The sequence below is a fragment of the Schistocerca americana genome, chromosome 4, assembly GCF_021461395.2.
Source record: "Schistocerca americana isolate TAMUIC-IGC-003095 chromosome 4, iqSchAmer2.1, whole genome shotgun sequence".
NCBI lineage: Eukaryota > Metazoa > Arthropoda > Insecta > Orthoptera > Acrididae > Schistocerca > Schistocerca americana.
This window is the reverse complement of record NC_060122.1, coordinates 442,705,977-442,778,065: the sequence shown is the minus strand read 5'-3', so window position 1 is coordinate 442,778,065 and position 72,089 is coordinate 442,705,977. Positions and strand designations below refer to the sequence as shown.

The following is a 72,089-nucleotide window of genomic DNA, read 5'->3' as shown; positions in this document are numbered from 1 at the left end:
GAGTGGTGAGTGCACAGAGAGAGTTGAAGAGAAAAACACTGATCAACCAGAGGATTATGATCACCGACATACTATCGACATAGACCCGTCCAGGCGATAGCAGCGTCACCTGGCGAGGAATGACTGCTAGTCAGACACTCGCACGGTGCGTGTAGTATCAATGAGCGTGCTGTTCGTGGGTAGAACGGGGAAGGCGCGCGATCTATCTGAGTTTGACCGAGGGCAGATTGTGATGGCCCGGAGCCTCGGTACGAGTATTTCAGAAACTGCACGACTTCTCGGGTGTTCGAGGAATGCTGTGGTGAGTGTCTTGAACACTTGGCGAAATCGTGATGAAACCACGTCCAGACATCGTAGGGTGAACTGAGGCAGAACTAACATCAGACTTTAATGCTGCACAGAGCTCTAGTATGCCTGAAAAAGCAGTGCAGCGAACACTCCTAACGATGGGCCTTCGCAGCCGACGACCCATGAGTGTGCCAATGTCAACACCACAACATCGGCAATTAAGACAGAAATGGGAAAGTTACCATCGGCTCTGAACGTTGGTGCAGTGATAGAGAGACGCATGGTCTGATGAATCCCGATTCCTTCATCATGCCGATGGAAGGCGACGAATCCGTCGTCTTCCAGGGGAACAGCTCTTGACACCTGTACTGTGGGACGAAGACAAGCTGGTGGCGGCTCTGGGAAACATTCACGTGGGCATCCGTTGGTCCAGCGCAGCTCGTGCAAAGCACCATGACGGCCAGTGAGTATCATACACTGGATGCAGACAACGTATTCCACTTCATGACGATCATGATTCCCGACGGCAGTGGTATTTTTCAGGAAGATAATGCTCTATGTTACAAGGCTAGGATTTTGATGGAGTGGTTCGAGGACCACAATGGCGAGTTCCAGTTGATGTGCTGGCCTCCAACGCTCCAGATCTGAACCCGATCGAACACATCGGATGTGACTGAACGTGGCGTCAGACCTCATCGCCGTCCCCTCCCCCCTCCTCCACGGAATTTAAGGGAATTAGGTGAGTTGTTTGTGTAGCTGTGGTGCCACCTCCCTCCAGCGACCTATCATTGCCTCATTGCTTCCACATCACGACGCGTCGCCGCTATTATTCGTGCCAGCTATTACGTAGGTGGTCATAATGTTCTGCATAGTCAGTGCATACGTCGCATACAGCCTGGCCAATTATCAAGTAACAGCATGTTATTTTCAGAAGCAGCATCATTTCCTAAATTATTGTACCCTTTTCGTTCTCTGGATGTATCCCAAACGAATTTTTCGTTCCGGAAAGGCTACAAATAATGTCTTCCGCAATAACCTCCACATGCTCCAGAAACGCGAAAGCCATACGCTATAGATATCTTTCATACTATATATCAATATGAGCATGGATAAGCACTTGCATCTCTCAGAGTACACACAGTCAGTGTTCCACCTGGTGAAGTAACTTCATCTTTTGTTGAGAACAGCAAAGACACGTCTTGAATACGCTACATAAACTCTGAATTTAGCCAGCCAACAAAATTGCTTGGGGCGGTGAATTGGTTTGCAAGACCCTGCACGGCTTGTGAAAAAAGTGGGGGACACTCTTCGCTTCTGCCTGCAACTGTGTACATTCTTTTGTTTTCCTGACAGGACATGCTGAACTGTTTAGTATAGACGCTTTCCTTGTGCTATTTAAATGGTCACATTAAAGCTACTACGTCCAGGATGATGGTAAGATCTTGGTTGCGTAAATGTACGGAATGTGGTTTTCAGATTTATTCATGCTAGATACATTGCAAACGTATTTCATGTGCGCAAGGTTAGCTCCTTTGTTCTGTTTCATAACTTGGTTGGAACACGTGTGAATCGATATCAGTTTTTTTTTTTTCATTCATCCGAGTCGGCAAGTAGTTTATACCATTGCTTTTCCACTCCTTAAATAACCTTTAGGCTGCTAATATGAATGTAGAATTGTTTTTCTGGCTTCTGTAAATGTGTGCTACTGTGAAGCCACATGGCCGATGAAGGATACTTGTATGTAAGACTTGGGACATTCTATTCATATAAAAGCTTATTTAGTATTCGCATGATCTGTGGCTCTTACAAAGTCATTTTCTATTCCTCTGATCTCTGAATACATCTTTACATATGGTCATTTAGGGATCTAGTTCACGAAGTACATTCAACTTCATTGTGTCTCACGACGAAATAGACTGATCTGTCTTCAGAAAAGAGATTAATTTATTTTTAAATTCAATTTTCAGCTAACATGGTAAGCGGATGCCGAGGGAAATGCGAGTCACATGTCTACACTGACGAAATCGTCGATATGTAGCTATCATAGGAGCTCATTTCAATTTATTTGGTGTTGTAGGAGATCTTGTGTAAGTTCATTTGTATTGCACGAATTACTCCTGGAGGGATGATTCGACAACACGGATAGGGAGTAGCCATATGATATTTATTGGAAATGGTATGGTTTCAAATTATATTGGTTTAGCTTATGTTAAATCCCCCTTATATTATTCCATTGTGCTATGAGAAAGTTCCTGGTCACTACAGTATATAAGATAAATGTTAGATTGTGTTGTTCGCTTGTAAGTCAGATTTCATTTAAAAACATACTGTTTCATGGCATGAAAGCTGGGGTTATAGAACCTTATGAACTCACAGGCTAAACTTTAAGGACAGTGGCAATGTTTCAGACATTTAAACGTCGTTCGACATTTCACAGGAAAAATTCCACGGGAGCATCTTTTGGAATTTTCGAGATCAAGAAGAAACTTTTGTAGGAATGTGTTAATATTATTAAAACTTATAAGAGACTTTGCAAGGGCTACTATAAGGGTAACTCAGTCGCTTCCAAGCACAGCATCTATACGAACACCATAAAAATGTTCCACTATGAGACAGCTTCTGCAACAGTCAAAGATACAAAGAGACTAAATAAAAAAATCTGACGCGGCGCTTTAGACTTCAGGCGTCGAAGGCACCACGCACAACTTATTCGTCATGCAGATTGCAGCGAGCTCAGCCCCTACAACGCAGACGATATGGAACTTCGCAACCCTGGAAATTCGAGTCCAAACCAGCAGAGGGTGTCAAAAACACTCCGGCCGGGCCGCCAGGCAAACTGGACGGAAACATTAGAGGTCGCTGACAAATCGCGCCTTTTCATGCATCCACCAAGTCACGCGCCAAAACTCGGCACGCACGTATTTAGGCGCTGCATGAGCTCCGTACAACAGGTGTGTCGCAGCAAGCAGTCCGAAGACCTCACTACACCACGTCATGGACTGGGCCATCGATTTCTGGGCAGCACGCTGTCTCCTCAGCTGGGACTCGACGTGAACAGTGACGTGCCTGTTGGGACTCGGTATAATTGCCCTGCTGTCCTTCAAGACGATGAGATACTGTCAGACCGGAAATTTCCATCCTTTTAGAACTTAGATACTTCATTACTGTTGAATCTCAATACTTGTTCAGTCAAGTATAACGCAAGATTTGTTACGTGTTTATTCTTCTTGAATGGAGCTTGGATTTGAACTCTGGTTTTAAACCTGAAGTGAGAAACTTATTTTTCCGTTCCAACCAAAAGTTATTAAGACCTTAAGATTGTGTTCACTGAAGCGTGTGTAAATCTCTCAAGAATTTATTGATTTACATTGTGATTCCAGAAATCTAAGTGGCTCTGTTATTTACAAATCATCATTTATTTTGTTTCAGCTACTGAAATGCTACCATCCATTTTGTTTTACTTGTTGGAGAACTATCCTGTCCTTTGCTTCATTGTGGAGCATATTTTTGTGGAAATCGTGTTCAATAAACTTTTATTTGTTCTCTATACTTGAGCTGTTTAATTGTGCCCGCCAGGACCGACGAATAAAAATCCGTTGACTACCGTTCGCAGTTCGTTGTAAGACACCTGCCATGCAGTTCTCATCTTGAGGAAATTAACGTGGAACAGTAGGTGGTACTTATCCTGTATTTCCATTTTCATTCCCAGAATTGAAAATTTGTGTGATGATCATTACGACATTAATGACAAATCTGTTCCGGGTATTGTCTATAAATTTACAATACGTGTTCCACTTATTGCTATAAGCCCTATAAGCACACCGGAAAAAAATGGCAATCCTCCCTCCCCCCAGTAGGCATCCCGCTAATGCCGTATAACACCACCTCTAGCCTCGGTAATGGCCTCAATTAGGTGAAAAAGAGAGAATTTATTCAGGAAAGCCATTACCACCTGAAGTCGCTCATTGATGATTCGATTAGGTGGACGCTGACTACTAAGTTTCACTCGCTGTTTCTAACAGTCCCAGATAATTTCTACAGGATTAACTTCGAAGGATTTAGCGATCTGTTAAGTGCCATATCGTGTCTGAGCGCTCGTCAAATCAGGAACAGGTATGAGAAGATGGCAGTTATCAAATTAAACGTGGATGTGTCCACAGTATAGTCGCTATGAAGACGTAGAAGAAAGGACAGCACCTGGTCGCCGATAATGTTGAAAAAATATCCTAGTTCAAAGTACTAAAATCTCCCCCAAAGCCGGCCAAAGTGGCCGAGCGGTTAAAGGCGCTACAGTCTGGAACCGCACGACCGCTACGGTCGCAGGTTCGAATCCTGCCTTGGGCATGGATGTGTGTGATGTCCTTAGGTTAGTTAGGTTTCAGTAGTTCTAAGTTCTAGGGGACTTATGACCACAGCAGTTGAGTCCCATAGTACTCAGAGCCATTTGAACCATTTTTCTCCCCCAAAACATAAAGAAATGTTCAAATGTGTGTAAGTTCCTAAGGGACCAAACGGCTGAGGTCATCTGTCCCTAGACTTACACACTGTTTAAATTAACTTAAAGTAACTTATGCTAAGAACAACACACACAACCATGCCCGAGGAAGGACTCTAACCTCCAGCAATCCGTGACATTGCGCCTCAAACCCCGCGGCCAAAAGCATCACGGGGCGACCGACATCCTGAACTGTACCTACCATATAGTGCGGTTAAAACGGCTCACTGGGCCAGGCCGACGGTGCAAATGAAACACGTGCTCTTGTTTCGCAGTCATTTCAAATTTTACTACATTTTTGATCTTGCGATTGTATGATATACATAAAAATCTCGCTAATACTTGAAGGAGGATGGGAGCAAGGTATTTTGTTTTATTTTTGATTAAGTGCAGCAGACTCTCTCATGTAGCGATAATGGTTTATCTTCCCCGCCTTTACTGTTTATTTTTAGAGCATGGCTGAGTGATTTAAATGTTTTTTAGAGGCCGAGGAAGTCCCTTTACTTATTCTCCCAAGTAGCAATACCAGCCTTCAGAACTTCGCTTTTCACGTACTTCTGGTGTCGCAAAGAGGTCTTCCTGAATCAACTTGAGCGAATCGCACACCATCTTGCCTCGTTAGAGTCCTTTACGAAAGCAGAAAGTAGCTCTAGCGGTTTTTCTGCCAATCCTCATTGGCTAGCGGAGCCGGTGGCACCTCCCTCTCATAAAAAATTCTGTCGTCGCTCTGCACAAGGGACAGAGGTTGACTTCGTGTTGGTAGAGTCGTCTTCCAGCTCTCGGTCGGTAAGATGTTTCTTCCTGTTGAATAAGAAATCAAATTAAGTCGCAAGGTGTTTGAGTTAGGAAATCTGTAAACCCGAAAACATCAGAGCTTTCTTGTTCACCTGCAAATTCTATTCGTATTTTCCTACTTATTCCATGCGAAATCCACTTACAAAGGAGATGCCACGACGGCTGGGATCACAGATATACTTCAGACTTTGTACACCTTTAGTAGGCCATTAAAACAACGTACTGTGCAAGTAGTAAGGTGCACTACTCTGGAAATTTGGCAATTCCGAGAAAATCTCAAGAGAAGTTTGACGCGTCTATTATTCATCTCATGTGTCTGCGTAGGTGATATAGCTGGAAGTTCTTGGTGGACAAGCGGTTAGTGTTCGAGCTACGTAAGACGAACGTGTAGGAGGCAACGGTTCGACTCCTTCTGAAACATCATGTTTAAATATATTTTTCATCGCTATTCATATTATGTAATTTATATGACATTTGAGAAGTAATGTGATTAAAAGAATACGTGTATTTGCATGAAGTTTTAGTGACTTTCGTATTATTTGACTACTTACCCTTTTTAATTAAATTTAATTATTAGAACACACGTATTTATAACCATCGACAAATAAATGAATAAATGCATAACTTTTTCCTGAAAATATATGCCTGTCGTGATTTGCGAAGTCCCTTATACATGCAATCTGGTAAGGTATCCAGGAGTACTTTGCACATCGACGCTTCGTGATTCGGGCCCAGAGGCAGTCCCCATCTGGCAGTTAACCTGATCAGCGCTGAGACGTTCCTAAAATAGTAAGAACGATTAGGGTAGGTGCAAATTTTTTGAATATCACAGAATTTACACTTCTATTACAAAAAAGGAGGTTTGAGCGGGAGTCAAACCGTCGTCTCATACACGTTCGTCCTACGAAGCTCGGACGCTAACCACTTGACCACTACGAACTCTAACGTTTGCCACATACAAATAGACACATCAGTTGCATAGCAGACGCGTAAAACTTCACTTGCGATTTTCTCGGAATTGCGAGAGTAATGCTCCTTACAACTTGCGCATTATGTTGTTTTAATGGCCTACTAAAGGTGTACAAAGTTTGAAGTAAATCAGTGGTCAATCTTGTTGCTTTGTGCACGAACTTGAGACCTCGTGGCGAATGGATAATGCGTCGGTATGGCGCAGTTGACTGATAAATGTTCGTATTAACGTTAATATTAGTAACTATGCTTTCAGATAATTCGAGAATTGCGCTCAAGTTACGTAAAGATGCAGACGGGAGGCCACTTTGTTCTTTTAACCGTCTTGTAACGAGTTCTGCTATCGATGTAGTTTGTACGCTTATTGTTGCCAGATCTTTGCAAGCATTGTCGTAATTTTCTGCATCTGTCAAGCTCCCACATACACTCTCCTTTTCGTGTCTCATCATTTTAATTTATTCCTTATAGAGATAGGTGCCACTGCTGAGATGTGTGTCGAGCCAATTAAATCAGATTAAGCTATGAGACCATAGAGTGAATCCCAGTAAGTTGTCATTCTTGTCTTTTATATTCAAAAGTAAAATGCTTTGTGTAATAAACTTGATGTTTACCTATGTAATTTCCTTTTTAATGATTATGCCACCCGCACTCTCAAGATATATTTAACGTATGACAATCTGCAGAGCAGAGTTTAAGAATTCCGTATTGCCTATAAAGAAAATAACAAAAAGTGAATCATGGCGTCGTACGGTCGTTCGGATCCTTCGTCACCATTGCGTACTGTTTGATGAATTAGATTGATGATAGGGTTTAATGTTTTCTCCGATCCGGCACGCCCATTGCGCATGCGACAGCCGTATATAGAGATTAATTACTTATCATTCTTTAATTCACGGAAAATTAATGTGTCTCGTTAGCCGGCACTAAGCCGAAATCCACTTAATGCGGTGAACGATAGTGCGTTGTTAAAAGAGTTATAGCGAGATAAAGCTATTACTGACATCTTAGGTAGGTATTCTATCTTTCACGTAATATGCCATATCCCTTTTTGATTCAGCAACACCACCTATTGAATGTAACCTGTCCTAGAAATCCCACAATACTACTTCTCACTACCCAGCACCTCTTTTACACATGGTTTGAAATCGTGAAAAATCGCAACTCGTCGGACCACATTACAAGCCTCCAGTTAGCTACTACCCAGTTTCTGTGCTGTTTTGCCCTTTGATGACGAGTAGCCTTAGGTGTCACTGGGAAAAGTGGCCTTTTTCGAGGTAGTCGATTCCAAGTGTCCATTAGACGGAGTGCTCTTCGTCATATTCGCCCTAAAATTGTTCGAGTTGGCCCTGCACTCACTGACAGCAGCAAGTGCCTCTCGGGTTTGAAATCGGCTTTCTTTGAAAAGACGTGACATTCACCTCCGGTCCCTGTCGGTTAAGATCAATATTCCTACGCTTCTTATGTGACTGCGTGGGATTCAGCATTCGTCGTTCACAGGTTGAGCGGTGTGCACTCTAGACCTTCGTAAGGGGCGACTTCATTTACGGTGTGATTATGGACACAATGAAACAAAATAGCTCCTTTCTTCCATTCTATCGTGTTTCCATGTCGACCTATCTTACTGCACTGATGCCATACAACTGACTGGCTCGAACACATAACTTGTCTGTCACGACTCGTGGTGGCGGTGGAGGGTGTCATGACCGCCTGATACCAATTCTGTGTCATTTATAGCGTTCCAAGGCTTATTTTTAGATTGACCTAACCATATCAACAGTGCGCTTCAGTTGCGTTAGACGGACCAATATTTGGACTAGGGCAGCGCATAAAAAATGTGATAGGGAGTCAGGAAAAAAATTGTTAAGAAACCGCTGGGATAAGCCGATCCTACGTCTAGTTACTTTTTCAAGTCATGTACCAGATGGTTATAATAAAACTGAAGGTCTACTGGGTACTCTTGTGCGCCGGCCGCGGTGGCCGTGCGGTTCTAGACGCTGCAGTCCGGAACCACGGGACTGCTACGGTCGCAGGTTCGAATCCTGCCTCGGGCATGGATGTGCGTGATGTCCTTAGGTTAGTTAGGTTTAAGTAGTTCTAAGTTCTAGGGGACTGATGGCCCATAGTGCTCAGAGCCATTTGAACCAATTTGGTACTCTTGTGCGGGTTGTATACCTCGCAGGACGCCGGTACATCATAGGTATGTTCATTACTCGCTGCGCTCGCGGAGTACGCTGAAATATAGTAGTTCCTCTTTCTGCCAAAGGAAACAATGTGGCACTGTAAGCAGTCAGAATGTGAAACCTATCCTATTTTAACGTCAGTATTCTATTTTTGCGCTTGGCAACGCCTGTTGACTTCTTTTGTGAAGTGACTGTTGTTTTAAAGGGTTAAGAAAGATAACGTTTTCGGTACAAAATGCAATGGCTATTGAGAAGAAAGAGCGCGCAGTGTTGGTAAAGTTCCTTATTAGTACGATGATGATGATGATGATGATGTTTGGTTTCCCGGGTGCTCAACTGCGCGGTCATCAGCGTCCGTACAAAGTCCCAATTTTCACGCAGTCCAATTTTTACACTGTCCAATCTATCTACTGTCACGAATGATGATGATGATGAAATGATGAGCTCAACTTAAACACCCAGTCCCCGCGTTTATCAGTAGGCAACAATAGCAGCGTGCATTGCGGAAATACCGCAAAAAAATGACTCCGAGCACTATGGAACTTAAACTTAACTGCTGAGGTCATCAGTCCCCAAGAACTTAGAACTACTTAAACCTAACTAACCTAAGGACATCACACACATCCATGCCCGAGGCAGGAATCGAACCTGCGACCGTAGCGGTCGCGCGGTTCCAGAATGTAGCGCCTAGAACCTCTCGGCCTCTTCGGCCGGCGGAATACGGCAGACAAAAATCAGCGAAGAGGCTCCACGTCAGTAAATGGACTAAAGAATATGATCAATAAATCTGAAGAAACAGGTGAATTAGATGGTGTATCAGGGAGAAGCAGGCGGCCCATTCCCACGATAATTGTTGCAGCTGTAGTTGGCCGTGAGGCACATGCCTCAAATGCTGCAGCCACTACTCGAATTGTGACACGGGAATTGTCTCTCCCCTGGTGAACAGTTCAAAAGATTTTACGGTGCATTTTACACTGGTATCCCCTACAAGACTCCGAATGTCAACCGAGTAATGTCGCAAGATAGGCTACAACGCCGTGACTTTGCCTCTCGTTTTTGGCACACAGGGAAATGGATAGCATGTAGCCAGAGAATATTCTTTGGGCGGAAGAGGCACAATTTGCAGAAAATGTGGTGCAGACTGATAATTTGAAGGTTAATCGCTATGTAGCAACTCTTGGTGGCACAGCGATTTGATTCACGGATCCAGTTATATGGCTTCTTCCGTGTATAGCGATTTTACGACTATGACGTGTGGGGCCTGAAGATGGCATCAATGTAATGCCGAAACTGGTAGCACATAAGAAGCTCATCAAATAAATGTCTACAATTCATGCAGCTGTTGGTAAATTATTGCATCAAGAAATACATGCCAGCTGTTGTCCCACAGTCCATAATTGATCAACAAAGATCCAGCTAGAGAGTTCCGTGGCTTATAGGAAAGTGGCCTACTAGCACTCTTGTAACACGGTCCTGCCACAGGACAATAGATCTGAATCAGAATCACTGCGGCAAGACATGAAAGCAAGAAAAATTACGTAATTTAAAAAAATGCACGTCAAAAACAGGGTGTCGCAGGAGGGGTGGTCAGTATTCAGGGATGTGAAAGGACCGATCATTTGAAGCAAAAAATTTCTAGTAAACATGGATACTGAAATGCATACCTTAAGAGCTACGAGCACTTGTTCAGTGGCACAGACGGGTTTCACAGTAGGAAAGAGGAACAAGTGCTCTGGCACATAAGGTGTGCGCTTTAGAGCCCATGTTCACTCGACATATTTTTCTTATTTTGGTCCGTACTAGCACCGCTATGTGGGGTGTCTCCATACACGTCTTCGATGGTCATGAGGGCTTATTTCGAAGAGGGACTCATCACTGAAGACAGTTCTATTTCAGTTAATGAGATTCCAGGCCGTAGACGTGCCCATAGATGGCCCGAACTGCGGTACGATACTGTGGCGTCCTTACAGCACAGCGGCAGCGGCACGCCGATACTCTATGATTCGTTTTATTTCCCTTCGTGGCAAAACATCCAGTGCTTATATTTCAGCAAGATAACGTCTGGCCGCACACAGCGAGTGTTTCTGCTGCTTGTCTTCGTGCTTGCCAAACCTTACCTTGGCCAGCACGGTCGCCGGATGTCTCCCCAGTTCAGAACGTTTGGAGCATTATGGGCAGAGCCTTCCAACCACCTAGTGATTTTTTCCTTCTAACACGCCAGTTGGACAGAATTTGGCACGACATCCCACAGGAGGACATCCAACAACTCTATCAATCAACTCCAAGCCGAATAATTGCTTGCGTGATGGGCGCGGAGGACCAACGCGTTATTGACTTGCTCTGTTTGTGAATTTCTTACTCTTGAATAAATCATACATTTTTCCTGAAATTATAATCATTTGTTTGTCTGTACATTTTCGCGTAACTCCTTCGTGGTATGTTGTTTCTCTTGTCTGAGGGTGTATTTGAATGTTTTATAGGGCAAGAATAAAGTGTTTTATATGGCAAGAATAAAGCAGCTCCAGGTATGCGCGCCATCTAGTAGGCGACGAACAGTATTACATGTGGAGCCCTCTGATGTCTAGGGCTGTGTATCGCGTCTGATGGAAATACAGCATGCATAGACAAATCATTTCACAAAACATTTCAGCATTTTTTATTTGTTTTTATTTTCAACTTTTGTTGTGAAAGCATGAAGTGTAATATGTTTAAATATCGATGGGTGCTCCGTTATTTTCTTAATTCCCTTGATTACTGCCAATCAATGAAATATTTATTTACATTTACATAACGAACTAAGGTTTAAATTTATTCCTGAAATTCAACGTAGCTGTAATCGGTATAGACCTAAAGCGACGTATGAAAAAATCTGTGGCGGGCTTTGTCTCGAACCCGGATTTCCCGCTAATCACGAGCGGTCGTCTCACCACGTAGGCTGTCCGAGCACGTTCCCCCGACTGACCCAAACTACCGTATATCACACACCCATCTATTTCTTATCGTAGATTATTACACTTATTACAGTTAAGTTGAATGTCAGGGATAAATCTCAATATTTGGAACTGTAGTTTGTCATCAAATAAGACGAAGACATGCCTGAGACGAAAATGACAATGATAATCTATGACTTCTGGTTGCCTTGATTCTAAAAAGACTTGCACGGGAATCACGACATGTGCGAGTGTGGGTAAATGAATTAACAATTTATAAGAAGAAATATATAGGTGTGTGACATGTGGAAGAGTAGGTCCGTCTGCGGAGCGTACTCGGGCAGCCCAAGTGTGAAGTCGATCACTCGTAATAAGTGGGAAATTCGGCGTCGAGCCCATGTCCGGAAAAATTGTCATGTCACTAATATGCAGTATAGCTATGCACGTTGCACTTAAGTTGAATTTCAGGAATAAGTTTTGATGAAATATTTGTTTGTTGAAGGAGACCTCGCGCCTCTCGATTTGATACCCTACTTGTCCGTTTCCCGTTCTTCGTTTGGTAATGAAAACTCTGAAAAAACTGACCCTCAAACCACGAAGTTTTTCTGGATCATCATATAACTTTCAAGCGCTTAAATTTTTTGTTCCGGAAAACTGGACCAGTTTGATAGCCCATTTGTCCATTTTTCACTCTTTGAAAATTCGGATAAAAGTGCATTGGGTTTTTAGGGAGTCTTATTTTCGCTACACTCAGGAATATGACTGACAAACTCAAATAGTATGCGGAGGTACCCCGAGCTGCACATTCACATCTGGAGATAACGTTTCTCTAGATGTAGTCTGATGAACACTCGGCAGCTGATACACAACAAAGTAAGTCAGACCGCGTTCAGAGTAAAGACACTTGGACTGTGGCCAGCCGGAATGGCCGAGCGGTTCTAGGCACTACAGTCTGGAACCGCGCGACCGCTACGGTCGCAGGTTCGAATCCTGCCATGGGCATGGATGTGTGTGATGTCCTTAGGTTAGTTAGGTTTAAGTAGTTCTGAGTTCTAGGGGACTGATGACCTCAGAAGTCCCATAGTGCTCAGAGCCATCTGAACCATTTGAACTTCGACTGTCAACATTTTATCAGTAAATTGAATAAGTATTCGTCAAAGTTCCCGAATTTACTGCCCTCGAGGAAAGTTCTCGAGCTCAGATTATTCTTGGGACCGAGAGCTGGCTGAAACCCCAAGTGGAAGGCTCTGAGATGTTAAGCGAGTCATGGAACGTATGTCGTAAAGACAGATTAGAGGCCATAGGAGGGGGAGTGTTTATTACAGTTAACAAAAATATTGTCTCTATTGAGGTCGAAGTTGAGTGGGTCAGTGAAGCTATCTGGTCACGTGTAACAAGTGTAGGTGAAACCGAGTTAATTGTTGGATGTTTTTACCGGCCACCCGATTCTCTAGTAACATCTCTAGAGTCATTCAAAGAAAGTTTACGGTCAGTAGTGTGCAAATCTCCAGATCGTGTATTACTAGTTGGAGGTGACTCTAACCGCCCGCATCTCGTGGTCGTGCGGTAGCGTTCTCGCTTCCCACGCCCGGGTTCCCGGGTTCGATTCCCGGCGGGGTCAGGGATTTTCTCTGCCTCGTGATGGCCGGGTGTTGTGTGCTGTCCTTAGGTTAGTTAGGTTTAACTAGTTCTAAGTTCTAGGGGACTTATGACCACAGCAGTTGAGTCCCATAGTGCTCAGAGCCATTTTTTTTGGTGACTCTAACCGACCGAGTATAGGCAGAAATGTCTATAGATTATTTGCAGGGGGTACAGACAGATAGTCATGTCAAGTTTCCTTTGAACACGTTTTCTGAAAACATTCTTGAATAACTTGTCCGACAATTCACACACAATGGAAATATCTTAAACCTTGTAGCTACAAACAGGCCGGACCTTATCGACAACGTCAATATAGAAACTGGGATTAGGATGATGATTTCTTATAGTAACAATGGCTACGAAAGTTAATAGCTCAGTTAAGAAGGCTAGGAGAATGTTACTGCTAGAAAGAGCAGATAAGCAGTTGTTATCATCTCACTTAGAGTGTGAAATGACATCACTTAGTTCCAGTAGTATGAATGTAGAGGGATTGTGGGCAAAGTTCAGGCAGATTGTAACTCGCGGTATGGGGAATTATATACCTACTCAAGGTTTAATAACGAGACTCGGAAAGTGCTGGGGAAGCAGAGGCTGTTGTACTCTCGGTTCAAAAGAGAACGCGCGAATGACGAGAAGTAAATGTTAGTACAGTGTCGTGCGGTTGTGCAAAGGTCTATGCGCGAAGCATAAGATTACTACCACCGAAATACCTTAGCAAAAGATCTGGCAGAGAATCCGATAACATTATGGAACTACGTAAAATCGCTAAGTGGGTCTAAGGCTTCCATCCAGTCACTTGTAGATCAGTCTGGCATGGCAGTTGAAGATAGCAAAACGAAACTCAAAGTTTTAAATTCCACCATTAAGAAATAATCAGGAGCATCGTGCAAACATACCGTCGTTTGACCAAGGAACACACTCCCGTATGGAAGACATAGTAACAAACATCCCTGGCGCAGAGAAACAACTGAAAAAGTTTAAAACAAATGAGTCACCAGGTCAGGATGGAACCCCAGTTTGGTTTTTCAAAGACCTGCGTACGACATTGACCCTTTACTTAGCTTGCATTTATCGTGAATCTCTAGCCCAGCGCCAAGTCTCAAGCGACTGGAAAAAGCGCAGGTGATTGCTATGTATAAGAAGGGCAAAAGAACGGAAAATTACAGACCATTATCCCTAACTTCGGCTTGCTGCAGAATCAGCGAACATCTTCTTAGTTTGAATGTAATAAATTTCCTTGAGACCGAGAAGCTTATGTCCATGAATCAGATGGTTTTAGAAAGCTCACCCTTTTCTCACATGATATACTGCAAACTATGAACGAACGGCAACAGGCAAATTCCATATTTCCAGATTTCCGGAAAGCGTTTGACACAATGCCGCATTGCAGGCTGTTAAAGAAGGTAGGAATATATGGAATAAGTTCACAGACATGTGAATGACTCGAAGATATCTTAAATAATAGAACCCAATATGTTGTTCACGAAGGCGAGTGTTCATCCGATACAAGGGTATCGTCAGGAAGGCAGCAGGGAAGTGTGATAGGACCGTTGTTGTTCGCTGTATACATAACTGATCTAGCGGACAGGGTGGGCAGTAATCTGCGGCTGTTTGCTGATGATGCTGTAGCGTATGGTAAAGTGTCGAAGTTGAGTGACTGTAGGAGAATACAAGATGACGTAGGGAAAATTTCTAGTTGGCGTGATGAATGGCAGCTAGCTTTAAATGTAGAGAAATGTAAGTTATGCGGATGAGTAGGAAAAACAATCTAGTTATGTTCGAATACGGCATTAATACTGTCCTGCTTGACACAGTCATGTCGTTTAAATATCTGCTCGTAACGTTGCATATGAAATGGAATTAGGATTGTGGTAGGAAAGGCGAACGGTCGACTTCAGTTTACTGCGACAATTCTAGGAAAGTGTGGTTCACCTGTAAAGGAGACTGCATATGGGACGCCAATGCGGTCTGTTCTTGAGGACTGCTCAAATGTTTGCAATCCGTACCAGGTCGGATTGAAGAAAGACGTAAGCTATTCAGAAGCGGGCTGCTAGATTTATTACGGATAGGTTCGAATAACACTTAAGTATTTAGGGATGCTTCGGGAAATCAAATGGATATCGCTGTGGAGAAAGCAACGTAATTTTCGAGGAACACTATTGAGAAAATTTAGAGACCGGTATATGATGACGATGTCCCATATTCCGAGGAGCGTAGGGGACGATCCGGGAGACCCGCACCGCCGACTAGGCAAGGTCCTAGCGGAGGCGGTTTGCCATTGCCTTCCTCCGACCGTAATGAGGATGAATGATGATGACGAAGACGACACAACACCCAGTCATCTCGAGGTAGGGAAAATTCCTGACCCCTTCAGGAATCGAACCCGGACCCCGTGCGCGAGAAGTGAGAACGCCATCGCAAGACCACGAGCTGCGGACCTTTATATTGATGATGATGAGGTCCCATACTCCTTGACAGCGCTAGGGGACGATGCGGGAGACCCTCACCGCCGTACTAGCAAGGTACTAGCGGAGGTGGTTTGCCATTGCCTTCCTCCGACCGTAATGGGGATGAGTGATGATAATGAGGACGACACAACACTCAGTCATCTCGGGGCAGGTGAATATCCCTAACCCCGCCGGGAATCGAACCGGGAACCCCATGGTCGGGAAGCGAGAACGCTACCGCGAGACCACGAGCTGCGGACCCGATATATGAAGCTGACTACAGAACAGTTCTGTTGCCTCCAATATGCATTACGCGTAAGGACCTCGAAGATATGAGAAATTTGGGCTCATACCGAGGCATACTAACAGCCTTTCTTCCCCTGTTCTCTTTGCGAATGGAACAGGAGGAGTAATGACTAGTATGGGCTACCGTCCACCACGCGCCGTAAGGGGGACTGCGGAGTATCGATGTAGATCTAGATGTAGTTGTAGATACAGTAGCCCTGCCGCAGGAGACCTGAGCTCATCTTCGCTTTCGAGGAGCCGTGGCAGGGGTCGCCCCGGCGAGGAAGATGAAAGTGGCGCGAAAGTGCGGCTGCGCCACCTGCAGCTGGCGGAGCCCTTGACACGGCGACTCCTCGGCGGACGCGCTGACGCGCCGACGCGCCGACGCGCTCGCTTCTTCCGAGTAGCCGCGGCTGGCGACGCCGGGGGTTGCAGGCGGAGGGGGCGGAGCCTCGCGCCGCGCGGGAGAGGGGCCGGTGGAAGGGGTGCGCCAGATGTAGGTTAGGTGAGGATGTAGGCCGGCTATATACGCGCACGCCGCCACCAGCGCGCACTTCAGTCGACTCCCGACAGCGGTCGCGTCCACAGCAACTGCTCTCTCTGCACACTCCACAGGTAAGTCCCGGCGCTCTCCGCGCTGTGGCCCGTATGCGGGAAGCGTCAGCTGATCGCTACGCGCCAGTCGCAACTGCGGCCCATTGCTGACCTACCCGCGGGATCCCGCTGCAAATCGCACTCAATAGTATTACGAGGCTAGTCGGAAAGTAAGGTCCGATAGGTAGTGCCATGGAAACAACAGTGAAAATCCGATAAAGTTTTGCACGGACGTGTTGGGCAATGTCCCAATTGTGCCTGTCGATCGCGTCATGTCGCTCTACGAAGCTCTGAGCACACGGTGACCACGTAAAGACTCCTACAACAATAGCATCTCCAGCCTAGTATGGGTGCCCGCCGCGAAATTTCGCCTGATTTCATGCAACCCTACATAACGTATCTGTCATGCGTTTTCTTCTTCATGACAGTGCTCGGTCGCACACTGCAGCGTTTTCGATAGGAAGTGTTTGATCATCTACCATACACCCGGTACTTGGCTCCCTCTAATGTTCATCTCTGCTCAAATGAACTGCTAGCAACGAAGACAACATTTCGGCACGGAAAACGAATTTCAGACAGGCTTGGAGAAGTGGCGGAAGACTCAAGCAGCTGCCTTCTATGATGACGGTCTTGGAAAGTTGGCACAACACTACGACAAATGTTTAAGTCGGACAAAACAAAGAAATAGCTGGAAGATGTAGCAAACTGTTGCAAATAAAACATTTTGATTTCCACTGTGGTTACCATTCCGCGACCGACCGGACATTACTTTCCGAATAGCACTCGTTCACTGTACACTATCCTATAAAATCGACTTTTTGCTCACTGACAAATACTCGCGTGCGATCTACTTCTTTTGATTTTATACCCGGAAAGAGTAAATAAATACACAATTTTTACTTACACCAACATCACGGCGATTTACCACGTATAGTCCTAGCACAGGAGGTAAGCTCTCGACATTCTGGTGTCTTTGCCGAAGGAGCTGTCGCAGCGCTTACGGAACGCAACTCGTACTCATGAGGAGCGGGGCTCAAATTTCTGTGGTTCCTCTAAATAGATTTTGAAATATGCTGGGATGATTTTATTGAATAGTTACGGACGATTTTAACAATTTCTGTCGTTCCCCATGTTTCTCAGGGGTATGCAGCCATAATTATACGTTTTCTGTTCTAGAATATTTCTAAAGTATTTGATACCCACTCTAAATAGGATTAATAGTGGATTTTGAAATATACAAAGAAGGACAGCACAAGCGGTCACTGGTTTGTTTGACCCACGGGAGAACGTCACGGATATCCTAAGGAAACTGAACTGGCACATACTTGAAGATACATGGAAACTATCCGGCGAAAGCTTACTTCCAAAGTATCAAGTACCAGCACTTTTTAAATCCATTGTTAGATTCTTGCATAAAGACGTAAATTTTCTAGCCATCACAAATTGAAAGGATTGAAAAATATAGCAAGATAACATTCGACCTTTATCACGTACGCATTTTAGGATATACATCCGCAAAATTGTCAACAGATTGATAATGCTATGAGTATTCACTTACACTACTAAATACAGTTCCCATCTAACCACTCTTTTGTACTGAACCAGTTAATTCATTTACGCGAATCTCGAATAGCCCCTCATGTACCGCTCGCATAGGAACCCGACGCACGAAGGCATTTAAGCATTCCATCTCCCCGTGCACTATACTTGAATAGAACTGTAAGAAATCTTAGTATCCTCGGACATGCGCTTTCCAGTACGTTGTATAGATGTAGATCTGTAATTGACTCCTCCGATTTCATTGTACTAATTTATTATTTGATTTACCCACATCGATTTCGAGACACTGTGTCCCACCACCAAGTGTGCCTGGAAACTATAGTACATTAGTCGAATTAAGATATGTCCCCTGTGAGAATCTGTCTATAGATCTCGTCACCATTCAGTGTCCGCATGAGACGCAAACTGAAACCTATGCAATGCCACGGCATTGACGATTCGTTAGCAACAGCCTCTTAATGCGAGGTGGTGGAGTTTGGGCGGGGCGGCGTGGCATTGCGGAAGGCTACGGCTCTGTGTCTGATGCCGTCTGTGTGTGGTCAGAAGATCTGTACACAGATATCCACAGCAGACATACTTTATTTCGATTAACTTGATTTTACAACCACATTTGATAGGACAGAGTGTACCGAAATCAATAATGTTCAACAAAATGACAGAACCAATACAGTGGAATCGAAGGAGTCAACGAGGGATATTTTCTTCTTCAACCTTCTTGTATCCCAACTCGTGCTCCATTCGTGATGATCACGCCATCGACAGTACTTCTAACCTTCCTTCCTTCGTTTGACAAGAAGACATCTTGCTACCAAGGGGCGTGAGACGTATAGTTTCTTCCTTTTTTTAATTTAAAATGAGGTCCTCGGATGTTTCTCCATTTGTCCAGCCTCTGCTCATAAAGTCTAAATCCAACTTATTTCGAGGAAGTTTTCAGTTTTTTTGCATTGTCATAAGATTATTCATTCAACATGCACACAGAGAAGTGGCACATTCAACACAAATGACAATGTACGAGGTGGATTCGAACCCTCAGTTTCCATTTGACACGGTAGTGACACTGCCTCAAGTTCACGAAAGCTAGAAGTGCTTAGTTCCCATGGAAACCTAACTACGGCGCAACCTGGCACTTTCCTCATTCACAAAAAGGAAGGGGAAAAACTATATTTTAAGATCCAGCCGTCACTGGGCCTGTTAGTGAAAGAAGCCTAACTCAGTTGGAGAAAAATTAGGAAAAGGATCATCTGTGTCTTATCGAAGAAGCTGTATCAGCGCCCCGTTGTGGTAATTTCAAAAAACATTATTCAGAATTGCGGACGAGGATCTGAACAGTGTTCCTACGGATTACGATTTCTATGTATCAAGCACTGCTTTGCTGGCTCGACCACATTCTCACCCTACTGCCAGACGTGATCGTCAAGTTGTAAGCAAGAACTAACTGATCGACCGATTATCTGGGGACAGGAGACATTGTTGCAAATACTGCACGAATGAACGTTCGTCTGAAACATTCAGGCTCGGTTCACCAGTAGCAGCATCATTACTTGGGAATTTTACAATCGGTTGGAACAACAGACAAAATGGTGTGCAAGGATTATGATTAGTCCAGAAGAGTTTCTTCCTTGTTGAGTAGCTCAAGTACTTTTATTTAATGTCTGTTTCAAAGACTTTTCTTTCATTCATAACTTGTGGTACTGAACAGCTTCACTGTAAAATTTCGTTGTTTATGAAATCAGAATGACTTGGAAGCTGTCACCCTGTTGTAGAATTCTATCAGAGTGCCTTCTTCGGCATTCGTTCTCATGCGGCTGGTTTTTCGGTGCTATAAATTTTCATACATCTGTAAAATATCATTTAGCAAAAAGCTTCGGTAGGAGTTTCGTATAGAAGAAAATAGCTATAATATTAATGATTTTTCTGTTACACGTGTACTAACATGGAGTTCTCATATTCTCGAGAATTTTTTTGAAGTATACAGAGACAGAAGGGCGTACACAGTCATTGTTTCACTACTGTACGAGATTTGTTAGAAAATGACTGCTTGATCCATGAAAGAACTATCGTATTTTAGTTGGAGTGCGCTCTGTCGATTTCCGTCTTTCTCGCTTTCATCCGACAGTGAATTTAATCGCTGCAGACATAAACACGTTGACAGTTTTCCGAACTCCTGTGCTTGGCAGTATCATTAAATGTGGAACGTTTCAGCTTAGTTGCCGAAAACTTGCTGTACTTGAAAGATTGCGCGGAATAAAATTCTTTTTTTGTTCTTCATGGTAATAAAACAATCTTTCACGAGTTTGTATACACCGTTTGCCGAATAACAAGTGGGTTATTGGAAAAACAGTTCAAAGACCGACTGCAAATCAGTGCAAATAATTCATTGCGACACATCTAGCCGACAGAAAAATCGCGTTTCAGGTCTTCAAATATCACATGATGAAAGAAAGGAAAAGTTGTTCGATAGGTCTTGGTGTGATATGAAGTCCAAAGAGTAAGAAGTTACACGTCAAAAAGCTGACAAGCTAATTGCAAGATAATGATTTTATAGATTGGGCTTAATCAATAATAACGTGACTGAAACTGAAAGGTTATTAGTTTCCACTCATTAAGGAACGAGAACATTCCAGCCTTGTTGGAGAAGAGCTAATCCCCTGGTTTAGTGAACTGGACGTTTGTGCTAAGATTATTTAGCCGGGTAGATTATTCCGTTAAATGCTAATATAATTTTGTCTGAAAAGAGTGGTAGGACAGTTGTTGTTCACAACAGATGTAACTGACAAGGCGAACAAAACAACTAACGGCTGTCTTGCAATATTTAGTTAGAAATTCAGGTCATCGACGTTTAGCGCAATGACTAGAGGAGTATAAATATAGATGTAGATGTTTAGGGCTCAACACCTACATCTGTATTTATACTCCACTAGGCCGCTGGCGTGTAGCCGAGGATGCATCGTGTACTACTATTATATGTTCCTCTCGCACCTTTTCCGTTAGTAGGTGAAATAACTATCATTCAAATTCCGTATGACCTTAAATCTTTCATACTGTTTGCCTCTTCTTGGACTGTTTACTCACGCAATTTTAACAGCACTACTCTCTCTGACACACGGCAGAGGAACACAGGGCAGTCGGTCGACATCGTGTGGTCTTCAGGGCCTGATCTCGTTCTCTCTCTCTCTCTCTCTCTCTCTCTCTCTATCTTTCACTCTCTCTCTCTCTCTCCCTAAGACATACCTGATTGATGAGCAATACACGAAAATCGGTTGGACGATGGATTATAAGCGTTCATTTTCCTGTGTGAATTACATTTTCTTCTTACAATGAATCTCAACTTGGCATATTCCTTGCTACAATTTGTTGTATGCCATCGTTCTAACTATTAATCACTCTGGAAACTTATTCATAGATAGTTTATCATTGTGAATGCTTCCAAATATTAATTGCCAACTGTGTAGTAAAAAAGTAATGCCATATTTAATTCATATTTGCAAAATGAGGAGCACCTACAGAAGTCTAGGTGTGGGAAGGAGAATGTCAGACAGATTGACTGAAAGAATACTGTGAAATTGTAATTCGTGCACGAAGGAAGTCACTCCCAAACCTCGCATGTGGCCTATACTGGAGAGGCCTTTGGCAATATTGGCTAACTGGTGAGATTAAGAAGATTCGAAGGAAAGCTAAGCGGTTCGTAACGAGTGTGTTCAAACAGCGCTAGATTTTCGTGGAAATACTAATAAGAATTCCGCCGGCTGAAGCTTAACGCGTTGTGCACGACGGAAATGCTTATTCCGAAATTTCTCGGAGCAGACGTGTCAAAGAGACTCAAGAAGCAAATCTCTTTAACACATGCATCTCATCGTACAAAAATCGTAACTGTGAAATTGATACTTTCAGCCTAGCGCCGTACAGCAGCTTGGGGAGCGCGGGTGCGCATACAGAGTTTTCTCTCCGTGAAAAATGTAAAATCTGAGCCAGTCTCCCACTGTGAACTCCTCGTTAGAGATGGCATGATAGGATTTCAAATTTTCTTCTTTCCTTTCAGCCGTTGACTCGCTCATGATAAGTAATTCTCCGTCCACGATTAATTCCGCTGCCAGAAGTCATTCCTGCTAACACGGAATTGCGTTGCCACGTGGAAGACGTCTACGCCACTTTTCTACGAGTAAACCAATTTTTCCAGTGTACACTCACATTTTTAATGTTTGTGCCACATGTTTCTGTGTCGTAGATGGGGAACTAGCCCGGAATTTACCACAAGAAATACGGAAAACCGCCGAAAATCCACAGCCAGACCGACTAATTTGCCAGACCGGCGGCCATTCATCCGACGCTAGGTTTCGATTTGCGTCAGACTCATTTCCCTGGATCCATAGTCAGCTTTAGAGCCTGTCAGAATGCCAAATTGCAGTGCATGAATAACAGAAATGCTCGGCCTGAGTGTACCGCAGATCATTGGACAGGAGCTGGAAGCTGGATCTACTACCGTGTCGGAAAGCGAGACCTGCAATCGCTTCGCCGCGGAGGAGCCCGCTGCGCGTTTAGCACCTGGCCGTGGCGGATGGAGGCAATGCCCTATCCCGACTCGCGGAAACGCTGGAGGCGGAGGTCAAAGAACCGGCCTGCAGACGCCACAGAGTCCGCGTTCCCCGCGTGCTACGCAACTATGGGACACGCGCAGGCTGGCAAACACGAACACTGCCAGCTCTCTCTCTCTCTCTCTCTCTCTCTCTCTCTCTCTCTCTCTCTCCCTCTATCTCGATGTTAACCACTGGTAGATACCTTTCGGAGCATTTCCCTCTTCGGGACGAACAATAACTCTTTCTTTTCCTCCCTCTAAGTAATTTACGCCACAGGGAAGTATTCGCAATAGCGAGCATGAATCAAAATCGGGTTGTATATTGGAATGGCGGCAAGGAAAATTTGTGTCAGACCAGGACCCGACAATACAGTTGGCACTTTAAGCAAGCTGTTGCCTTAAACGCTTCGGCTATCCGTGCACGGATCAGACCCAAACTTCCATATGTCGTCGTCCATGTGTCGCAAGCTGCACCCGTACATTACGTATATTTCCGTTCACAAATGGCGTATTTATTGAGAGACGAAGGCGTGGTATTGGCGAATAAATATGAAACAGCTGTGGACTGGCACTGCTATTTCGTAATTTACATTAGTTTCTGCCGAAAAAATTCTAAAACGAATATTCTAAATCTTTCCACCATTGTCCAATGCTCCGTATTGACCCGTCTATCAATACCTGTATCACGTGTCTTTGAAGCCTGTTCAGTACGCTCTCAGTTGTTTTTTATTTGCCACCCATACATACTGTCACTGAGAAGTAGGAAAGAGGTATTCGACTGATAAGTCTGAAAGAATACTCTCATAGCTGCAACAAACGCTAAACAACTGGAACTTAAGTTGAGAATATTGCAACCACAATAGTATCAAGTGCCGAATGGCAGGCAGCAAAAACTTGGTGGCGAGGAGTGACGGAGACAAAACAGATGTTTTAACCACCTTCATCGAATGGAATCGATATAGGGTAAAACAAGGAAAAAATAGAATGCCATGAATTTTCAAATGCAAATTTCAAACCCTTATACACAAAAAACACTGGGAAATTTACGTATATTGCTTTATATATTCAAAAAAAAAAAAAATAAGACTTCATTCCGAAGATAGATCAAATTTCAAATTAACTACGATCTTTTTAACTATATAAGACTTGGCCATCTCACTTGTGTATCAGGGTTAGATCGACAGACACGCGAGGGATAGATGGCCAGCTAGCATTACACCTTAGAAACGAACAGGAAATCGTATTACAAGAGTATCCAATAATATTAACATGTTTTTATTGAACTGCTTGTCATCGGTAAGTTTTGCAGAGAAAATAATAGGAAATCACACATTCGCTAAGCCCAAACAGGAACCTGGACCAACTGCAGTTTTTGAATCACATATTTCGCTCTAGGGTTTTTCTTGAAATATTGAACTCATTATAACCTTTTCTGTCTGAATAACTATCATTTTTTACTCGATTAATAGCAGTTTGAAGTCTTCTTCCCTCCATCTGTTTTCCGTAGAAGCAATCTAAGGGAACGTACTTTGTTGACATCTGTAAAAAAATGAATTCCCGCCAGAATTAAGTAATAAACAAAGTTTTAAGTGGTGGCTAACTATCCCAAAGATGGTATGGCCACTTCGTCCGATCTGCAGGGAGAGAGGGCCATAGCGCGTCATCAAACGTGGTGGAGGGGAACGAAAGAGAAACAACATGATGATAACAACCCTGAAATGTAAATTCCCGTAATGAGTCATACTAAAAATGGAAAAGTGTGAAAATGCTATATGGTATTAAGGTGTATTAAAAACTGAAATCATAAAAAGTACTTATTTTTATCAAAATAAAGAGTCGAGGGAAGCATCAACTTGTTACTCACGACGAAGACTCACTGTGGAGCTAGTAGTGGGAGAACCACAGCCGTTGGCCATCTCTCCATATGACTATCAGCCCCTGTTTCACCCTATCAATAACTGGTTTCTTTTACCGACAGCCCGACTCAGATGGTACAGTTGCTGAACAGTTCAAAGAAAACTTGAGCCTCATTTCAAACAGGTACCCTGCTCATACAATTATAGTTGGTGGTGACTCCAATCAGCCCTCGGTATGTTGGCGAAAATACAATTTTAAAGTCGGAGATAGGCATAAAACTCCGTCCAAAATCGTTCGCAAGGCGTTCTCAGAAAATTATTTTGAACAATTAGTTCAGAATCTCACTCTAAGTGTAAATGGTTGCGGGAACATACTTGACCTCGTAGCAACAAATAATCGTGACCAAATAACGAAAATCATGACGTATACAGGCATTAGTGACCACAAGGTTGTTGTCGCATGGCTGAATACCGTAACATCCGAATTCACAAAAAATGATTGCAGAATAGGTCTATATAAAAAAGCAGATAAATATTCGTTTGAAGCCTTCCTGAAAGACAGTCTCCATCCCTACCAGTCTGAATATGTAAGCGTAGACCAGACGAAGCTTAAAATCAAATAAATAGTATCGACAGCTATTGAGAGACATCAGAACACTGTTGCAGAACCAACGAGAAAAGCATTCCAAATTTAAACGAACGCAAAACCCTCAAGATTTACGAAACTTCAATGTGAGATGCTTTTAATACTTTCCACAACAAAGCTCTGTCTGTAAATCTGGTAGAAAATCCAAATAGATTCTGTAGATTCTAATCTTATGTAATGTAGGCCCTACACCAGCGGAAAGATACCATCAGTACCTTCACTGTGTAATAACAATGGTGATTCCAGAATGAGATTTTCACTCTGCAGCGGAGTGTGCGGTGATATGAAACTTCCTGGCAGACTAAAACTGTATGCCGGACCGAGACTCGAACTCGGGACCTTTGCCTTTCGCGGGCAAGTGCTGTACCAACTGAGCTACCCAAGCACGACTCACGCCCCGTCCTCACAGCCTTACTTCTGCAAATAATTGGCAGAGTAATTATGTAGATGTAAACATATATGTACCCTATCAATAGTCGCATGTACTTTGGCGGAAAATATAAGAAAATCAAGAATTATAATGTGCTCATCTGTACAAAAATGGAACTAAGCTGTTAGGTGCAGTGTTACGCTAGAAGGTTAAACTATTGAACAAGTGTTCAAGGTGCCGTACGTAACACCTAAATGAAGTAGACACAAATCACAAAATTGAAAGGTTTAAATATATATGTGGTGAATAATGAGGGTAACACTGAGCAATAAGGCTAGGGAAATGACGAATAAAATTTTACAAAATCATAAAAACATCGACAGTCCTCTACGGAAGTTAAAGATGGATCGTGACCTCCGAAAACCGAAGTAGAGTTTAACCAGCCGAATGTGATTCTTTTCTTATATATTTTTGTTCTAGTGATTCTCCTGTAATTTCTCGGGTCCATTGTATCAACGGATGCTCAGGATTTCAGTTTTAGGTCTTTATAACAATGGAGAGGACGTCATTGTTATGTAGTTAGTGGAATATTAAATATTGATTCAACTACATGTAATTAATGATAAATTAAACGCAGTTTATCAGTAACTATGTGATTTAGAGTTGACATTGAATGTTCCATTAGGCCAGGAGCTCATCGGAAATCCCAGTTGTCATCCTATACCCAAAGAACAGAAAGTTACGACAGCCAACTGCACGTTTAATGTTTGTAACAGGATGCAGTGCCTACTTGCAGATGAGTGATGATGCGGTGTGGGAGCTCTGTCTTTTTACTCCCTGCCTACCTGCAATGGCTTAATCGAGACGCAATTTCAGCTTTCACTTCCAGATACACTCACTTCTCTGGCGCGAAATAATCGTGACTCCAGCAAAAACAAACCGTCCTGGGTTGTAATCTGACGCTTCCTCTCCAGGAATTACTCAGTTAAAGCGGCTTCTACCCGCCTGCTGTTTCTTGAAGAGGTACATTGTACCTGAAGGACGTCACTTTCACTCAGAACTAGGCTTCAGGTTACATTTCCTTCCCTTGACACAAATTTCTATTCTACTAGCATTTACAGTACGAAACTTTGTTTTCGATCACTACGCTCTTGTTCATCTGATAGTATTAGATGTATCATATAAGCGGTCAGTTTTTGGTTTTTATTCTCCTGCCGAAAGTGACAGCGTTTACATAGAAATGAAAAAACCAGGTAACAGTTTTCTTATGGATAACCAATACTCTCATATACCAATGCGAGATTATAATGGTTCATGTCCTTACTGGGCAACGCTAGGGTCCGAATTAACATACGACTATATCATGCTTCGACCTTTGAAACTTGTTATTTTATGTACTACGACTTTTTATCGTTACTGTGCCGTGCTAGAATATTGCGTTCCAACGATCTCACAATAAGTTTTTCGTCTCCTTCTTTTCGTACGTTCCTATCAATTTTTGATATTTAAGAGCATGACCAAGAGCAACTTTTCAAATTCTGATTTCTTCCAGATGACACTCCGACTAGAAGTAGTAGTTTACAAGTTTAATTTCAGACACTGTTACTAGAGTTCTGGGGGCTCGGAAGCGTTGAAAACTGAATCGCCAACTCATACGACACTGTTATAATACATCAGAACAGAGACAAAAAACAGAGTGTAGCAGACAGTATGCTATGCTGTCCAAAAAGAGTGGTAAGAGTTGTGCGAGATTTTTTCTATACACTGTTCACTGCTTCAACCTCCCACGGTGTCGCTAGTTTCCAAGGGCCGCCAGTGATCTTCGTGAAATCAATGGCTAGCTGATTCCCACATGCTCGCCTTCCAAATGCTAAGCTTTCGGTAGAAAAGTTGTCCCTCAACGTACACAGCCGCTGACGGGGTCAACAACACTTTTTCCACTCTACAAGTCGAAAAGGGAGAAAAGACAATTAAGGTTTAAAGTCCCGTCGAATTGTGTCTGTAAGTCGAGGTGTAACGATAGCTGTTTACAACGTACCACAGAGGTGTAAGTGAATTCGAGACAAATAATTTGGCATAGGACACTTGCGGTCTATCAAATCGGAAAACAGCTTCAAATTGGCCTACAAAAGTCACCTGAGCCACAGCGCATGCGCCCCGTACGAGTCTGGCGAAAATCCTCCTTGAATATTAAAAACCCCTTACAAAGTGTAAAACTGACGTTTGTGTAAATTTTACCTCAAAATATTGTGGATTTCAACAGCATAAAATTAATAATTAAATTATTTTGTTTGTCTCTCCTTCTTGTTACGAAACTGCTAGGCTTGTAAGCATTAAGTTTGTATCGAATTGCAAAAGTAATTATGTTTTGCATAACGTTTGCAAAAGTCTTTTTTTCTTTAATCACCCTCACGGGACAGTTTAGATTAATAGTGTTTACGAAATGCCCGATTAAACCGGTGGCGTAAGAGAGCGATAGAACATTGAAAATCGCGTGTGGTGCGCATGCACTGTAATTTCGGTGTCTTTTGTAAGCTGATTTGATGTTGTTTCCACGCTTTATAGACCACAAATGTCCTGTCTCAAACTGCTCATCTCGACTTCCCCTACATCAGTGTGGTACAGCTATCTTTTATAATTTGTATAGTTGAAACACATCATGGGTACAATTGTACTTTGAGACTGAGAGAAATTTTTCTCCAGGGGAAGTGCACTGTTTAGGATGAGGACATGTTCAGCGAGTGGAAGCGTTCAAATCATTGACAGATGATATCGGTTTTCAGGCGGAGCCCGAGACATTCTGCTATAAATTAGACACTAATACCTTCCATAAACATTGTTCAATAGAAGAAGTGCGCCATTTCTGATAAGATCCATATCTGAACGTTAAATTGTATCAGCCGTGTGCAGCCTTGGATACTAGTCACAGAACAGATATACACAAATCGGGAATGAATTATTCACTTTAGCCGGCCGCTGTGGCCGAGCGGTTCTAGGCACTTCAGTCCGGAACCGCGCTGCTGCTACGGTCGCAGGTTCGAATCCTGCCTCGGGCATGGATGTGTGTGATGTCCTTAGGTTAGTTAGGTTTAAGTAGTTATAAGTCTAGGGGACTGATGACCTCAGATGTTACGTCCAATAGTGCTTAGTGCCATTTGAACCATTTTATCATTCACTTTTGTGCGGATCGTGCACTGTTTTGAAACGTCGTAGCAGATTAAAACTACGTGCCAGACCGGGAATCGATCCTGGAACCTTTCCAGAAAGTTTATAAACAGTGCACACTTCGTTGCAGAACGAAACATTCATTCTGGAAACAATTCCCTAGCCTGCGACAAAGCCATTACTTCACAATATTCTTTCTACTAGCAGCAGTAATCCCTCAAGGTATGTACCAGAATTTCTGTGAAATAGGGAAGGTAGGAGAGAGGTGCTGGAAGAAGTCAAGGTGGGAGGGGGGGGGGGGTCGTCAGTTGTGCCTGCATACATAGTCGGTACCAGCACAGTTCGCGCATGACAACATTCCAAGTTCGAGTCCTGGTCTGACACACAGCGCAAATTTGACAGGAAGATTGAGACAACGTGAATCACAATGAGCAAGAGAAGTATAGTCCTTTACGAAAGCTGGTAGAGGCGACGCTCTTTTTCCGCTACGATCTGTATACATATTATGAAGAGAGCACGCGAAATGGGTGAGTACCTGCAGGCGGACATTACACGATAGCTTCTGTGGTATCATACAGTGATCGCGTTGCCACACCAGAATTGGTAACGCGAATCGATACCACAGATAAGGGCCTGCTAAAACCCGCAATGACGAATGCGAGCCGCTACTGAAGACCACGCCCGCCTCTCATAATAGCAGTTCCCTCACACTGAATTCAATACAGTGTCGAGTTAGCACGAGCTCTGAGCAGTTCCAGACCTCATCTGAAGGAATCAGCGTCCTTGTACAGTTTAAGTTTCTGATGGACTTCTTCATTTAAATGTGGAACATTGTACTGCAAGAGAACAGTTTGTTAATTTGAGCATCAAGTGATGCTTTAACAGTCAATAACAGTAGTAACTTATCAAGCAATTCTGTGGCAAAGACGTGTGGCAAAGTTAAATAAATCTTTCATTCATTTATGTAATAAAGTGAACAAATATCCATGTGACTGAAGTTAAAATCTTCTGGGTCATTATGCCGTGTTATGTTTCTTCTAAATTGATCGACGTTTCGACCCCTCTGCTAGGATCTTCCTCAGAATCCTGAGGAAGATCCCAGCAGAGGGGTCGAAACGTCGATCATTTTAGAAGAAACATGACGCGGCCTAATAACCCAGAAGATTTTAACTTCAGTGACAACGGCCACGAAAGCCTGCAGACTTACATAAATATGTGTTCTAGTGTGATGAGCCTTCTCCCAGACCAATTAAAGAACCCAAAATAGCTACGCCTAGTCGCAACACTAGCAAACTAAAATCACGAAGTTTTCGGACTGAAGAGGTTGCGACGCCACAGGTTTCAGGCTGGTGAGGACGCGGGTAGCTTATCTGCGAACGCTGTGGTGGAAAGCGTCCCACGAGAGTTGAGCAAGAGCGCCCCACATGGCATATACGGGCTTCTCTTCCCCAGAGCGTCCCCGCGGGCCGTCCGCCCTGCAACCGACTTTCCCCTCGTCTCCCGCTGTTTATAGCTGCCTTTGCAGACTAGAAGCAGCACGACTCACCTACCTGCCGGCAGTTGGAGGCTATATGAGCTGAGCACCATCCCCACCGACAAAATTCCTGAAGTTTTTCAGCGACATTGACGTGAAAACGTCTGTGAGTGTGTGTGTGAATTATTAGGCGACCAAACTGCTGACGTCATCGATCCCTATACGTGAAAACATCTGTTTGCACGTCTGTGAAACTTTCATGTGCGACAAAAGGAATTCTTGGTAGGCCGCATCAAACCGATGAGAAGACTTACGCCTCAAAAAAATTAGTATAAATTCGTCTCGACTATAACGCTTTCAGAGGAGGGTATTGTAGTTTTCTTCCACGAGCGAACTATTGTACACTGAAGAGCCAAAGAAACTGGTACACCTGAAACTTCCTGGCAGATTAAAACTGTGTGCCGGACCGAGACTCGAACTCGGGACCTTTGCCTTTCGCGGGCAAGTTCTGCAAGGTTCGCAGGAGAGCTTCTGTAAAGTTTGGAAGGTAGGAGACGAGGTACTGGCAGAAGTAAAGCTGTGAGGACGGGGCGTGAGTCGTGCTTGGGTAGCTCAGGTGGTAGAGCACTTGCCCGCGAAAGGCAGAGGTCCCGAGTTCGAGTCTCGGTCCGGCACACAGTTTTAATCTGCCAGGAAGTTTCATATCGGCTCACACTCCGCTGCAGAGTGAAAATCTCATTCTGGAAACTGGTACACCTGTCTAATATCATGTCTGGCCCCCGAGAGCACGCAGAAGTGCCGCAACACAACGTGGCATGGACTCAACTAATGTCTGAATTAGTGCTGGAGGGAATAGACACCATGAATCCTGCAGGGCTGTCCATAAATCCATAAGTGTAGAGGGGATGGAGATCTCTTCTGAGCAGAACGTAGCAAAGCATCCCAAATATGCTGAATAATGTTCATTCCCCGGGAGTTTTGTGGCTAGCGGAAGTGTTTAAACTGAGAAGAGTGTTCCTAGAGTCACTCTGTAGCAATTCCAGACGTTTGGAGTGTCGTATTGTCCTCCTGGAATTGCCCAAGTCCATCGGAATGCCCAATGGACATGAATTGGTGCAGGTGATCAGACAGGGTGCTTATGTACGTGTCACCTGTCAGAGTCGTATCTAGACGTACCAACTCCAACTGCAAACGCCCACACCATTACAATGTCTCCACCAGCTTGAGCACTCCCCTGCTGACATGCAGGGTCCATGGATGCAGGAGGTTGTCTCCATACCAGTACACGTCCATCCGCTCAATACAATTTGAAACGATACTCGTCCGACCAGACAACATGTTTCCAGTCATCAACAGTCCAATGTTGGTGTTGACGTGCCCAGGCGAGGAGTAAAGCTTTGTATCGTGCAGTCATCGAACGTACACAAGTGGGCCTTCGAATCCGAAAGCCCATATCGCTGATGTTTCGTTGAATGGTTTGCACGCTGACACTTGATGGCCCAGCATTGAAATCTGCAGCAATTTGCGGAAGGATTGCACTTCTGTCACGTTGAACGATTCTCTCCAGTCGTCGTTGGTGCCATTCTTGCAGGATCTTTTTCCGGCCGTAGCGGTGAGGGAGATTTGATGTCTTACCAAATTTCTGATATTCACCGTACACTCGTGAAATGGTCGTAAGGGAAAATCCCCACTTCATCGCTACCTCGGAGATGCTGTGTCCAATCGCTCGTGCGCCGACTATAACACCACGTTCAAACTCACTTAAATCTTGATAAACTGCCATTGTAAGAATGGTAACCGATCTAACAATTGCGCCAGACCTTTTTTGTCTTACATAGGCATTGCCTGTTTACATATCTCTGTACTTGAATACGCATGCCCATACCAGTTTCTTTGGCGCTTCAGTGTATAACGTTATAATCTTTCCCTCTTTGCCCTGGCCATTACCCCTTACCTTGACGTGGCCAGTATGTCAATTTTTGGATTTGGCGATGTTATTGGTAGAGGGCGGCCGGACGCCCCTCCTGTCGTCATCCTGAAATTTCGCCCGTGAGGATTTGTATAAATTTATAGTGTGGAGCGCTTTGATGTGCACCGTAGCAACTGCTGGGCAGTGAGGCAGCAGAGGTCCGCAGAGTGTGGACAAGTAGGTGGTGCCGGCCTATTAGGCCCTCGGCCGAGCTCGGCGGGTCTCCGTTACGAGCCGTTACCACGGGACCGCGAGTGGCGAGCGGCGAGTGGCGGACGACGGGCGACCCCGCTTCTTGCGGCCGGCTGCCTCCTCTTCTCGGTACCGACATCCCGCCATAGCGCACCGCTACACACTCCGCCGGCTGTCTGGCACGAACCGGTCACTGCGCCGGCCGCGCACGAGGGCTCCCTCCGGAGGCACGAAAACTTAAACACGACACCAAGTTCCCCTCGCTGCCCTTGTTCGACTGCTGCGGCTAGGGACTCAAGACAGGGCGGAAATGTATCAGTATTTCAAACAAAAGTGTGGAGCACATAACTTCCTTTACTAACTGTTTAGCTCGTCAAACATCTTTGGAAATTTTTGGTAGCCATTGGCCACACGGTAAATATATCTGGCTGTGTGCAATGCCAACGTCATTCATAAAAAATGTTGATTTTGGCTCTATACAAAGCCAGACACATTTAACGTATAGCCGGCCGCTGTGACCGAGCGGTTCCAGGCACTTCAGTCTGAAACAGCGCTACCGCTACGGTCGCAGGTTCGAATCCTGCCCCGGGCATGGATGTGTGTAGTATCTTTACGTTAATTAGGCTTAAGTAGTTCTAAGTCTAGCGGACTGATGACCTCAGATGTTAAGTCCCATAGTGCTCAGAGCCATTTGAACCATTTTTTTACCGTGTAAGCGTCCGCCTCGACAGCGCCGGCACGGTAACTCAGCATGTTCGGTCAGAGGGCTGCTCGCCCTCTGTAATAAAAAACTGAGTAAAGGAATCAACGATGAACTTGAACGGATGTCTTGTGAAGTCCGCCCAGACCAAACGCAACGAACAGTACCGAGCAAAATGAAAAAAAAGGAAGAAAAGAAAAAGACAGATGAGTGATCAGTGCGACAGAATGGCTTGCTATGGGGCCCGTGTTCGATTCCTGGCTGGGTCGGAGATTTTCTCCGCACAGGCACTGGGTGTTAAGCTGTCTTCATCATTTCATCCCCATCGACGCGCAAGTCGCCGAAGTGGCGTCAACTCAAAAGACTTGCACCAGGTGACCGTTCTACCCAACGGGAGGCCCTAGCCAAACGACAATTGGTTTCAACATATAAGTGGTGGCTGCTGAAAGTTTCCGAAGATGCCCGGGTTTGAAGAGCGAAATCGGTAATAAAGGAAGTAGTATGTGACTTGTGACTGCGCCAGAATTTTATTTTTCACGGTCGCTATTTGCCCTGCAGACGATGCGCGTCCTCGCCGTATCACCAATTACTTTATTCATGAGTAGTATCGAAGCAAAAATATAGTACTCATAAAAATATCGAATGAACATTATCGGCACCCTGGGGTACCGATTATTATTTTTGATACAAAGACTAGAGAGATACTCTATCCGCATCCATCGTACCATCTCTGTTTTTAAAAGCTATCTATAATCGACAAACATAGTAGATTTTCGTAAGTTATTCAAATACAATAACACATCCGTTAAATCAAGCAATGTTTTTATTTTATTTACAAATTACTATTTTTGAAAATTTGGAACTTGAAGTATGAAATTACAGAACGGCGGAACGGATTATCATAAAACAGCTGAATAGTACCCAAATGTAAATAAATTGTACCTTAACTTCCTATTCCCCCATCCGTACAGTCACCCAGAAACAGTATTTCATACAGTCGCTTCGCTGGTATTCTGTTACCTCGCTGTGATAACGTGTTCACTCACTGTGAAAATAAACGCTTGGACGTCACTGAAGTCGCAAGACTCTCGTGTCTACCCACAGCTCTAAAGGATCATCCAGCACTGATAAAGGCAGGTGCTGAATCTCGATTATCTCAAAACCTTGTTTTTTATTTACGTCATCCATGCACTCATGCATTTATAGCAACAAACATGTAACGCTCTTTTCGCTCTCTTACTTTCTTGTTGAGTAAACAATTTTACCTTACTGTTGTGGTGGGGTGCTTTGGTTAATGCTTTTACATGTTTAAAGTATTTGCGCGAAGGCCAGGTATTTTTACAGATTTTGCGCCTCATTTCGTTACTATGCAGTTTATTAAAATACTGCCAAGTTTCACTTTTGGTAGGGACCAATCTGTCTGCTGATTCAGTCATTGTTGCGCTTAAACTGTTTTTAGCAGTACTGTGAAATCAAATGAGTAAGTCAAATCGTGGAAACAAATGGATTCCAAGTGAACGAACTGTCAACTTAACGTAGCCGAGATTGACGAAGCGTCGCAAATGTTTCCCTACACGCGTTCACAGACACACCACTCGTTCTATTGTTGGTCTCCCGGTGTTCACATCTTCAGTTGATAAATATGTTGGAACTGACTCCCGCGGCCAAAAATATCGGTAAATAATATAATTGTAATAAATCATTACTAGGTTCATTCGATAAGATACCTCCTATGAAGTACTGACATGAGTAAAATTACGAGGTTGAAAAGTATTGGGTAGAATGTACCGTTTTATTTATTTTTTTTTTTCAAGACGTATCGATACCTTTTTCGTGTTCCTAGTTGTGAAACGCCGGAAGACCCAAGTACCTACATATTCATCTCGTCATAAACTCCTATTTGAGATGTAACAAATACATCATCCTTTGTCATCCTTAGTTGCATATATTATTACCGTATGTTGGGACGGTCTAATGACAACCGAAGCAAAACATCAATACGAGTGATCAGTTCCAGTGCTATGAAGACCGGAAACAAAATTTCAGATGGCAGTTAAAAACAGTGAAGCAGCGATAACAGACAAACAAAAACACATGCTGTAAACCAACATCCATGAAATCTGCCACTGAAGATGGCTTGCATGCTACGGTCGCAGGTTCGAATCCTGCCTCGGGCATGGATGTGTGTGATGTCCTTAGGTTGGATAGGTTTAAGTAGTTCTAAGTTCTAGGGGACTTATGACCACAGCAGTTGAGTCCCATAGTGCTCAGAGCCATTTGAACCATTTTGATGGCTTGCAAAGAATAAAGGCGACATTCAGTTGTAATTAGACGGTCCCAAAATAGAAACTATCAACAAATCGTAACATCATTCTTTGCTCAGATTTGTCCTCCCCATAAAGAACTTTGTCGGTTGTATTCAGTCCGGTGGCACAGTTACCGCTCTATATATAAGCTCGTTCGTCTCCTCAGCAACCCCTACCTCAAATATTCGTGTTTAAATGTCGTCGTCGTAAAAAGACCCAACCGACACGTAAGAGAGATGAGTGTCACGCTATGTCAATGAGAATCGGTTTCAAACACCACAAAAATTGCTGCTATCATCGAATGCAGGTCCATCTCATCCAGGTTCCAAACGAACCACTGTATTTTACGTGTTGTTGTAGGCTGCGGGTAGCATATCATTCCTTATAGGCACATTGAACAGTTCGCCTTGTTTCAGCGCTAAATAGGGTAGCCTAACTTCATTTACGGTGAGTCCGCCTGCTTAGCTGAGTGCTAACCTGTTTGCCTACCATGCAGCGGGCCCTGGTTCGATTCCCGGCCGAGTTGGCGATATGTTCCGTTCGTGGATTGGGTGTTGTGTTGTCCTCCTCATCATTTTGTTATCACCGACGTACAAGTCGCCCAATGTGGCGTCAGCTGAAATAAGACTTGCAACCCGGCGACCGAATTTGCCCGATTGGTGCTGTGTGATTGGTGCAGTGGATGTCATTTATGGCCGGCACGGTAGCTCAGCGTTTTCGGTCAGAGGGTTAGCTATCCTCTGCAATTAAAAAAAAAAAAAATTCTGAGTGAATGTGTCAACGACGGACTTGAACGGGTGTCATGAGACGTCCGCAACGAACAAAAGGAGATAAACAAAAAAAAGATAGGTCTCCCGACCTTCAATGCAGCACGATCTTTTCGTTTCATGTGCGGTGTGGTGATGAGCACGTCCAAGGACGTTCGCTCCTTTACGTTTTTTTTTTGTCAAGTGTCTCAAAGGACCCATTTTCATTCGGTTGTTCCATACAACCAGTTGGCGCTTATGCACAAATTTACTGACTTCACTTACACCGGTGGTGGATGGTCACGTGATTGCTAGGTTCTACACCATTTACAGCGCCGCAAAGCGACCAGTGTGCTCATTTAAGGGTATTGTTAATAATTTGCCCAGGAAGCTAATGAATGTACTGTGTATGAAAATGTATTTGTGTGGATTTCACTTCTTTTCGCAGACATCGTCCGATTCTAGCTTCAAGGGCTGTATCAAGAAGGCAAATACCGTAATGCTTGCACGAGAGATCACGCAGTCAACCAGGATCCGTGACTAATGTGGTATGCCACTGAGGTTAGAAACCCGGAGTACACGAACAGCCACTTCGAGGCTTTATCAACCCCACGTGGCAGATAAAGGGGAAAACTGTTAGGTGGAAGGGGGTGAGAGGCTGGCCAGCCCGAGCAGGATGTGAGCGGCCGGCGCGTCGGTTTCTCCAGGCATTCCGGGACGGGGCGCCCTGCGGCCAGCTGACCCGCTGACACCGTTGGCAGCCCTGAAATTACGGAGCTGCGCCCGGATCGCTTATGGGCGGGCTTTCTCCCTCATTCTCTTTCTCTGACCTCATGCCAGTCAGGGAGGCAACATTCGCCGCTATCGCCGAACTCTGTTCGCTTTCCCTTCTAAGCAGATTCAACACACTTGTTCCATTATAGGATTTGGACCATGTTAGCTGTTTAGTTTTACAACTTCCCCATTCTGACCGTCTGACTCGTATTATTAAGGGGAAAAAAACAAGTAAGACTCTTGAACAGGGAATTGCTTCTTGCGTTAGCAGTTAATACCCTCGATAACGAGACATTTACAGAGCTGTTTCTGCCAAAATTGGTTAATTACCGGGAAAGGCATTACTCATGGATTTCCTTTAATTTAGTTAGTTAATGTAATTTTTGAAGACTGAACGAAGATCAGTGACATCAAATAACGTTGTAACTAGTGAACTCCAACGCCTGACTCTATAAAGAATCGAACTCCCATGTATAAAACGTCATATCTTCCAAACTATACGTCTTACATTGATATAATTCAGTGTTACATGTGCATGCTGTCTGTTAAATGTGTTTCGAATAGAATTAGTAGTAAAGAACTGATAAATAAAAACTTCGTGCCTGATGCTGTAGTTTTATTACATGAACTGCTAAAATGCAGTAAGCGAGAAACTTTTTTTCAAAAAGTGGCTCTAAGCACTATGGGACTTAATATCTGAGATCATCAGTCCCCTAGAGTTACAACTACTTAACCCTAACTAACCTAAGGACATCACACACATCCATGCCCGAAACAGGACTCGAACCTGCGATCGTAGCAGCAGCGCGGTTCCAGACTGAAGCGCCTAGAACCGCTCATCCACAGCGGCCGGCAGAAACTTTTTTTCATTCCATCATTTTGTGGGGAAAGGGAGGTGGGATCGAGGACGGGATTTCAGCGACCGAAAAGTTTCACAAATTTTTGAAATTAATTGCAAACTTTGTTGGAAGTCATTAAGTGCAGTCATTCTCCAATACTTGATGAATATTGTCTGCATAATACGCACGGCGTGATCACGCTGCCTCAAGGCATCCACACAGTCTCTAAATATAATACTTGACTTATTGTGTTAAATCGTTGTCATAAGCATATAGCTTTTAATGAGTAGATTCTCACAGGATTTTAATTTTTTTTAATTTTTATCAATAACTCTATGAAATATTGAAAATTAAAATTTTGTTGCCTCTGGCAGCCGTTAGGTAGGCATCCAGCGAGGGGAACATGCACTGGGTTAGTCGTTTAGAAATTCAGATTAAGAAAACACAAAGTAGAACAGGATTTCAGTAAACAAAGTGTGCACTCTACCGCAAACATAAAATTTCCTGAGACTTTTCGCGGACGACGCTCTTACCTGCTAAGTGATAAGGGTAAGACACAAATGCAGCTTTCGCGGCTTTAATTTTGCTAGTACATTCCTCCTACTCTCCTTACGGGGATGTGGTTGTTCCCAAAATTCGCTGAAATTGGAGGCTGCAAAAACAGAATAGTAAAGCGAGCGAAAGAAATCTAAGGAGAGTCGTATGACATAGTTGGAAGAACCCCGAGTGGTAGACGAAGCCGCCTAATCAGAAAGAGATTTCTTCCTCTGGGGAAAATAACCGTTTCTTCACAGTGTATAACAGTTTCAAGTGGCTGAAGCTCATGTAATATGTGTATATATAGTACGGTGTCATGTTTTTGTTGAATGACGGTCGTAACTTACTCTCCTGGAGTAGCACCAGGTGGTTGCCGAGCCGAACATCCCCAACTGCAGGGTGAATCACCATGTTTAGTATCACGTGCAATCACTTCGTGAGACACAGTGCACATGTTTGTAATTTAGTACGGGACATTGGCGATTAGTCTCGTGAGTCGGTTCTAGGCGCTACAGTCTGGAACCGCGCGACGGCTACCGTCGCAGGTACGAATCCTGCCACGGGCATGGATGTGTGTAATGTCCTTAGGTTGGTTAGGTTTAAGTAGTTCTAAGTTCTAGGGTACTGATGACTTCAGAAGTTAAATCCCATAGTGCTCAGAGGCATTTGAACCAAGGCAAGTCTCGTGAGTCGTTACTGCACGCCACCTCTCCTCCTCTTACGCCGTGTTTACTAGCGACAAATCTTCCAGAAGACGAAGATCGAATTTCGGAAACGGTTTTCTGCTATCGTGTTTACATCTTAAGGCCTGAAGCGGTTTTGCTAGACATATCAAATATCGGTTTCCCCATCGCCAGTTGTTTTAAACAAATAGCGTTCGGAAATCAGCTGTTCCGGTTTCCGATGTTGCCAACACAACGGCTGTCTCTCCAATTAAATATTACAAGTTCAGCCTAATTTTTTTTTTACCTTTCTTCTGCTGCACAAAATGCCACTCCGTCCAGGTTAGCCGTAACTTTTTAGAAAGAAGACATTACCTGACAACGAAGTCAGGTCCCAGGAAAGGCTGTACGTTTACATGGGGGCGAAAATCGATTTTGGATGTGGAAATCGGATAGCTAGAATCGCATTTCCAGAATCTATATTGCAGTGTTAGGTGAACAACCCGAAGCGGTCTTGGGAAACAAGTTTAAGAAATCCGGTTTTGAGAGCCTCATGTAAACGCAGCGTTACCAGCCATATAACAATGATGAAACTTCCTTCCACCAGTAGAATTCGAACAGGCCACCTCCGAGTCGAGCGCTACTGCACAGGCGGGAGTTACCGACCTCGGCTAAGGACGTGGTTGAAATAGGGTATTCGACACTGTCGTTACACGTTTAAAAAAACACCTAAATGCTGAAAGATCCTTGCAAAATTTTATTCAAGCGCCCATAAAAAATGTCTGGTGCGCTCTGACGGTTTATTACTTGAGTTCTCCACACTAAGTGACTGTAGGTGTAGCTAGATGGATTCGTGATAAGGTGTTTTATTACCAATCCACAGGTCTTGGGTTCAATGCCCGGTCAGTCCAAAAATTTTTACCTTATCTCCTCTTTCACCTCTGGTAGTATCTGATGTGAGAAAATGCCGAGTTGTACCGTAGTTCGAAATCCACGTTAAACAACCGTGGGTCCTCCTGTAACCCGGTGGATAATTCAGGTCTGAGGTCGAAGGAAGGCACGGAATACCAGCTCCAACAGGATCATGCCTAGTAAGGCACTGTTGTTGTTCAAAACTAACTTCGGACTGATGAGAGCGTTATTTGCATACACCTTTATTGCGTCCTCTTCCCAGGGACTGTGAAATAAAAGAGGGAAGATAGTCGAAATGAATACTGGTATAAATCAATACACATTCGATAAAATGTGGTGCACAGGCTGGAGACTGCAACCACTGTCAAGGTTCACTGACGTTACAAATTAACTTAGTATTTGAGAGCTGTGCGGCTGGAAGCTCGTCTGATTCTGCTCATTAAGATTTTCAACGGTTTCTCAAAATCACTCGTGGTGAGAGCCACAACAATTCAACTTGGAACAGGCGTTGTATTGAATGCAACATCTTAACTGATGACCTGGTTGTTTTTCACATGCTACAGGATATTTATCAGAGACAATAACATCTAAACATGCCTCATAAAACATGAAAGCTATCTTCGTTCAGAGAATTAGACTTTTACCTGTCATTGAAAGAGTTGTGATAAAGTTAGTAAGTTACAGAACTTTCATAGGTCATGCTTTTCGTTTTCCTTGTAGAAGCGTGGTAGCTGGGTAACATTTCGGCGCTTATATAGTAATGTGAAGCAAAAACTGATTTTAAGTGACTCTTTGCCACGTACGTAATGTAGTAACAAAGTCAACAATAAATATTCTCGGCGAGACACTGGTGATTCTTTTACATACAACGACAATATGAATCTTATGTTGTTGTGAATATTTTGCTTCAATAAGATAGGAAACCGTTATTGTCACTGGATACAAAATGGTCGCCCAGTAAACATTAGAAAATGATACGGCCTCGTAATACAATCTCGGTAAAGAGGCCTAGAGCGAGTGAATTTATACCATAAGTAGCCATTTCGAATGCTGGTGATTGATGCTATATCCGCGCTGTGAGTTTCATTATTTTTCTTTTATTGCACATAGAATGTAATACTGGTTGTTATATATCGTCCTCCAGAAACACACTCAAAAAGTGTGTAAGCAATTACAATCACGATTATCTTGAACGAAACCGCCGTGTTTTTAAAGTGGACAACCCATTCCTTCTGTTTAGTTTGGTTGAGCAGTACAGCCAAACTGAAGGCTTCAGACTGTCCACAAGTAGATAATATTGTTGCAAGCGAACGTCCTCGACTCCTGCTATGGTAAACAATATTAATGTCTAGAAGTTTTTCGATTGGGTACACTGCACTGAAAACGATGGAACTATTCTGTATGTGTTCCTAACCATTTCTGCTTTATAAACGGTTATTTCAAGAACATTCATCTGATTCACAGAAGTATACTTTCTACATGAAAGCAGAGAGAGATTATGGGTGCATTTTGACTTACGCGTAATGTTTTAAAGCATTCATTTTCGAAAGAATCATCCGAGTTTACAATGGCAAATTTTTACGTGCATCTGCAGTTTATGATAGGGTATTTTTTTAGTTACATTTAGGATCAAAGTTTTATTTACCTTTCACAAATGTTCAATGTCACTGGAAGTACGACGAACTTCCAGACGATAGTCCCACATTTTTGCGAGAGTGGCTGGAGTTTCTGCAGTCACTGCTGTTGCTATGCAGCGTCGTAGTTCGCCCTAAGCTCTTGGAAAGGGAGGCAGAGAGACGGAAACTTTCAGAAACCACCATAAACGTGCCGTGAGATCAGACGATCTTGCGACCTTGGAGGGCAATGAGGTACAGTGTCGTACCCTCGTCGAAAGTCACGATATACACCTGTAATTGGATAGCACCTGTTGAAACGGAGAGCCAGGGAGCGTTTTGCTGCTGTACTATCACCATCTCGACTCGAAACACATTGGGAAATGAAAACGAGGGAGCGAGTTAATTACACTCCAACTGGCAACCACATGAACCGGCAACTAAAAAGTGGTGCCAAGGTAATCTTGTAGCTTCGATGCATGAGTTAAAAGATTTACCGCAACTTTCTGTCTTCATTCATGAAGAAAATACCGTCCTGTGAAATCTGATTGTTCTTTTTGGTACACCTTGTTTTTTGTCCCTACTGTATTAGCCGAGCAGAACGCGCAGAAGAGTTTCTGTTTCATTTGGAATACTAGGTGAGAGGTACCAACAGGTCGGAACTTTGAACCGCAGCTCTTAAGTACGCTCATCTGGTAAGTGTTTTCCCCGAAAAACACTGGTCAGAGTTCCATTTGCAGTCCTGACTATAGTTGTTTCATAACGATTCATTACAACGTACACTCCGATGCACAGCTTAAGATTGATTCCGTCACAGTTGCAGGTCCCAAGACACAGTACACAGCGCGTCGCATCCATGTTGATCACCCCAAATATCTTTTCTACCAAGAGCAAAATAATAAATGTGTCAAGCAAATTTTGTTTATATACCAGCGGGACATTAACCAGCATGATTGCCTTTGTCGCAACTTTGTTCATTACGAAGAACAGCCGTAGTTCTTTTCCAAACAGCAGCCTATATTTTTAATTTAGTAATCAACTTCCTCTCCACAGGACCTGTTCGAAATCTCATCACAGTGAACCATTCAGGTAAATATGATATTATTAAAAACGTAACACAAAACTGACTTTCACTCTCTTGCAGGAAGCAGGAGTGACATAACTCAGTCCACTTGCTGGAGTTAATAGTAAAGAATTGGAAACAGAATGAAAAGGCACACAGGTGATCCAGTTACCCGTTATTCCGTTGAAGGTCTGTGTGAGTACACCTTCGTGACCGATGTTTTCTCGTACTGCTGTGACGCTTCAGGAGATGTGGAGTTTCAACCCAAGGCAACGAAATCGTCGTGGAACTCGCTCTGGAACAGCCGCCGAAGTTACTGTTCTCGCTTTTGTTGGAATGAGTCCACACGTGAGCACAAAACACCTTGAGCAGCAATTTGCCATTTCTAAATTCAGTGTACATTCTATTTTAACACGTCGCCAGTTCCATCCTTATTATATTCTACCATATCTTCGTTAGTGTGCATTGTAATCACACAAATCCCGAACTGAAAACGCTTGACTGAATGATCAGTGTGCATTTCCCATGTGTTTCCACTTTTTTTATTGTCAGATCCAGCAAATGGACTAGTTATGTTAGGCCGGCTACCTGCACTTTCAGCTAAGACGGGAGAATCAAAATCAAGTTTGTGTTATGTTTCTGCTGACGTAATTTTTACTTGAATGGTACACTGTGATATGTTTTTGAACTGGTCTTGAGCAGAAGAAGTTAATTACCGAATTAAAAACATGGACTGCTATTTTTTTAAAAAAATGTAGTGCTGTTTGTGTATGATGTTTCAAAATGTTTGCATCAAACGTCTAGGGGTGGTGGATCACATCATGGGGGATTTTTTTTTAGAGACAACATGTTTACCGACACTTCTCAGCCACGCTAGACGTCCTTTATTATTGGTTATGCCCCTGTGAGGCGGCAAGTCGTCGGCATTCTGCGGCGTATGTATGCAATGTTTGTTGCCTATAATCCAGTCACCTGCTCGGCATGAAACATGAGAGCCAGTCAAATGGAAAATAAACACCTGCCACAACAAGACCATCGACTGGTTCCATTCAAAGTTAATTATCACACGCCTTAAGCCATTTAGACCACTGGCAGACGAGAGGAGGAGGATGAGATTAGTATTTAACGCCCCGTCGACAACGAGGTCATTAGAGACGGAGCGCAAGCTCGGGTTAGGGAAGGATGGGGAAGGAAATCGGCCGTGCCCTTTCAAAGGAACAATTCCGGCATTTGCCTGAAACGATTTAGGGAAATCACTGAAAACCTAAATCAGAATGGCCAGAGACGGGATTGAACCGTCGTCCTCCCGAATGCGAGTCCAGCGTGCCCCAGTGCGCCACCTCTCTCGGTCTGGGAGACGAGACAATCAATTCCTGTTTAACAGAAGTCAATTGGCTGCTGGCGGATCCACAACCGCACCAACTCTTGCACTCCTTCGTCCGACTGAAAGCGACGTCCACTCACGTCAAAGATGTGAACAGAGGATTCCGTCCTACAACATTCCAGGCCGCTCTGACTTTATGGCGCGTCGTAGTTTCTGCGAAATGTTTTCGTAGCACAGCGCATTGCTTGTGGTTCCACGCTCGGGGAACTGGACGGGCAGAGGAAGTACGCTGTTGCACGATAACGCCCGCCCCCACACTGACAATTAGACGAAGGCTGAGCTTCGGCGATTTGGTTGGGAAACACTGCGACATCCTCTATATTGTTTCACAACTTTGGCGACCTGAGGAACGGCATGCGTAGGAGTCGATCTCAGTCGGACGTGGAAGTGCAGGAGTGGGTGCCGCGTCGTGGATCCGTCAGTGGCCGACCGCGTTCTACAAAACAGGAATTGATCGTCCCATTTTCCCTTGGGATAAAAGCCTTAACGAGTGAGGTAATTACTTTTGAATGGAACTATTCCATGGTCCAGTAGTGACCGGTGTTCATTTTTCATCTGACTGCCCCCTACAGGTTAGGCCCAACAAAATTATAGTTCCTGATTCGCATCTAGAATATCTTTCTTCCCTTAGAGACACTTATTCGGAAGGCTTTCTTGTCGAATTTGCTGTTAGTTTACTCTGGGGAGGGGGGGGAGGGTAGTGCATAGATGCAGCACATCTGGTCAGTAGATCGCACTAGTTCGGTGAAATCTCGTCATCACAGGACAGGGGCATTCGATAAATAGAATCTTAGCGTCACCAGGAAGCATGAGCGAATATATTGTTTCAGACAAAAGTTGTTCGTTATGACGTGATCAACCCTAGACCCTCAATTTGCGATCACAAAAATGTGTAACACACAGTACAGAAGAGCTCAACAACACTTAGAAAAAACCCGTACACTCTTAGCACAGTTTGTTAGCTCTGCTTTGTCAGTGCCCAGTACTATACGTAACAAGTTCAGAGCTGTTCCCTGCAGGTATTGTTTAGAATCTCGAGCGCCACCATCATGGCAGACTGTGCAGACGTACCGTCGGCTGTCTTGCAGACTCCATAATCCCAGAAGTATTTCCACATCTCCGACAATCCTAACAACGAAGGCCATGTCAGAGACGACCGAAGTCTAATAAACTACGCTCTTCTCGTGGCACCAGAGGAATCGTCTGGCGACTAAGCTGGCCATGGAATTGGATCACTGTGACCATTCCACTGTCGTTCAAATGAAATCCAGTTACTGTTCGTACCAAAATACACAAAAAATACCCTGTATTTGAAGGTAATATTGGGGTATTAGCGTCATCTGGCCACGAAAATAGAAAGCAGGACTATCACTAGACGACAGACAAATACACTTTGTGATCAAAAGTATCCGGACACCTTGCTGAAAACTACTTACAAATTCGTGGCGCCCTCCATCGGTAAAGCTGGAATTCAATATGGTGCTGGCCCATCCTTAGCCTTGATGACAGCTTCCACTCTGGCAGGCATACGTTCAATCATGTGCTGGAAGGTTTCTTGGGGAATGGCAGCCCATTCTTCACGGAGTGCTGCACTGACGACAGGTATCGATGTCGGTCGATGAAGCCTGGCACGAAGTCGGTGTTCCAAAACATCCAAAAGGTTTTCTATACAATTCAGGTCAGGGCTCTGTGCAGGCCAGTCCATTACAGGGATGTTATTGTGGTGTAACCACTCCGCCACCGGCCATGCCTTATGAACAGGTGCTCGATCATGTTGAAAGATGCAATCGCCATCCCCGAATTTCTCAACAATAGCGGGAAACAAGAAGGTGCTTAAAACAGCAATGTAGGCCTGTGGTGTGATAGTGCCACGCACAACAACAAGGGGTGCAAGCCCCCTCCATGGAAAAGACGACCACACCATAACATCACCGACTCCGAATTTTACTGTTGGCACTATACACGCAAGTAGATGACATTCACCGAGCATACCCAACGCTTCCATCGGATCGCCACATTCTGTACCATGATTCATCACTCCACATAACGTTTTTCCACTGTTCAATCGTCCAATGTTTAAGCACGTTACACCAAGAGAGGCGGGCGTCGTTTGGCATTTACCGGCGTGATGTGTGGCTATGAGCAGCCGCTCGACCATGAAATCCAACTTTTGTCACCTCCCGCCTAACTGTCAGAGTACTTGCAGTGGATCCTGATGCAGTTTGGAATTCCTGTGACATGGTGTGGATAGATGTCTGCCTATTACACATTACAGCCCTCTTCAACTGTCGGCGGTCTCTGTCAGTCAATAGACGAGGTCGGCCTGTGCGTTTTTGTGCTGTACGTCTACCTTCACGTTTCCTCTTTACTATCAAATCGGAAATAATGAACCTAGGGATGTTTAGGAGTGTGGAAATCTCGCCTACAGACGTATGACACAAGTGACACCCAATCACCTGACCACGTTCAAAGTCTGTGAGTTCCACGGAGAGCCGCATTCTGCTCTCGCACGATATCTAATTACTACTGAGGTAGCTGATATGGAGTACCTGGCAGTAGGTGGCAGCACAATGCACCTCATACGAAAAACGTATATTTTTGTGGATGTCCGGATACTTTTGCTCACATAGTGTATTGCGGAGCTTGCATAGCTGAATAAGATAAGGTACTGAAAAGCAATTTAGAAATGGTGTTGTACTTTGTTGTACGTTGTGAAGAGCAGTGAGTCATGTTCGAAGCATTTTCGAAGAGGCTCACTATTCTATAGCTGTGTATCGTCGTTTGCGACAGATATGGGTACGAGAGTCAGTGTGGCTCAGCAGCTGTGTTTCTAACCTACCCCAGTAAACCTGGTAGCGAAATTAGATCCACAGATTAACGTGGAATCCGATCCACGTGTCGTTCTTGGTGACTCTTCACATCGCTTTGATGCAAATACAGTACTCTGTATACTGGTGACGAACAAAGTTACAAGAAAGGCTGTCATTACTGGTTCATGACCCTCAGGTAGCTAAACAACATTTGTTTTTGTTTCGCTGCTGGACGTAAAGTTATCTGAGTTTATCAAAATAAGGAGATTCTAAATGTCAGAGAAAGTCTCTGCGGCTACGACACGTGCCAGCACTGTGTCACTGACGAGGTAGGCGGCAGCCGCTGGTTCGCGGTTTAAGGCGCAGGTCAGTGCGAGATTTACTGGAGCGTCCAGGCTATCGTCGACTGGTGCTGACCTGCGGCAGGTGTCGTAGAGTAGTGAATAGGAGCGGCGCTACGTGCGGGCGGCAGTGCTGGGCCGGCGCGTGCCGCCGCCGGCTGCGGTACCGTACGGCCGGCCCAGTGGCACACATCGACGCGGAAGTGGCTCGGCCGGCCCGCGGCCGCTGGCTGCGCCGTCGGGATGGCCACGGCCGGAAAAAACACGGCCAAGCGGAGCGTGCAGCTGCCCGATCCAGACCGAGTCCGACCGCCGGTCCGAATTATTGGCCGGCTGCTGCCCCGGTTCTCTCTGCACCGCCTCACCTGCTCGCACTGCGCGCGCCCAGCTCGAACGAGAAGCAAGTCCACACTGATGCAAACAGTGAAACAACTACACGAGCAGGCGGGTGTTCTCTGCTAGTAGTGTACTTAAACTGTAACTGTTTGGTCTAGCGGTCAAATGGTAAAGTGTCCGCGTCCAAACCGTAAGGTCGTTTGATCGAATCCCGTTCGGGACACGGGATATTTCAGTCACCTCTCAGTAAAGTGAAGATTCGCCAAGAACGACACGTGGGTCGGATTCCACTTAATCTGTGGATCCCCTTTCCCTAGCAGGTTTACTGGTGAAGGTTAGAAACACGCAAATCGCCGAAGGGACGTCCAATTCAAAGACTTGCATCGTACTGCTGCTCCAGGTGTCAGCCACTCAAGACGGTATCGAACGTGTTATGTCGATTGAGTATGAATCAAAACACCGATTTAGTTCATGCTGTGGCTGTCGTCGAGTGGAAGATACGTAAACGCTAATTAAACGTAGCACCAGAGCTAAGGGACACAGAAAAAGCATATCTATGTGTTACTGTTCTGTAGATCTCGCGTGGGTGAAAAGGTAGAGCGTTCGGCCGTCGTACCAAAGATCCCGCTTTCGAATCCCACTGACTGTAATTTTTTAACTGTTTACGCATGAAACGTTTGTATGGAAGAACATTTTCGCTACATGTAATAGGACTTTTCGGAGTTTTCAGCAATGTTGTTTTGGCAGCCTGCTCTCGCTTCGTTATTTGAACGTCATGTTCAAATGGTTCAAATGACTCTGAGCACTATGGGACTTAACATATGAGGTCATCAGTCCCCTAGAACTTAGAACTACTTAAACCTAACTAACCTAAAGACATCACACACATCCATTCCCGAGACAGAATTCGAACCTGCGATCGTAGCGGTCGCACGGTTCCAGACTGTAGCGCCTAGAACCGCTCGGCCATCCCGGCCGGCTGAACGTCATGTACTTATTATCGATTTCATTATTTTATTTATTATTAATTATTAATATTACCATTGCTTCCGCACTTGTGATGCAATTGTTTCTTATTTTCGAAATTTGTGGTAAGATCCTGTGGGACCAAACTGCTGAGGTCATCGGTCCGTAAGCTTACACACTGCTTACTCTAACTTTAACTTACCCTAATGACAACACACATACCCATGCCCGAGGGAGGATTCGAACCTCCGACGGGAGGAGCCGCGCGGACTGTGAGAAGGCGCCTCAGACCGCGCGGCCACCCCACGCGGCAATTGTTTATTTATTTTGCTGTTCTGATTGTATATTCTGTAAACTACAAATGTACTCCATATATGCACTACTTTCACAGAAACGAAGCAAAAGCAGAATGCCAAGAGAACATTGCTGTAAGCTCCTAACAGCGCTTTTACAAGTCATAAACACGTCATCCCATATAACACTTTCATGCATAATACAGTAAAAAGAATTTGCTGCCAGTCGGGATTGAACCACGGACGTTTTGATGTGTTCCGTACCTTTGTATTACTTTTAATTAACGTTTACGCCCGTTCTGGAGGACTGCAGCACATATTACGAACTAAATCGGAGTTTTGGTTGATACGCTATTGACGTACAACATTCGGTACCGATCTGAGAGTCTGACATCTGGAGGTTTCGGTATGACTAACACGGAATTATTATTACCTCCTGTAACTGATTCTCGTATCAACATGTGTCACAAACTGTGATAGACACTTGCAGAATAGTTAGCCTTTGCGAAAATGCATCAAGCACGACTCACTGCTGTTCACACCGTACAACAACTACAGTACCCTTTCTAAATTTCTTTTCACCGCCTTACCTTATTCCGCTATGCAAGCTCTGCAACATTTGTATGTCTTCTTGTGGAAGACCTGCTTTCTATTGTCGCTGCCAGATGACGCTAATGAGACAATATCACCCTCCAATACAGGGATATTTTGTGTGTGAGACCCGTGGTCTCCGGTGTCTCGTTATAGAGTAATTGCATTTCGTTTGAACAACAGTGGAATGACCCCGGTGATCCAGTTCCATGGCCAGCTCAGTCGCCAGACTATTCTTCTGGGGGCAAGGGAAGAGCCTAGTTTACAAGACTCCGATCGGTACTGACGAGGCCTTCGTTGTTAGGATTGTCGCAGGTGTGGAAGTACTACGCCTAACTTCTGGGATTCTTGAGCCTGCAAGACTGCCGACGGTGCGTCTGCACGCTCTGCCGCAATAATGGTGGCCGACATTTGAAACAATACCTGCTGGGTACTGGGTACTGACAAAACGGATTTAACAAACTGTGATTACGGTGTACCGGTTTTATCTGAGAGCTGTTGCACTTCTCTGTTTTCTGTGTTGCGTATTTTTGTGATCGGATATTAAGGGTTTATCAATGTTGTAAAAGTATTTTCAGAGAAACAGAGATATTTGGAATAACAAATCGACTAAATAACAATGACATTATTCCTCTGTAGCGAGCCATTGGAGACTATGGTTCTCTTATACCAAGATATTCATAAATATCTCTGAAAATCCCCCGAATTTACGTCAGTTCGGTTCTGTATAAAATGCTGCGCCGTTCTGGCCACATACAGCCCAGCCGTGCCCAATCGACCGCCGTGTCGTCCATCAGGCAATGGCGTCTCTTGCATGCCGTATGGCGTGGCGAGCACACCGCTCTCCCGGCCGTTGTGGGGCTAGCAGACCTGGTGTCCCTACTACTCAGTCAAGTACCTCCTCAGTGGGCATCACGAGGCTGAGCGGATCCCATTCCAGTTCTCTCACAAAGGAAAAGTCCCTCGCTGTACTGGGAATCGGACCGGTACCCTACGCATGGTATCCATCTACATCGCCTCGGTTAAAGGGTGGAAACACGTATATAGTGTATAGCAAAAATATGTAGGCGAGCTTCGAGAGCACATCTTCAGGAGCGTTTTGAGGAGAGGAACCTATGTCAACCAATTAGGCTACAGGGCGTCGAGGTTATAACCAGAAACCCTGGCACTAGGCTACCTCCTCGATGTACGTTTGTACGTGGCAACCAGAACGACCTGATAATATTCATGACGTTAGGTGGCTCCTAACGAGTTCACTGCTGCCAGAATACTGCAAAGACCGCTAAGCTTTGTGACAAAGTTCGCCGGTATGTTTTTGTTGCACACTGTATATCACATACTGCTTGGCGAGAGGCACTGTTGCATCAACATTACCTGCTCTGTCTCCCATTCTGCAGTTGTACGGACAATGGAGAAATGGCTGTATGCCTCGGTACATGGCTTAAAATTACCCCTGTGCGAAATACAGGGTGAACCAGATCTCCACTGACAAGCTATCAGAGTTGGTAGTATGAACCAAAACAAGGAAAAAAGTATATAAATTAAGAGCCGAGCACTTGTTCATCTTCAGGATTGTGAAAAATATTTCTTATATTGAACAAGTGTTCTTAGCTTTTAAGGTACGCATTTTAGAGCCCTTTTTTGTCCATGTTGCAACGTCTGACAGTTTGTCGGCGTTCTGAAGAGGAAAAATAAAATAAAATAAGGTTTAACATCCCTTCGGCGATGAGGCCATTAGACAAGATGCACAAATTCGGTTCGATAAACGACGGGGTAGAAAATCGGCACTGTCCCTTCCAGAGGAACAACTATATCATTTGCCTTAAGCGATTTAGGAAACCCACGGAAAACCTAAATCAGGATGATGCAATAGCAATATTGACTGCCACCCTCTCGAATCGTTACCATAGTTTGAGAATGACTATTATCAAATACTACAATATAAGTTTCGATATTTATGCTTTCAGAAAATAAAATCAGTGTACTAAGAAACTCTGATGTAATTACGATTCTTTCTCCGTCAGATGATTCAATGAGGACTATGTATGCCGTTAAATAAAAATGGCTCAAATGGCTCTGAGCACTATGGGACTTAACATCTGAGGTCATCAGTCCCCTAGAACTTAGAACTACTTAAACCTAACTAACCTAAGGACATCACACACATCCATGCCCGAGGCAGGATTCGAACCTGCGACCGTAGCGGCCGCGCGGTTCCAGACTGAAGAGCCTAGAACCGCTCGGCCACACCGGCCGGCCCGTTAAATAACTCTTTCGCCTGGGATATTGATGGACTTCTATAACGTGTAAGATGATTATCCACTCCACACGACGTTTCTCCATAGTTTCTGGAAACTTTTTTTGTGTCGTTGTAATTGGATGTGGACATTTATCTCCAAGGTCATTAGTTAATATGCTACACTTCGTATATTCATTATAAGTGCAAAAACCTATCGTGGGATGGAATGATTAGTGGTTTCTCTTTTACATGCTAATCAATAGTTTACATCAATCTTTTCTATCTGGACTAGTTAACAATAAGACTTCGAGGATCCCTGCCTCTGTGTTTTTGAAATTTGTATTCAAGGACGAGATATCATAACGTCCAGGCATTTTTATCTTTTTATATATCGCTCCGACCGAAAAGGCCTCGGAAGGCGCAACGGTACCAACCGGCCGCCATGTCATTCTCAGCCGATAGGCGTCACCGGATGCGGATATGGAGGAGTGTGTAGTCAGCACACCGCTCTCGCGATCGTTGCCAGTTTTCGTGATCTGAGCCGCTGTTTCTCGTCAAGCAGCCCGTCAACTGGTCTCAAGAGGAGTGAGTGCGCCGCGCTTGCCAACAGCGTTCGGCGGACCCGGACAGAGGGGCATTGAAATGCAAGCCGAGCCCGGCAGCGGTTAACTTCGGCGATCTAAAGGGAAGCGATGTTACCACTACTGCAGGTCCCTACATCTCATATAGGTCTCACAATTAATTATCTCTGTGTTGTCAGAGCGTTCATTCTCTACAGAAACGAGACAGTTTTGCTCTGTAATCGCAACGCTGTGAAAGAATATTCGATGGTTTCATACAGCACGTTATTTACAAGATCACAAGTAATGCCATTCTTTTTTCAACATATCTAATTTATCAGGATCCTATTTAACCATAAGAAATTTTGCAATTTCGAAAAATCAGCAGTTTTTCAATATGCTATTCAGTGTGGAACGATTTCAGTTAGCAGCAGTTCAGTAGTTTTGTAAATAAGACCATACAGGGATACAACCATTTATCAGGTAAAGATTTCGGCTTCATGTAAGACCGATACGCTTTCCTCTCACAGAGGTTCAGATGGTTCAAATGGCTCTGAGCACTATGCGACTAAACATCTGAGGTCATCAGTCCCCTAGAACTTAGAACTATTTATTCCGGCTTTAAGCGCCTAGAACCGCTTGGCCACCGCGGCCGGCTCTCTCACAGAGGCGACCGGTTATTGTTCATAGACGAAAGACTACTACTTAAAATTTTAATGTTTCAACGAGGTTTTAAATTATTTAATTTGGTTATTAATGCTTTGATTGTTAAATGGTTGAGGCCTATTTAGTAGAATTTAGCTTCGGACCGCTCGTGCTTAGGTGTTCTTTATGAGATAAACTACAGTTATCTGAGCCTCCGTATTTAACCGTATTCTGTTAGTCCTCAAATAATCCAGCTATCTCTTTCGAGATAATCTTAGGGCTTGGAAAAAATCACACAAACGTTGTTATTATTAATAAACTTTCTTAACATGCCTCAAGCGCGCTTGTAATTGAAATTATTTGCACGCTGCATAAGTCCAGCTAAGATTAAATTACTGTTATGTACCTACTTGAGATACGCTGCTTTTTGCAAGGACTGCACTTAAGTTGAAATGAAATATATCAATGCAGCGGCGTTCCTCTGCAACGTGATGCTGTGAAATAAAATCTGTAAACTGAAGTGCGCATATTGCGTTCATTAGGCACGGAAGCGCTTCGAGATGGTTTTCCTTCTCCGTAGTGCTAAAAGCTGAAATCTTAAAGGATTTCACACAGAAAGCGCTAATCTTACAAATGACAAGATGTACTATCATTTAACAATAATAATATATGTTGTGAAACCGACTAAATGAAATATTAGTGTTTTAATACCAGACCTGAATACAGAGCTGTTCGTGGAATGGTGGTCACAAGGAAAGAGAGAGAGTATACTATATTATCTTTATACTAAGAAAGACACCAAAGGACCTGGAAGAGCAGCTGAACGGAATGGACATGGTCTTGAAAGGAGGATGTAAGATTAACATCAACAGAAGCAAAACGAGAATAATGGAATGTAGTCGAATTAAATTGGGTGATGCTGCGGGAATTAGATTAGGAAATGAGACGCTTAAAGTAGTAAACGAGTATTGCTACTTGGGGAGAAAAATAACTGATGATGGTCGAAGTAGAGAGGATATAAATTGTAGACTGGCAATGGCAAGGAAGCATTTCTGAAGAAGAGAAATTTGTTAACATCGAGTATAGATTTAAGTGTCTGGAAGTCGTTCCTAAAAGTATTTGTATGCAGTGTGGCCATGTATGGAAGTGAAACGTTGACGATAAATAGTTTGGACAAGAAAAGAATAGAAGCTTTCGAATGTGGTGCTGCAGAAGCATGCTGAAGATTAGACGGCTAGACCACATAACTAAAGAGAAAGTACTGAATAGAACTGTAGAGAAGAGAAATTTGTGGCACAACTTGACTAGAAGAAGGGATCGGTTGGTGGCGCATATTCTGAGGCATCAAGGGATCACCAATTTAGTATTGGAGGGCAGCGTGGAGGGTAAAAATCGCAGAGGGAGACCAAGAGATGAATATACGAAGCAGATTTAGAAGGATGTAGGTTGCAGTAGGTACTGGGAAATGAAGAAACTTGCACAGGACAGAGTAGCATGGAGAGCTGCATCAAACCAGTCTCAGGACTGAAGACCACAACAACAACAACAACAGCAACAAGAAGGACAAAGATTATACTCCAGGCTAGGACATCATATATATTCTTTCTTTATACATTATTCCTTGCTCTGAACACAAATAATTAATTAAATAAATAATTTTCTGATAACATTATGGAAAAACACCACAGAATGTCTTAGATCGGTACGGAAATATATATCCGTTGTTTCCAGAGTATACTCACGTCTCCTCGAGTCTCACCTTCCCTCTCCTCAAATCACCATCTTACAAAATCTTCCATCAAGTGAAATATGTCAGATGGAAATTTTTTCAATTGACCTTAGCTGTCCAGTGGAAAGAGGGTAAATTTTAGGCCAACGGAGATGGAACTCCGTTGCACGCAGTATTCTCAAATTTCAAAACCGCACTATATTCCCGCCCTCTTTGCATTTTATTTCCGTGCCCTCGCCATTACCGGAGAAACCTCGTTAATTACGCGTAAAAACTTATTAAACGCTGCCAACGGATTCAAGCAGTAGAGTCGCTAAATTGCAGAAAATCATCGTCGTTTCATAATTTACCACACAGAAGATGGTGCAATACCGTAGGAGTCACAGTCGCTCATCCTTAACGAGAAAGAAAGTAATGAGGACGTATTACGTCAGATGATTCGTTACAGTCGTGTGTATTAGCTCACAGCACAGGGATGAAACTGTGGCGTCATCACAGATGCAATACGCGAAGTGTCTGGGGTGAAAGCGGCGGCGAGTGCGCAGGGAACGTGGGAATGTTGCGGAGGGAACGAGCACACGCAGAGTGCAGCCCTTCTCTCTCTCTCTCTCTCTCTCTCTCTCTCTCTCTCTCTCTTTCTGAGGGAGAGATAGAGAGGGACATCAGCGGCGCGCTATCTCGCTGCATTCTCTGTTAATGCAGGAGTCGTTTTTCCCAAGAGCTAACACGCCAGTTCCTGCCCACACGAGAGTGTTCCGGGTCGGCTGCGAGCGTCTGGCGCAACGGCGCCGTCTCCATTGTCTACAGGCACCGACACTCTTCCCGCTTCCTCCTCTTCTTGTCGGCAGCTTTCGCGTAAAACTTAATTAAGTATCCCGTTGACACAGACGTTGCTAATGAAAACAGGCGGCGCAAGTGCCTTTTGAATTCGTCTGGGAGTTACGTGGATCCGATGTGCTGCACGCCATATGTTAACCCATACGCAGTGTGAGGATGCTGACTGCATTCGCGTTTTTTGTAACATCTCCCTGACAGAAACGAGCAAGCACTCTTCACCAACACTCTCCCCGCCAAGATACGCCTGCACAATTTGTGTCCGTGTCCCGCTCAGCACTCCCGTGTGGCGTGTTGCATAGTTAAGCAATGAGGTAATAAGTTGTTAAAGTCTGCTCATCATTAGTGTAACACGCAGGCAAACACAGAGATATGTATTCCTCCACGCTAGTTGTTACCTGGTGTTGCGGTCTACCAAAATTACGGGTTGGTTGTTTTGGTACATAAATGACGCAGTAAATGATAGGATTACCGGTAGTGTTGATAGCGTTGGTAGGGAAAGAAACACGCGAGGGCTGTTCAGAAGGAAAGTTCCGAAACCACAGTGAAAAATCAAAAAAATTTTATTCGCAACAGTTAGCCACGCCTTCCAGCTATCTCTCTAAATAATCGCCGCTCCGACTTAGGCATTTGACGTGGCATTGTACAAACTTTCCAGTACTCTCGTCACAGAAGGGAGCCCCCTGTGTTTTTCGCTAATTTTCTACGCTGGTTTGCCTTTCCTTGTTTGTGCCAAAATGTCGTCCTCGTAGCCAGCGGTTCATGTGAGTAGAGGTGAACATCGGAGGGAGCCAATTAAAGGTTGTATTGTGGGTGATCAAACATTTCCATCGAAAACGCTGCCATTGCCCCTGCAGAAAACGGCTGCCAGTTGTCTTGAAGAAAGAAACACTTGACATTTATGTTATGTGGGCTGCATAGCTTCAGGCGAAATCTCTCACCAGATCCACATACATGGCAGGAGAGACTGTTCTTTTAGGCATTCCTACGTGATCACCTTGCGTTCTGAACTGAAAAGAGTGACGTGAAGAAATGGACAGGAACACTAAAGACACTACCCAACACATCTGTGCAAAGTTCCATCGAATTTTCACAGTGGTTTCAATTTCGCACCTTATTGGACCTTACTTTCCCAATACGCCTCGTAAATGAGTGTGTAAGAGAGAAACTGAGAGCCGACAACTTCTCTTTGTTGTTCTGCTTTTTTTTGCACACAATTAGAACTTCATGTCATTCAATGTTAAATCACTGTATTTTCAATCCTGAGACGAAGTACAAATTCTCCATTCCAGTAATCACAACGTTTAAAGAACTTCAGGAGAAAATAATTCAATATAATAAACGAAGAAATAACATTTTTATTCTTCAACTTCACGTTGGTGAGACCTTACAAATGCAGCGCAAATTCTCATTAGACAAAGCTACGGCAGGAAATCGATGGTGGTGTTTTTGAAAGTACCATCCCAGTATTGACTGTAATCAAGTTAGACAAACAACGAAAACCCTGCATCAGGGCCGGCCTGAGTGGCCGAGTGGTTCTAGGCGCTACAGTTTGGAACCATGCGATCGCTGCGGTCGCAGGTTCGAATCCTGCCTCGGGCATGGATGTGTGTGATGTCCTTAGGTTAGTTAGGTTTAATAAGTTCTAAGTTCTAGGGGACTGATGACCTCAGCAGTTAAGTTCCATAGTGCTCAGAGCCATTTGAACCAACCTGCATCAGAGCGACGAGTCTCTTATCCACTATTCTGCCTCATTCGATAGGAAATACACTGCTGGCCATTAAAATTGCTATGCCACGAAGATGACGTGCTACAGAGGCGAAATTTAACCGACAGGAAGAAGATGCTGTGATAGGCAAATGATTAGCTTTTCAGAGCATTCAACAGCCGGTGGCAACATCTACAACGTGCTGACATGAGGAAAGTTCCCAACCGATTTCTCATATACAAACAGCAGTTGACCGGCGTTGCCTGGTGAAACGTTGTTGTGATACCTCGTGTAAGGAGGAGAAATGCGTACCATCCCGTTTCCGACTTTGATAAAGGTCGGATTGTAGGCTATAGCGATTGCGGTTTATCGTATCGCGACATTGCTGCTCGCGTTGGTCGAGATACAGTGACTGTTAGCAGAATATGGAATCAGTGGGTTCAGGAGGGTAAAACGGAGTGCCGTGCTGGATCCCAACGGCCTCGTATCACTAGCAGTCGAGATGACAGACATCTTATCCGCATGGCTGTAACGGATCGTGCAGCCACGTCTCGATCCCTGAGACGACAGATGGGGACGTTTGAAAGACAACAACCATCTGTACGAACAGTTCGACGACGTTTGCAGCAGCATGGACTATCAGCTCGGAGACCATGGCTGCGGTTACCCTTGACGCTGCATCACAGACAGGAGCGCCTGCAATGGTGTACTCAACGACGATCCTGGGTGCACGAATGACAAAACGTCATTTTTTCGGATGAATCCAGGTTCTGTTTACAGCATCATGATGGTCGCATCCGTATTTGGCGACATCGCGGCGAACGCACATTGGAAGCGTGTATTCGTCATCGTCACACAGGCGTATCACCCGGCGTGATGGTATGGGGTGACATTGGTTACAAGTCTCGGTCACTCTTGTTCGCATTGACGGCACTTTGAACAGTGGACGTTACATTTCAGATGTGTTATTACCCGTGGCTCTACCCTTCATTCGATCCCTGCGAAACCCTACATTTCAGCAGGATAATGCCCGACTGCATGTTGCAGGTCCTGTACGGTCCTTTCTGGATACAGAAAATGTTCCACTCCTGCCCTGGCCAGCACATTCTCCAGATCTCTCACCAACTGAAAAAGTCTGGTCAATGGTGGCCGAGCAACTTTCTCGTCACAATTCGCCAGTCACTACTCTTGATGAAGTGTGGTATCGTGTTGAAGCTGCATGGGTAGCTGTACCTGGACACGTCATCCAAGCTCTGTTTGACTCAATGCCCAGGCGTATAAAGGCCGTTATTATGACCAGAGGTGGTTGTTCTGGGTACTGATTTCTCAGGATCTATGACCCCTATTGCGTGAAAATGTAATCACATGTCAGTTCTAGTATAATATATTTGTCCAATGAATACCCGTTTATCGTCTGCATTTCTCCTTGGTGTAGCAATTTTAATGGCCAGTAGTGTAGTTTAGGTTTGATGGGATGTTTTACAACGTCCCTCGGCAATTCTCGACCCTCTCTGCCCTTCAATATACGAGATTGCCTGGTTTCGGTTTAGCTGTGATTGTTTCTTCGCATTTCCACAATCACGTCACCAACAGGAGATCTGGGCGTCTTTGGAATGGTTGAAATGTTCCTGGCTGTTAGTTGATGTTTCAAATGGCTCTGAGCACTATGGGACTTAACATCTGTGGTCATCAGTCCCCTATAACTTAGAACTACTTAAACCTAACTAACCTAAGGACATCACACACATCCATGCCCGAGGCAGGATTCGAACCTGCGACCGTAGCAGTCCCGCGGTTCCGGACTGAGCGCCTGAACCGCTAGACGGCTGTTAGTTGAAATTTAATATCTAGTGCGCGTTGGAAGTCACTGAAGTCTCCTAACAGACCCATTCTGCTGTTAGTGCTTCTCTCCTGACCCCCCTGCTTCTGTATCTCGTGACGTCTAGCGATCAATTACGCACTGCAGAGGAGAGTCTGGAGACTTTTGACTGGATAGGGCAGTGTGTAGTACGCTGTGCGGATGTGTGACGTGAGCATGTAGCTCAGCAGTGACGTCATTCGCCTGTTGCAGGTGCCCACGATGGTCCGCCGGCTGCTGCTGCTGGTGCTGATGGCGGCGATGGGAGCCGCCCAGCGCAGACTCGCCCTGCCCGACCCGCGCAGCTGCGCCAACCGTGAGTACCCCAGCCACGCCTAGCCTACACGCCCCCTCGCTGACGGCCGCGGCGCCACTAAAGCATCGCTTGTACTCCCTGTGTGACAGGCGTCCGGCACGCGACGTACCGCGACGCGCGCGGCGTGGCCCACGCCTACTTCTTCAGCTGGGAGCACGGGCCCACGCGCAGCCTCGAGGTGGACTGGCTCGACGCCAGGAACATCTGCCGCAGGCACTGCATGGACGCCGTCTCCCTAGAGACGCCTCAGGAGAACGAGTTCATCAAGCAGCGCATCGCCAGAGGTAACGCTGCTAGCTGTGGAAGCAGCAATCCCCGGCACGGAATTTATTTGTATTGAATTACAGGAGGTCCCAAATCCATAGGCTCAAAATTGTACAGACGGTAGAAGATCCAGCATCCTCCCGTTCGAAGACGATAAGCAGTATAAATAGTCTAATGGGCCAATATCTAACTATTAGGTGCTACTAGTCGAATTTTCACATTTTTCTCAAATATCCTTTGCGCAGGTTCATCATGATTTTTATTTTTGTGCATATATCCTGGTAGATGGCATTGTGGTGCTACAGAAGAATGCTGAATATTAGATGGGTAGATCACATAACTAATGCGGAGGTATTGAATAGAATTGGAGAGAAGAGGAGTTTGTGGCACAACTTTAGAAGAAGGGATCGGTTGGTAGAGCATATTCTCAGACATCAAGGGATCACCAATTTAGTACTGGAGGGCAGCTTGGAGGGTAAAAATCGTAGAGGGAGACCGAGAGATGAATACACTAAGCAGATTCAGAAGCTTGCACAGGATAGAGTAGCATGGAGAGCTGCATCAAACCAGTCTCAGGACTGAAGACCACAACAACAACAACATCCTGGTAGACACATTCAAACTGCTCCTACAGCGAAAATGTTCTTATTTTTTCATCAGTCTTCTGAGACTGGTTTGCCCATCCTCTGTTATTTGTATTAAGGGGGGTAGGACGTCAAACTGGCCGACTTGGAGCAGGAGAGGCATCACACGACATTTTAATTTCCAGTGTCTATACTTTTACAAATATGTTCATAAAACTTTGTCAGAATCACCAGGAAGGATTCAGGATTCACACTCATTGCAGTGGAAGTTCGAAAACATAACAAAATAAATTTTTTTTACGTGCGAAATTTCATCATTTTTTCATTTACTAATGGCTGCATTTGTTGCTATAGGTACACTTTTCTTCATAAGTTAGAGAGATTCTTCGATGAATTTTGCACAGCATACATACCATACTTACAGGTGTATGAAACTCTAGAATTTATTTAATTTATGAAAAAACAAATGAGCTGTTGTATTTTAAACTTCATCTTTAGAAAAAACACAAATTTTGTAGTTAATTACCTCAATTTTTACCACAGTTTTTAATAGATTTGGAAAATTCTAGAGTTTCATATACCTTTAACTATGGTTTGTATGCTGTGTAAAATTCATCGAAGAATCTCTCTCACTTATGAAGAAAAGTTTACCTACAGCAACAAATACTGCCATTAGTAAGTGAAAACGATGGTGAAATTTCACGTGTAAAAAAAAATCATTTCGTTATGTTTTCGAACTTCCACTCCTGTGAGTGTGAATTCTGAATCCTTTCTGGTCATGCTGACAAAGTTTTTATGAGTTTCTTTGTAAAAGTAGAGACAGTGAAAATTAAAATGTCCTGTGGTGCCTCTCCTGCCCCCAGTCGGCCCGTTTGACGTCCTACCCCCTTAAGGGGACCACACCATGTTTCAGGTCGAAAAAACTGATTTTCGGTTTTCAATATATTTCGATAGATTAAGGTTTTATTTAAGTACTCTGAAAAGGATTTTGCTGAAAAAAATTTTTTTCGTTCATTTAAGGAATATTTTCCTACCACGTGTGTTTATGTGCCACGCCCACTTTTCTGTCACCCACTTTTCCGCATATATTTTAGATCTTTATATCCCCTACATTGCACGTTAGGGATTTTTTTGTACTCCCGAGTGTGTTGGCTATCCTTGGAATGCAACGGTCGGTATTATTTTGTTTCTGTTGCTTGTAAACAACACGCTTCCAAACACGCGGTTAGTTTTGTTCAAGTCTGATTGCGACTACTTGTCATAGAAAACTTGCAGGTATACTATGGACAGGCAATTAGGAGAAATAAAGAAAAGCTGGAGGCAATGAAGAGAGATGTTTGGGCCATATTCTTCCATAAGTCCTCTACTGACGATAAACCATGTCATGGATTGTGTCCATCAGGAGAAAATTCGTGGTGCAAATACAATAGGGCTCAGGCAAAGGAGAATCTTATTCTCACCAGCATTCTCTTCCTGCTGATGTTACTGCAGCAATTAAACCTACTTTCAGAGACTTGGTTCATACTGACCTTCTAAGGAAATGTCTGCATGGGCAGACACAGAACCCAAATGATTGTTTCAACAGCATAATTTGGAACCGCCTTCCTAAAACTGTATTTGTAAGCATGCATACAATGAAACTAGGAGTTCATGATGCTGTTATTACATTCGGTTGTGGTAATATTGGAAAGTGTTGGATACTGAAAAAGCTGGGAATTAATCCCTGTGAAAATATAATCACTGGACTGCAACATTGCGATAAAATGAGAATAGCTGATGCAGACAGGTCTGCATCTAATTTGGCCAAGAAAGCAAGACAAACATCCAGGAAGGTGAAAAAGAAGCTGGAAGAGCTGCTAGAGGCCAAAAAAGGGCCATAATATGGAGCAGGACGGTTTTAATTAACTGTAAATAACAAATTTCAAAAGTTTTTTCTTTAAAGACAGTTTCCTGCAAACTAAAATTTTCAGTACATATGCCCCATTATATCAGAAACTATCATTGATAAATGAATGAAATTTTCAGAGACTCTGCATAGTAAAAAAAGCCACCTCTATTACTACATTCATTAATGTTCCCCCATTAGGAAGCTCACAAAAATATTTTCTGCAGAAAAAAATATTTTTTGTTAATAAATTTAAAAAAGTACTTCTTAAAAACTGTAAAATGGATAAAGTAGGTTTTAGTACAGTTGGCTCTATTAGCATCATGTAACATACGGCAAAAATATTAAGGTCCTGCATCAAATAGTTTTTTTTTCAGAAGTGGGTCAAATACTTGCCTAAATTAACATGGGTTATATAGGCAGGGTGTGGTCCCCTTAAAGGGTGATACAGCTACCCCTACCGACGTCGTTTTATGCAACCCGCAATGTTATATTTGGCTCTCAAAAACCAAGCGTGAAATTTTCATATTCTCTCGATCACTACGAGAAAACTATTAGTTCAACACAAAAAAAGAACAGGTTTTTTTCGTAGGAAATTTAATGTAGTTAATTTTTGTAGTGGAATATGTTTTCGCTAGAGGCCGTAGTTTCGAGTTATTCAAGAGAAACGTACAAACACATCCCCACTCCCACACTCAGCCCCCACAGATCAGGATTTACAGAATGTCCTTCATGGCACTCCCTACCACTGCACAAAAATTTGCGACTGTACAAATTATTTTTCACATTCGATCTTTTTTTATCTTCACTGACTGACTTTACTACGCCACAGGCTTGGTTCAGTACTTACAAAACGCAAAACTGACGTTTGTGTAAATTCTGCCCAATAGCTTTGTGAATTTTATAACAGCATAAAATAAACAACTACATCGTTGTATTCGTCAGGCCTTCAGGCTATGAGACTACTGTGCTTGTAAGAGTTAAATTTGGATTGAATCGTCAACGTAAGTAGTTTTAGTGTAACGTGTATAAACCTGGCTTTCCTTTCGTAGCTTCATGGGCACTTTTAAATTAATTTTAACGAAACAGCCGCCAATATTGCTGGCATAATCAATAGAAACAGAAACGATCGAATATCGGTTATAGTTCGAGTAGCAGGAAATTTTTGTATAGTGTTAGGAGGGAGTGCTACGAACAACATACTAGTAATCTTGACTGGTGATGGACTATTGTGAGGGTGTAGGTGAGTTTCAAGGTCACTTTTGTACGTTTTTCGTGAATAGACCCAAAACTGTGGCCTCCAACGAAAACGTATCCCAATATAGGATTTATTAAATTTACTACAAAAAGGTCCTGTTTATTTTTTTGCACGTCTAATATGTAGTTTACACGTAACGATCGAGAGAATATGAAAATCTCGTACGTGGGGTTTGAAGACCAGGTATAACATTCCGCTTTGCACAAAATGACATCGGTAGGGACAGCTGAATCACCCCGTATATTCCAATCTCTATCTTCCAAACACAATTTTTACCCTCTACATGTTCACTGATACTTAACATATATCCTATCAGCCTGTTCTGTGGGGAATCTCGTCATTTTTTACCTTATCAGTCTACCTAATTTTCAACATCCTTCTACACACCACATCTTAAACGTTTATTTTCCATTCTGCCCCCCAGTGCATGATTCACTTCCGTAGTATGCTGTGCGCCAAATGCAGTGCCTCAGAAATTTCTTCCCCAAATTTCGGCCGCATTTGATGCTAGTAAACTTCTTTTTGGCACTGAATGGCCCGTTAATTTGTACTAGACTGCTTTTTATGTTCTCCTTGTTTTGTTCGTTATGTGCAATTTTGCGGCAGAACTCATTAACCTCTTTCGTGGTTCCTGTTTTAACGTTAAGTTTATCGCTAATCTCATTTCTGCTACTCCTCATTACTTTTATTTCTCTTCTGTTTACACTCAGTCGATATTCACTGCTCAGCAGGCTGTTTCATATTAAGGAATAATATTACTTATCCCAAACATTTGCTTGATAAGAACAATACTAACTTGTAGATTTTGTCTATATAAAATTAAAAAGTAAAAAAAAACTAAAAAAATACAGTCCGAGACGGAAACACAATTCCTTTTCCTTTCTGTTTTTAAGAAAAGAAGTATACAAATTAGTATTAATCTTATTAATCATGCCATCCCCCCAATTAAAATTATTGTTCAGTAATTTAAGTGAGGGAATTGTCACTGTAGAAACAATGTGAATTTGTCTATTGTATGCTACAACCAGAAATGATCCAGTTTATTACAAATGACGATCAGTAGCCATACTATATTCACCAAATATGCCTTGGAAGAGAAGCCTCCCAACCCCCTCCCCCCACCATCGAAATAGTTGTTAAGTGTCTTGCTTCCACACAACAGCTACACAGCTTCACTATAGGTCAAATTGTTTAAGGCAAACTACGGCAAAAATTATGGCAGTATAAATTAGTAACGATTTATAATAATTTTCGGTCTCGGAAACTGACATACGGCCGGCAGAGCGGTGTGCTCACCACATGCCCCTCCGTATCCGCATCCAGTGACGCCTATGAGCTGAGGATCACACGGCGGCCGGTCAGTACTGTTGGGCCTTGACGGCCTGTTCGAGAGGAGTTTAGTTTTAGTTTAGTTTATAATAACTTTAATATAAATTATACATTACCTTAACTTGACATGGAAGATGGTGCGTGGCAACGTAGAAAAATGTTCTGTTGCACTGAGCAATCTTTGAACACTGGTCTAACCCTAAATCCAGTGAGAGATGATTTCTATAAATCGTAGAATGTCCACTAGGGCTTTTCTGGATGACTACCACTGGTAAGCCCTGAAGCTGTCTTGAGGTATGCTGTTGATACTTTCGAGCTAACTTTTGTTATACCCTCTAAGTGGAGCCGTGCGTCCGCTTATATCCACTTTTGGCGGATGGATACTCACTTGGGAATTATTTCAGTGACTTAAGCTTGTTGTGTGCTCCCTCTACGGCGTCTGACCACAATAATGTTGCGTCTCTCTGGTGGCTGGCCTTCCCTTGTGCGGCATTTCTGTGTACGGCTATGTACAGTATCTGACGGGCACGGCAATCGTTTTGAACAAGTCTGAATTTTTGTAATTTTAGCATCGTGACCATAACACAATCTAATATATTGCTAGACTTGTTTAAGAATGTGGACTTTCGGAATTTTGTCAGGAAAGCTTTCCGCTTGTACCGTAATATAAACGAACGTCTCTCGAAAAACACCTCTACTTTCTCTCCCTCTGAGTCTCCTCTCTTGATACGACTTGCTAAAGGTCCCAAGCCTTCGGCAGTTATTGAGGAATTGGCCGAACGAGGGATTTATAAGGGACCCCTTTCCTGCGTAAACTACACTTTCTTGGAAATTTTCTAATCAGTCTCACATTGTTATTTTTATGTGGGCATTCTGCCTTAAATAAAAACTAAACAACGCCCGAACAGGCCATGAAGGCGTAACGGAACCGACCGGTCGCCGTGTCATCCTCAGCCCACAGGCGTCACTGGATGCTGATATCGAGGGGCATATGGTCAACACACCGCTCTCCCGGCTGTATGTCAGTTTTCATTCTTCCTTAAATGGCCCCACCAAATAATCCAAAGCACTTGGGGGTTGCGACTGTTCACCAATCCCGCATACAATGGGTTCCATTTCAGTTAGAACTGTGCCTATGAAAAATAATAGTCGTAGATTATGTTCACAAAATCACTCTACTTAATCAGTCCTGGATCACCCACCGTGAACGTCGAATTTGGCCCCATCCGATTTCTGGTTGTTCCCCATATTGATCATGGTAATTGTTCCCCCTGAATCGAAACACATACGAAATCGTTTTAAAAGTTTTTGAAGCAATCAATTACTGTAGTTCTTTTTTGGAATTCCACTTAGCACTGCAGTTCAATTTTTTTAGATGCCCGTACTTGCGTCATAACGGTGTCCATTCACTGCCATCAACAATTTGGGGAACAGCCAGAAATCTGCTGGGGCGAAACCCGGCGTATACGGTGGGTGGTCCAGGACTGTGATCCATTTTCTGGCCAAAAACTTTTAACAGTCTTTGCTTTGAGGGCTGGGGTGTCGTCATGTAGTGGCAAACAGGAACCTGCCTCTTGGTATTCGGGTCGTATTCGACGAATTATCAACCAGAAACATTAGAGCACTCAAAAATCATTGTATCGCCTCACTGCTCCACAGCCACTTTACGACGAGTGTGAGACACGACCTGTTACATTCGCGGCCAAGATGCCTGTTGCAACAATGACATGCTACACAGCGGTTTGTGAACCTTCAAGGATAGTAACGCTGTAGCTCGCCACGAGATAGAACGCAGTTTGGAATTTCACACTCATGGTCCTAACGGAACTGGAACGCACTGCATTCGAACTACGTCCACTCTTCTACGTCTGTTAAAGACTACGGCGCAGAAGCCAGAGATAGATGTCGTGTGTGTGTGCGATTTTGGCTTTGGCTTCGCTTGGCTTGCCTGAATGTTTTTGTGTTGATTACTTTAGAAAAAGGCTTTTTGGCCGAAAGCTCACTAGTTTAGCAGTCTTTCTGTCGGGCTTGTCCGCAACTCAATATCCCCAGTGTATAATGAGGAAACATCTATTCTTTTCATTATATTGTAATTATTTCACCCTGGATTTTCCATTGTTTCATATCAGATTAGGTAGTTATTTTACTGAAACGCGTTACCATATGTGACTCTTCAGAGATGGACTTACTGAAGTGACAGCTGGGTTTCTCCAATGTATATATGTCACAGATCAATTCCCTAGGTCGCATATGAGACGTGCCCATATTGCTGGACTGAGTTTTGTCGTTGTCGGCAGGTAACGTGCGGTACATCTGGACGTCGGGCCGCAAGTGCAACTTCGCTGGCTGCGACAGGGCCGACCTGCAGCCGGCCAACATCAACGGCTGGTTCTGGTCCGGCTCTGGCGCCAAGATCGGCCCCACCAACCAGCGCAACACCGGCGACTGGAGCTACACCGGCGGCTTCGGACAGGCGCAGCCCGACAACCGCGAGGCCGCCCAGGTGAGCTACCCACTCCGTCACTCGCTCTCACGCTGTCTACTTACTAATTTTGGCAAGACCAGGGCCCCTCTTACATCTAACCAGACACGCTACGTATGAATATTACGTTCACATATCGTCGCAAGTGTTACAAATAAGTTTACATTTAATATGTCGCGCAACACTTACAAGTAATTACAAGGTCCAGTCACACTAATGTGACCATGTGTCAAAAGCCTTTCGCAGCGCAGACATGCAGGGAGAGCGTCAAATTAAACTGTGGGAGGTACGACCCGTGGCTCTACCCTTCATTCGATCCCTGCGAAACCCTACATTTAAGCAGGATGATGCACGACCGCATGTTGCAGGTCCTGTACGGGCCTTTCTGGATACAGAAAATGTTCGACTCCTGCCCTGGCCAGCATATTCTCCAGATCTCTCACCAATTGAAAACGTCTGGTCAATGGTGGCCGAGCAGCTGGCTCGTCACAATACGCCAGTCACTACTCTTGATGAACTGTGGTATCGTGTTGAAGCTGCATGGGCAGCTGTACCTGTACACGCATCCAAGCTCTGTTAGACTCAATGCCCAGGCGTATCAAGGGGTTATTACGGCTAGAGGTACTGATTTCTCAGGATCTATGCACCCAAAGTGCGTGAAAATGTAATCACATGTCAGTTCTAGTATAATATATTTGTCCATTGAATAGCCGTTTATCATCTGCATTTCTTCTTGGTGTAGCGATTGTAATGGCCAGTAGTGTACTTACTCACAGCAGTATATTTAAAGAAAAAGAAGAGGGAAAAAGAATGATATTTTCACTCTGCAGCGGAGTGTGCGCTGATATGAAACTTCCTGGCAGATTAAAACTGTGTGCCCGACCGAGACTCGAACACGGGACCTTTGCCTTTCGCGGGCAAGTGCTCTACCAACTGAGCTACCGAAGCACGACTCACGCCCGGTACTCACAGCTTTACTTCTGCCAGTACCTCGTCTCCTACCTTCCAAACTTTACGGAAGCTCTCCTGCGAACCTTGCGGAAATAGCACTCCTGAAAGAAAGGATATTGCGGAGACATGGCTTAGCCACAGCCTGGGGGATGTTTCCAGAACGAGATTTTCACTCTGCAGCGGAGTGTGCGCTGATATGAGACTTCCTGGCAGATTAAAACTGTGTGCCCGACCGAGACTCGAACTCGGGACCTTTGCCTTTCGCGGGCAAGGAAGGTAGGAGACGAGGTACTGGCAGAAGTAAAGCTGTGAGTAGCGGGCGTGAGTTGTGCTTCGGTAGCTCAGTTGGTAGAGCACTTGCCCGCGAAAGGCAAAGGTCCCGAGTTCGAGTCTCGGTCGGGCACACAGTTTTAATCTGCCAGTAAGTTTCAAGAGGGAAAAAGCTTAGTAGGGTTCAGCATGTAACCATAGCAACAAATTAATTTGTTGTATAATTGTAAAATGTCTCGTTCCGCATCATCGCGATTTATCGAGCAAAATCATCTATGGAATATGAAACTTGCTAACCAGCCGACTGCGGCAGCGCGCTGAGCTGAGAGGGTGTGCTGTGTTGCAGGGCAACGACGAGTCGTGCCTGTCCATCCTGAACAACTTCTACAACGACGGCGTCAAGTGGCACGACGTCGCCTGCCACCACGTGAAGCCGTTCGTCTGCGAGGACAGCGACGAGTTGCTCAACTTCGTGCGCTCCCGCAACCCCGGCATTCGCCTCTGATCTGATCCGCGCTCTCTCTCTCTCTCTCTCTCCTTCTTTTGTATTATTTGTCTATATTATTTAAATACACAATAAACTATTTTTAATATATTAACACCGTGTCTTGCAACCCTGACTTGTATTGTATGCATTGTATGTTAACCGGGGACCTAGAAACGACGGAGAGGCTCCGTCCCCGCCGCAGCCGCAGTGGTCCACAACCCCACGACGACTACCGCAGTCCACTTCACCCCTCCGCCGCCCCACACCGTACCCAGGGTTACTGTGCAGTTCGACACCCCTCAGGGAACGTCTCACACCAGACGAGTGCAACCCCTATGTTTGCGTGGTGGAGTAATGGTGGTGTACGCGTACGTGGAGAACTTGTTTGCGCAGCAATCGCCGACATTGTGTAATTGAGGCGGAATAAGGAGAACCAGCCCGCATTCGCTGTTGCAGATGGAAAACTGCCTAAAAACCATCCACAGACTGGCCGGTTCACCGGACCTCGACACAAATCCGCCGGGCGGATTCGTGCCGGGGACCAGGCGCTCCTTCCCGCCCGGAAAGCCGTGCGTTAGACCGCACGGCCAACCGGGCGGGCCAGCCCTCACTTCCTATGTTCCATGTCTGGGGAGCCCTGGAGAGATTTATGGCTTTGCTTCGTCACATTCGTGATGAAATTAATGAATGAAAAAGGCAGGGTACCATTGTTCGTGTGATAACTCTCAATCATGTGGAAACAGAGTTGTTGATTCTTGTCGATGATCACACGCCTACCTACAACTCTATCATTTCTTCCTGCAGTTTATGAAGTAAATTAGGGTTTACCAGAAAGATCTAACTGTATCTCTGACCGCTCAGCGTCGGATCTCGCAACCTACAGCAGGAGTTTCAACAGTGGCGTGTTTGAGTGTTAGGGACAGGGGAAACACTACAGAACGAATAACAAAAAGGCTACTGAAATTCATATAGTGACCTTAGACACATGAGAAAAGGCGAGGCGCCTTCAAAGTGTGAGGAAATCCATGAACCCACATTTCTAGATTCTTCTGCCACAAGTAAGCATTCCAGAGAAAAAGACTACATAAAACAACACGGTGGGAACTCTATCCAGCACTTAGGAAAATGTATTGAGAAAGGGTAAATATGGAAGGAATAAGAACGAAGTGACTGGGCCCCTCAGATTAATAAGAGAGCAATTTTATTTCTTTCTTTCAGTGTTCAGTCGGACGTGAAATTGAAACCACACTGAAAATCCGATGAATCTTTGCGCAGATAAGTTGCACAGTGTTTTTACTATGCCTGTCGATCTCGTCACGTCGCACTTTGCACTTCTGAGTGTACAGTGAGCACGTAAAGATGCCTAGAACGGTGGTGTCTCCGGCCAAGTGTAAAGTGCGTGCTGTAATTCGAGGTCTTCATTCTGAGGGATTTCGCCTTATTCCGTGCAGCCGACACAACAGAACTATCAAGCGTGACAACATAGTGCAGCAAAATGGTTCAAATGGCTCTAAGCACTATGGTACCTAACATCTGAGGTCATCAGTCCCTTAGACTTAGAACTACTTAAACCTAACTAACCTAAGGACATCACACACAACCATTCCCGAGGCAGGATTCGAACCTGTGACCGTAGCAGTAGCGCGGTTCCGGACTGAAGTGCCTAGAACCGCTCGGGCACAACGGCCGGCCATAGTGCAGCAACGCTGAAGGAACTTTGAAACAGGATGTACAGACAGTCATGATGCAAGCAATCAGGGAAGGTTGGGGGCGCCAGCCCATGATCTTGGTCAGCGAGTGGATCGCGTGATTGTAGAAAATCATCTACGAAGGGTGATTGAGAACAAGCGAAGAGGAATGTCCTTCTTCCTGTCAATGCTCGGCTGCACACTGCAGCTGCAACAAAGATGCCGCTCCTGCAGCGGTTTCGATGAGAAGTACTTGATCACCCACCGTACAGGCTGGACTTGGCTCCCTCTGATTTTCATCTCTCTGCTCACATGAACCCCTGCCTATGAGGCCAGCATTCTGGCAGAGACAACGACCTGCAGACGAGCGTAGTGTGGTGGCAGAAATCACAGGCGGCTGCGTTCTATAACGAGAGTATCTTCAAGTAGGTACCACGCTTCGACAAATGTCTAAGTCGGGGCGGCGACTATGAAGAGGAGTAGCTGCAAGAGTAGCTAAATATCGCAAATAAAATATTTTTTATTTTCACTGTGTTTTGCATTTTGCGAACGATCGTACCATGACAAAAAAAAAAAATTCCCCGTAGATACGAGAACGAGGGTAAGTGCTACATGGGCGTGCTGTTGGTAGGTTGCTTGCAGAACTGGATGCGACTATTCTTACAGCGATAATGGAAACTGCGTGTTTCTTCTTGAGGTACGACCGGATTACTATCGTGAATTTCCAGTAAACATCGGACTCCTAGGTAATGAATTTCAACTCATGTTGCATCTAAGATGGTGGTAGGCTTCACAATCAGTCGAAGCCAATCAGCCGCGACTAGAGCTTCTTAGTTAGCTGGAGATAGTGCTCCATCGGTTTTATTGCCCTACTCGGTGTGCCTCCCGAGAAAAGTATAGTCCGCGCTGCCAACCTTATAGGGGAGTCAGCACTAATCTCTCCTGCTGCGTTAGTGCTGAGTAGCAGGGCCGAACTTAGGTTCTTACGTTGACTAGCGAGAGTGGCGCAAATCCAGAAACGTGGCCGAAAAGGCGTTCTTCCGCGCCAGCGTGGCGAGGAAGCAAGTTTGAACGCAACGGCTCCTTTCTCCCTTTTTAACGTACCGCGCCATGTTGGGACAGTTTTAATAAATTGATATCCAGCAGTCTCAAAATTATCCAAACCTTCTCATCCTACGCTCCTTATCCTTGGTAGCATTTTGGTCAGTCAGAAATTGAGGGGAGGATTAGTTTTGTGGCGCAAATTTGCCCATCATATTTACTAGCTCATTGATTAAACATGCAATCGACTTGTGGTTGTCGTCATTGGGTTCGTAACTTCTCATACAGTTGGCATCCGTGATTAAAATTTATATTCATTATTATTTCGAATCTCATCCTTAGTAAGGACTGGACGAAACGGTTTTTCGGACACCTCCACGCGTATGCGTATGAGATCCAGAAAAATCTCAGGTTCAAACTCTGTTCTCAGCACCTGAAACTCTCAAAACGCTACTGCTTTCAGGCAACATGGACTCATCGACGAAAGGACCACAGCTTTTCTCAGCGATTTTCAAAGAATTTAATGGCCACTTTTTACTTTTTTATGAAACACTGCAAGAACAAACATTTTTTGTACAGATGGTTTTATTGTTCCTTCAAATACCTGCATTGGAAATTTATACACATCTGCGTGCATTCGAACCAATTTAGTAACATAT

At 44.2% G+C, this 72,089-nt stretch overlaps 1 protein-coding gene and 1 non-coding gene across 2 annotated transcripts; both read left to right on the top strand.

Annotated features, from left to right (window-relative positions):
- The first annotated feature begins 16,582 nt into the window (after positions 1 to 16,582).
- On the top strand, positions 16,583 to 68,813 carry LOC124613008. The gene is made up of 5 exons (XM_047141562.1): positions 16,583 to 16,645; positions 59,089 to 59,191; positions 59,281 to 59,475; positions 66,809 to 67,014; positions 68,561 to 68,813. Exons 2-5 carry the CDS (start codon positions 59,098 to 59,100, stop codon positions 68,717 to 68,719), a joined length of 654 nt encoding a protein of 217 aa, XP_046997518.1. The 5' UTR covers positions 16,583 to 16,645; positions 59,089 to 59,097; the 3' UTR covers positions 68,720 to 68,813.
- Trnas-gga lies at positions 56,828 to 56,911 on the top strand. Its single transcript is given in 2 exon segments — positions 56,828 to 56,867; positions 56,877 to 56,911. It is a non-coding gene; the product is annotated as a tRNA-Ser (tRNA).
- Positions 68,814 to 72,089: the final 3,276 nt, after the last annotated feature.

What these genes read in the sequence shown, in the direction of transcription:
- LOC124613008 (XM_047141562.1), top strand. Translation starts at nt 59,098, where the DNA reads ATGGTCCGCCGGCTGCTGCTGCTGGTGCTGATGGCGGCGATGGGAGCC. An exon ending in CAAGCAGCGCATCGCCAGAG is followed by an intron (nt 59,476 to 66,808) that starts GTAACGCTGCTA and finishes CGTTGTCGGCAG; the next exon opens with GTAACGTGCGGTACATCTGG. An exon ending in ACAACCGCGAGGCCGCCCAG is followed by an intron (nt 67,015 to 68,560) that starts GTGAGCTACCCA and finishes GCTGTGTTGCAG; the next exon opens with GGCAACGACGAGTCGTGCCT.